Below are 72089 nucleotides of genomic sequence, written 5' to 3' on the forward strand. Positions count from 1 at the left end.
CACCTGGACCAGGTATACCACAGTGATTGGAATCAAGAAGCAGATAAATCATGTGTGATTCATAACAGAGTTATACGCTAGCAATGGGAAATGAATTACAATAAAGAATAATCGGCCCTGTCGAGCTAGAAGGCAGGTATTGTGGGGCTTAATGTTGTATAAATATAAAGCCCTAAGATTTTAGAATTTTATGCAATGCTACCATAAATCATGACACAAAACATTTCTGTATTTTACAGATCATGCACACACATTTTTTTTCCTGTCCTTTGACAGACATATTTCAAGATTCATTAGGTGAGCTTCTGCTGTGTCTCTGTGAGACAATGTGTCCTGCTCTTATGTAATCCAAGGAGAGGGCAAAATGTTTCAACAAGCCACATATCAGACCCCTGAAGAACTTGGGGAACCTCAAAAACTGAGGACAGAGCAAGCTATAATTTTTTCATTCAATGCTATCAACCCTTTTGTTGAACCAGGACCACAAAAGTATTATTTTTACTTATTAAGATACAATTTACATGCAGTAAAATGTTCAGATATGAAATGCAGAGTTCACAGAGTTTGGGCTTATGATCTTATCACTAAAATTAACATATAGAACATTTCTATACTTGGAAAATTCCTTCATGCAACACACTAATCTTCCCCTCAACTCTTTGTCAGAAGTTTACTACTGTCCTGATTTCAACGAGCATAGATTAGTTTTGTCTGTTCCTGAACTACATATAAATTGGATCATAAGGTGTGTACTCTTTTGTGTGTGACTTCTTTCATTCAACACGTTTTTGACATTATTTTAGAGTTTATCAGTTTTATTTTTTATTACCAAATAAGATTCTGTTGTATTAATATGCCACACTGTAACTATTCTAGGATTAGGATTTTGGATTTTTTCCATTTTTTCTTCTTTCTGAATAAAACTGCCATAGACATTCCTTTAAGTCTTTGTGTACATATATGCCCACATTTCTCTAAGATATACCAAGGAGTAATATTGCTGGGTCAGGGAAGAGGCGTATTCTTATGATGATAAGAAACTGCCTGGGAGTTTTACAAAATGGCTGTGCCATTCCACATTCCAACCAGCAATATATAAGAATTTCTACTACTTCACATTATTCCCAGCTCTTAGTACTGTCCATCTATATCCATTTGGATGGATGTGCAATGTCACCTGGTTGTGGCTTTAAGTTACATTTCCCCATTGACTAATGATGTTGAGTATCTTCTTCTGTGTTTACTGGCTGTTGTGTATCCTCTAAATGTGTGTTTATTTCTTCTGCCTAATTTTTAGTGGGTTGTCTCTTTCATAATTCATTTATAGGTGTGCTTTATATTTTCTGGGTAATTATTTTTTGTCCTCAAAGTTGCTTTTGACCAATGTCTCTACTAGATTTGTTACCACATTAAAAAGTTTTGTTTCATTATTAAGAAATATTTCATACAAACACAGATTCACCGAGTAATACAATAAACACTCACAATTAATGTTATACTTAAATTACAGTTAAGTCATGAACACTGGAATCATGAGACTGGAAACTTCTTATATCTGACTGAATAAAAAAAATTTCTCTGTAGTGGTACAATAGAAATCCCCACATAATTAAGTGCTAGGGAAATAGCAAGTGCAATAAAGGAGCAATTTAATTATGCATAAGTGTGTGATTACTGGTCTGTTCTGAGTTCCAGAACCAAATATAATTAGTTGTCAACTTGTCATTTCCTCCTGATGCCTAGAAAAATTAATGGGACTTCTCTTCTGTAATTTTGTCTTTCCGTATTTTCCATTTCATTAAATGACACTGCCAAATTCCCACTTGTTTAATTTAAAACCTTGTCATTTATATCTGATTTTTCTCATTGCCTCAATCCCTATATCTAATAAATTAACAAATATTAACAATTCTATATACAAAACATATCCCAAAACTAACCAGTTTTCTCATCTTCATTGTCACTATCTAGTCTCTACTACCTTCATCTCTCTGAGGGGCTACTTCCTCACATATCTTCCTAACATCTCCATGTGTCCACTCTACTACAATTATTTCTACAAACTACAGCAAAAAAAAATATATATATATATATTACATTGAATAAAGTCATATTTCTCTCTTGTGCTTTCTAAAGTACATACCCAGGCTATAAGTTCCTGAAAAGTAGCAGCATCTTTGCCTACTTCTATGATGTTATCTTGTACTCCTAATGTCATTGCTCCAAGCCCAATCAAACGGACTTTCTTTTTCTCAAACACCATAAGCTTGTGTCTGCTCCAGGATCTGTGCTCTTGTCCCTCTGTGTAGAGAGAGGCTTCTTCCAGATTTTCTTACAGATGCTTCCTTTTTATCATCCACATTCCAGCTCATCTGTAACCTCCTCAGAAAAGATGCTCCTTGCATGCTTCCTTAAAGCAACATGTTCTCAAGCCAATTTTCTATCATTGCAGCCTCTTTTATCATTAAAATACTAAACCTAATAAAAATCAAATAAGTACTAATGAAAAGTTAAATTATGAATTATATTGGTTAGAATTTGAGTATTAATATTATATACTTATCACTTTTCTATGATAATTCTTGTGTGTCTGCATCTACTGTTTTTTGAGTGACCTCTTTGGAATATATACATAAGAACACATTTACTGGGTCCTAAGTAAGGTGGCTCATTACTTTCTGCTTGCTTGAAACAGACTTGGTTTAAGTTTGTTGTCTCAGAGTTACCATAAATGGCATCTCTTTTCACTCTCAAAATTATATGTTCTCCACAACCACAGGTTATATGTATATTTAAATAACTATTTCCAGAATATCTTTCAGAATGGCTGTATCAGTCTACACTCTTTTCAGCACTGTCAGAGTTTCCAAATGCCAACATCATTGCTAGCAACAAGGCAATATCTACATATCAAATTTTCTATCCAAATATATATAAAGTGATAACTCACTGTGGTTTTATTTCTGTGATTACTAGTAAATTTGAGAACATCTTGCCACATTGCTAGCTTTACAGATTTCTCATTTTATAAACTACATGTTTATATTATCCATAAATCTTTTACATGTGTTTTTCAATATTCCTAGTTGATTTTCATAATTGAAAACAAAATATTAGCTTCTAAGAAGCAACTAAATATTAGAACCAAAAAAGCACTTAAGTCAAAACAAATATTGATTTGATAATAGAATTCCTAACTTTTTTAGTGTATTTAATAAATTGATTGTTGGTTATCAAGTATGACCTATATTCACTTCCTACATGGTAATAATTTTTATCCTTTTTTCAGATATGCATATATTTTATTTTAGTGGACAAGCAATGTTCCTTTTTACTTGGTTCCATTATCCTTCTGGCATTTCATTTGAAGTTCAGAAGAACAACAAATAGGGAAATGGGAAAGATAGCTACAGCCTTATCTTAGAATAGAAAGGCTAATTCTGGGTATGGCATAAGTTACAGAACGATCTGTATGTAGCTGGGTTTGATCATCTGTTAGATGTCCTTGTTAAAGTCAGCTCCCCCCAAGAGATTTGAGTTAACATTTAAGAAATGAAATGTAATTTCAATCTATCTCATTCAGACTCCAAGGCAGTAGTTTTAAAAATAAGGTTCCATAAATTTTGTATAAGTTACAAAGAAAAAGAATATTTCTTGCTCTTACATTTCTTTAAAAATTAATTATAAAAATCACCAGATAAATTAATTTTAATCTCTCAGGCTAGACAACCAGAACCTTCCAGTTTCCTAAGTCTTTCCTAAGTGTTAAGTTACTTTTTTCAGAAGATGCATTCACTTCTTCAGGGGTTAGCTTAAAACTAGTACACAATAAAATTAAGTATCTTTTGTACTAGAAGCAACCCTATATTTCAAATTCAAAAAGGTCCTTTCAAATGAATGATTTTATTAGTATTGCTGACCATTAAGATTGTACTCAAGAGATGTAAGAAACTGGCATAAATAATTATATGTAACTTTTCTTTATTTGCGTATCAACTGGGGAACTATCTATTTATTCTATTTTTCATTATGCCACATCTTGATAATAACTTCCCATTTACATTAAAAAAAAAATCTTAACAGACTGTTGCATGGTCAGTTTTATAAGTTTAGCTATCTTAATGACTTATTAATATTACTTCCCTGTTGGCTAGATTTATTGCTGAGCAATCAGTCTTTAATATGACCCCAAATTCCAAATCGAGCATGTTATGCTCGATTTGGTAGGGCAATTTCGGCACTGCTTGTATGGACACTAAATTTTTGTCAGTCTTACTATGTCCTTGGTCAGTTCATTAAATTTTCGGGTGCATGAGTATCTTCCTCTATTAAGTTGATATTCTACTTGTCAAGAATGGAGGAATAAAAAGCTAATTAAGAGTCTGAAAGGCCTTTTAATACAAACAAGCACAAAATAAATGGTAAATTGAACAGCTAAACCTTAATACTTGCACTACATGACTATGAAATATAATTAGTTACCATGTTTATTTTATTTTTACCCCCTTATATTTGCAATTTGATTATGCAAGACAAATAATATAAATAAAATTTTGATTCAGGGTATAAACCATGTTATTCTCAGCTTTAGCCAGGAATAAGAAAAGGAGGAAAGATGGTTGATGAAAAATCTTGGAAGAACAAGTTCAAAATATAAGGCATTATTCATTAGGCTAATGGCAATAATTATGAACATATGAACTATGAGCTTTTGACATTTTTTAAATACCAAGGTGTAATTCATATAGTTGGTTGCTTAACCAATCCACATTTTCTCTAAAATAGTCTGATTTTGGCTCCTATTGCAATCTCTTCTTCATTCATCACCCACCCCCACTTCCAATTTCCAGCTCCAAGCTTAGCTCTGACTGGTATAAGAGTAAATGTCAACACTCGTAAAAGTAATGAATTCAGGAACTCTTAATTAAACCAATAAGCTAATGGCATTTCCCTGGTCATTTCAGAAATGAGCATGCAACACAATCCATACCAATTTAAAAAGGAGTAGATCTGCTAGAATTCCTGTGAATCAAATTTCCTTTAAGAAATAACAGCTTAAGCCATCACAAGAAATAGAAAGTTTTAATTTTCAGCTATCTCAGGAGATCATGGTGTATGGCTGTGCATCCTGAAACAGTTACAGACATTTGCTGTGATGAGAGATGCTAGCCAGAAGCTGAAAACAACGTATGGTATGGAGGATGCACCACAGGCAAAGATCTGGAAGCACAACTAGAGGAATGAAGCCAAGCTTGACTTCGCTCTACCTCTGGACTTCCAGTTAAATGAATCGGTACCAGGCTTATTGTTTAAGGTCTAGACCCTCTGCATGCATACTGTACAGTTGTCTTCTACAAATCTCCAGTGGGGTGCTATTCACATAGACCTGGTTTGTTTCCAATGAGGGTCCTGAGGCAATTATCTTACCTCAAGGAAAAGCAACCTAAAGCATACAATGATTTATGATAAACTTACAGATAAGGCTCTTTGCAATCCTGGACATTGTTCAATGTTCTATTTGCTATGCTTTAACTGCTAAAAAGGTTAAAACTATTTGGACAATGGCAATATTAACAAAGTTTAAATAATACCATACTACAGTTATATTCATCGTGATTCAATTATCATTTTTGCTGAGCATCTATTATATGAAAAGCAATATACTAGGTAGTATAAAGGATATAAAACTCAGGAAACACAGTTCCTGACTTCAGGGTTTTGTTTTGTTTTGTTTTGTTTTTTTACATAGTATGTAAAAACATACCACAACAAAAACAGCCAAGTGCTTGGTAGGAGATCCCAAAAAGTGATAAATCATATCCAATTTGGTGTAGGGACTGATTCACTAAAGAATTAGGACTTAGTTGTGTCTTAAAAGACAGAGCTTGGAAGATTTTGATAAATTTCAATGTAGTAGGGGTATTTTGCAAGCAGAGTTAAAAACTGAAGGAAAAAACAGGAAATTCTGAAATTGGAAAGTACAATAGTTGATGTGGAAAAATCATCAGAGGATCTCAACAACAGATTTGATATGGCAGGAGAAAAAAACCCAGGAAATGTGAATACAGATCAATAGAAAATATGCATTCTGAAGAGCAAGAAAAGAGATTAAGGAAATATAAACAAAGTCTTAGATACCCTGAGACAACATAAGCATTCCAATAGACATACAATGGGAGTCTGAGAAACAAGAGAACAATGGCAGAAAATTTTGAAAAATGGCCCAAACTTCCCAAATAAAAAAACCATTAATCCCACAGATCCAAATAAGATAGACACAAAGTAATCCATACCTAGACACATCGGAGTCAAACTGATGAACACCAAAGCAAAGGAAAAATCTTGAAAGATCACTTAGCGGGGAACAATATTACAAGTAAAGGCTGACTACTCATAATACTAATGATGGAGATCAAATGGGAGAGGGATGACAAGTTCAAAGTGTGTGTTTCGGAGTGGGGAGTTGGGGAGGAAATACTGTTACCAAAACTTCTATATCTAGAAGAACTGTACTTTAAAAATAAAGGTGAAAACAAAAGGCAGTATCTGATTAACAAAACCTGAGAAAATCCATTGCTAGTCAACTTAATGAAAATACTCAAAGTTCTTTAGCTCCAAACAAAATGACAGGAGATATAAATTAAATCCACAGAAATATAAAGAAATAATAACACTGTATTCTTGGGTTTATAAGATAGAACTATAGGACACTAATAGCAAAAAGGAGGAGAAAAGAGGTGTATTCAAGTAAGAGTTCTCTATTGTACTAAAATTAAGTTAGTATTAACCTGAAGGAGACTGTGATAAATCAGGTGCATATTATCTGGAGAGCAATCACTAAGAACATACAAAAAATAGAGTTGAGGGGTACTTGGGTGGCTCAGTCGGTTAAGCATCTGCCTTCAGCTTAGGTCATGATGCCAGGGTCCTGAGGTGGAGCCCCAGCTGGGGCTCTCTGCTCAACGGGGAGCCTGTTTTTCCCTTTCCCTCTGCCCCTTCCCCTACTCATGCGCGAGCGCTCTCTCTCTCTCACATACACGCACAAATAAATAAAATCTTAAAAAATAGAGAGTTGAAAAATCCACAGAGGAATTTAAAATGGTTCACTTAAAGTATTTATTTAACACAAGAGTAGAGAGAAAGGAGGAACAGAGGAACAGAACCAACATGAGACATAGAGAATAAAAGCTTTGAGGATTTACTTTGCCTTTGGGTAAAGCCAATTAGCAGACATAGAAAGCCTACATCTTTTTGACAGTTTTACAACTTGGAGCAAGATGCCCACCTACCTTAGGCTTCTAATCTCCATAGAGACTAGGAGATTGTCCTATCTTACTTGATGATTACATTTCAAAGGGATAGTTCTCAGGTCCTTGAGAAGGAGATTCCTGGGTTGTAAAAGTGGCAGGAGACTTTTAAAACAGATTTACATCTCAAAGGGGCAGATAAAGAATTTACAACTTCAAGTTTTTTAAAGGAAATGGTCTCAGGAAAGTGAGATGGGGGAATAGAGATAGGAAAAAATCAGTTTCAAGTTTAGTCCAGCTGAGGGAAATGTTAAGGCCACCTCCTTCAACAGCAAAGTATTAAGAAGAGAAAAAGATTATACAACATTACCAAGAGGGATTTATGCCAGGCATTCAAGGAGGTTTTAATACCTGAAATTCAGTTAAGGTAATACACCATGTTAACGGGTAAAGCAAAAAAATAAATAAATAAATAAAAGTCATAGAATCATCACAATAGACAAAAAGAAAGCAGTTGACAAAATCCAACACCCATAAAAACTGTTACTAAACTGGGAATAAAAGAGTTTTCTCAATCTGATAAACGGTATCCGTGAAAATCATATACTTAAGGAAGAAAGACCAAATGCTTTCTATCAAAGACGGGAGAGCCAACATTTCTGTTTCTGCCCCTTCTACACATCACTGAAAGGCAGGCTCCAATCAAGTGAAATAAAGCAACATCAATAAATGTAAATACATACATACATATATGTAAAATGGTACAGTCACTGTGAGAGACATTTAGGTAATTTCCTTAAAAATTTAAATTCCACTCTTAGGTATGTATCCCAAAGTAATAAAAACATATGTTAACAGAAAGACTTCAGTAAGAATATTCACAGCAACATTATTCCTAATAGCTCAAAACTGGAATCAATCCTAACTTCATCAGTTGGTGAATGGGCAAATAAAATATGGTCTATCTGTACAATGCAGTACTATTCAGTAACACAAATAAATGAATTACTGAAATAGGCTGAAACACAGATTACTTCAAATATGTTGTACTGATCAAGAGAATCCAGGCAAAAAGACTACATATTGTATGGTTCTATTTACATCAAAGGTCCAGAATAGACAAAATTATAGATACAAACAACAGCAGTTTCCTAGGCCTGAGAGTGAGAGCAGGGAGAGATTGAAAATGGGAATGTAGGAACTTTGGGGGATGGTAGAAATGTTTAAAAATTGGATTGGGGTGGTGATTGGCAAAATACTACGAATTTACTAAAAATCTTGGAATTTTACATTTATCATCAGTGAATTTTGTGGTATGGAAATTATATCCCAATATAAGTGTTTACAAAAAGAACCAATGAGAACGTGATCTAAGGTATCCTTTGGTACACGGATAAGTCACTTATGGAGCTGGAATGTCCTCTTCAGCATTTTACAAAGGATTACACAGTTTGAACAAAAATGAGGAAAACTTGGAGGAAGCTGCTTTCTTAAAAATGGGAAATCAGTGGTCTTAATGATCCTCAATCTCTTGGGTAGACGGCATTGACGCATTAGGCAGTTAGCAAATATGGAGGTATTTGGCAGTAGGTGGAAACACTGCATTATAGAGTAAAACATGGATCAGGGCTAGAGATCTAGATTTTGGAGTCTTATTCGTGTGTGTGTGTGTGGGCCTGTGTGTGTGTAGCTATATATGCATATACACTGAATACTAAAGTCGCCTAACATGCAAATTAACTGGTTAATGTTATTAATTACCAATCATTCAAGAACAAAAGTAATCTTGTACATGATTTTTTTTTCTGCTACAACTTCTGATCAAATGAATGCCCTAAAACGTTGCTCTGCCTACTCAGAGTAAATAAGGGTCCATAAGCACTGCTGAAGCCAGGATCTTTTTGTTCTCAGCATCCACATTTCAGATGTTACACAAGACTTCTATAATGTACATGCTTATACGTCTATATTTGTATACGTTGAACATATCCATAATATATAACTAGAGTTAGCAATCTATGGTCTGTCAGCACAATATGGACTACTGCCCATTTTTTTTTTTTAAAGATTTTATTTATTTATTTGACAGAGAGAGACAGCGAGAGAGGGAACGCAAGCAGGGGGAGTGGGAGAGGGAGAAGTAGGCTTCCTGCTGAGCAGGGAGCCCGATGTGGGACTCGATCCCAGGACCCTGGGATCATGACCTGAGCCAAAGGCAGTCGCTCAACCGACAGAGCCACCCAGGCGCCCGAAAATATTTCTTATAGTTCACATGATTTGAGTTTCTGTTTACTCATTATTTTGTTTTCCATTCATATGGGAAGTTGTTTTTAAATACCTGAAAGCAATGATGATTATTCTGAGAACAACCATATGTGTTTTTATGATTAATTAAGTCCCAAATGTTAAAAAAAAAAAAGAGAGAGATTGTTAAAAATCTTTTTTTAAAAAAAATTGAAATCACAGAAACAAAAATGAAGTAAACTGGAGATGACACTATTTTAACTGCAGGGAACTAGGATAAGGTAAAAGTACATAGGAGAAAAAAAATCAATAATTTAGGAAAGAAAGTATATGTATTTAATTTTGGGGTACCCTGATGGGTTGTGCCTCAGATAATCCATGTGAAAACTGTCCCAGAAGTCAGGAGGGGCCCTTCACTTGGAGGCAAATTGGAACGATCAAAGAAAATGCTCTCATTAACAGGATGTCTAATAGTTTATTCTAGGGCTCTATACCTGCTTGCTGTCAGTAGGGTCCACAGGACTAGCCATATATTTGCTGCTGAAACTTAACTGCATGAGAACTTAGTAAACCTATTTGAACATCGGTTTGTTATTTTAATATGCACTACCAGGGACCAAACTGACTGATATTTGGTTGTGACTGAACCCTCAAGCTTACGCAGAATCTCCTAATAAAATGATCAATGGAGATTCTTCCATAGGATTCTGTTTTTGACAAGTTGTCAATGGAACACTTTGAATGATCTGTAAAATTAGAGATTATATAATATTCCATCCTATTCCATAAGGTTTTACATGCATTTGGGGGGGGAAGAAATATTGTCATTTTATGATGTTATTACTTATGTGCATATGAAAACTTGATATTGTATATATGAAGTTAATAGCACTATGCCAGTTCACTTAACTGTTTAATAAATTTTGGCTATATTATCATATTAATTATGGCATATTTCTATGGAATTTTAACAGTTTACCAAGGGCATATATACATCCAAGCCTAGATATAGATATTTAATTTTCCTTTTATGAAAAATATGTGAAATGGGCAAAAAAGGTGGTAGTATAACCCACCTGATACTAGGGAGAAATAAGGGGCAGGGTTTGTCCAAGACTACTGAGTGTGGAAGTTGGGGAGCTTCCAGTAAACTCAGATAAGCTGACTCCTCTTACTGTGCTCAGTATGTGCACCATCTCTTAAAATCTCCCTCTTTTCACACACTTATTCAGTCTCAACACTTTGCACTTTGTTTCACATTTGATCTTACATTTTCACCTCTATCTTCACCCACAAAAAGCATATTGTAATAAGGTTCTAATGGGCTTAATTATCTTAAGTATTTTCCCCTTCAAATAATTAACAAATGACAATTAACATTTTAAAGTATTTATTACAAATCTATACTATCTTTAATGTACTGGGTAAAATAAAAGACATATTTCTTTGATCAATCTTCGTGAAACTACTGCTTTAATCCTACCATTCAACTGTTTAAAGATTTCACATGAAGCTTTATTTGAAAAACTAAAAATTATGATTCTTAGACTATCATTTTTGTTTTGTTCCTGTTTTCTCCCTTTTTGAGGCCACAGTCATTCCTCTTAACTGACCTCCTTCCCTCTTCCAGTGTTAACTGAATAGTAACCAAACTTGAAAGCCCAGTTCAAAAACTATCCAACATCTCTGGAAAGATATTCTTGATTGTAAAAACCAAAATATGTCCTGGAATTGAGTTCTTGGACTATTTATTTACATGCATGTCACCTATATAAAGTTTAATACTGCTATTTCAATCAGCCCGGTTAAGAACAGGTTAGCAAGGGCACCTGGGTGCCTCAGTTGGTTAAGCGACTGCCTTCGGCTCAGGTCATGATCCTGGAGTCCCGGGATCGAGTCCCTCATCGGGCTCCCTGCTCGGCAGGGAGTCTGCTTCTCCCTCTGACCCTCCCCCCTCTCATGTGTTCTCTCTCATTCTCTCTCTCAAATAAATAAATAAAATCTTAAAAAAAAAAAAAAAGAACAGGTTAGCAAAAATAATCTCCTATTGTCTTATAGGGACTTAAACTTGCTGCTTCAGGTATGTGCACATAATAAGCACAGAAAATACTGAAATGATTGTAAAAGATTCTTGGTGTTCCTAAGACTTAGAGTAGCCTCAGTGGAATGTTTAAAATCAAGTTTTGACATCATCAAGAATCCTGAAAGCAACTAAGTAATAACATCACGGTTATAACAAGAATCATCTCAGGTTTAAAAATTCCTCAACAAGACTATAGCTTCAAAGATAATCTCTGGTTTTCTGAGCTTTTATGCAGATCAATCAGCTTGACCTTGCCTTAAAACAAAACTCTCATGAATAGAAGGAAACTTGGTTTATTTTGAATGCCTTTGGCTACACAAATCATTTATGTCATTCTACATGTTTCTAGTCCCGTGACTGAAAGATGAATTCTCATTAAAATACAGAGAATTCTGAGAAAACCTGTATCTTCAGAGTAATCACAATATTTCAAAAGATTCCAGAATTAGTGAAGATTATAGAGCATTCTCCATAGCAGTAAATATTCTGGTTTCATTGGGAGCAAAGTGTTTGAATTAAGCATTTACCCTTGCAATTAGTGAGCATATAACATACAAAAAAAAAAAATACTGTGTATTTTCCTACTTTTTAAAAATTAACTTCTGTCCAGGGTCACCTGGGTGGCTTAGTCAGTTAAGTGTCTGCCTTTGGCTTAGGTCATGATCTCACGGTCCTGGGACTGAGCCCCACATCAGGCTCTGTGCTCAGTGGGGAGTCTCCTTCTCCCTCTCCCTCCCTCTTGCTCTTTCTCAAATAAATAAATAAAATCTTAAAAAAATAAATAAATGGAACTAATTAAAAAATAGATAAAATTAACTTATGTCCAAATATCTAAACTGGGGAATCACTGATGAATTTTAAAAATCATTGGTAGCTACTCTCAGTTTTTAGATTGAACAATATTTCCCTATGTTCTTACAGACTAGTTCTAACAAAAGAGTTTGGCTTATATCTCAATAGATAGGACTTACTTTCTGGGGTATCATAAACTGCTTGAGAAACTATTTTTGAATTCATAACTTCTTATTGGTTAAGACATGGTAAGAAGTACAATTCATTTATTTGCTCTGTATTGAGATGAGGTTCTCTTTGTGCATTGAAAAACTGAACTGAGGTTTTTTTTCCCCTAAATGATATAAAATTAAATTTAATGATAATCTTTCTCTTTTTAAGAGATCCAACTAATTCTGGATGAAGTTTAAAATTTTATAAAAGGAATCATAAAAGCAGACAGTACATTATTTGTAGTTTTCTTTAGAGTGAAGACACGTTTTCTGTGCATTTGTTGCTTCTAATCAAACAACGAGCTCACAAGTACAACTACATAGAACAGATGGCAAAACCTTTGCACATTAGACTTTATATCTGAAAAAGAGACACTTTATTTTAAAATTGCCACTTGGGAACATAACGTGCTCTCGTGAGAAAAACACATTTTTCACTTTAAAGGCAGTCCATAAAATAAAGGCAGAGGTTTAAATGACTTCTTAATTAACACAAAACAAACATTTACCTACACTGTGGGGATGAAGCAATGCAATTAAGATGAACACTTTAAAACAGCCTGGGACATATTTTATGCAAAGCAATAATAAACATTTTATCATTTAGGATTTTTTTTTGTCTTTTGTTAAGAAAAGAGTAATTACTGTTTATCTTCAATTCATTAATTTGAAACTGTTATAAAAATAATAGCTGTTGCTTTCAAGTTTGATTAAAATGTTTTTAAAAATGTGCTTGAGTTTGAAGCATATTATAGTTACAAATATTATTTTCAACTAATTATACAATTATGTTACCCCTTTAGCACTGAACACTTCTATTACCCAAGGAAACATTCATTAAGAGATTAGAGAAATGGGGATATTTTTCAAAATGTTCTCACACAAAAAGTATGCAGAACATACTGCTTAAAAAATATAGTCACAGATAGCATAATGCTTCAATAATCACATGGAACAGAGAGAATAATAAAAATAAATCATTTTTACTCATGAGAAATGCACTTGGGGGAAAAATCATGTTGACATATTTTTGTAGGCTTAAGGTGACAGGATACAAAGGAACACCATACAAGATGACAGTGGTCAACTGTACTTCTCACGTGCACAGGATTGACCTATTCTTTTAATATCTCAAAATAAAAGTTTATTAGTAGTGTAAGAAATAATAAAACCCAGAATGCATAGGCTCATTCCCAAATTCTACTAATGTCAGTAAGTTTTCTCTGCTTTGTTAAAGGCAGGAAGAGCAAGGAAATGACAGTGCCCTATTTGAGATAGTTGAAATTAATATGAAGAGATCATACAAAGAAGTCCTTCTGTACCTTCAGAAGGCTTTTCTTCTATAGTAAAAAATGACCTGATGACTGGAATAAGAATAAATAGTATAAAAGAGAATCAGGGTCAAAGGTATGTGCTCAGGAAAAAAAAAATAGATTAATATCTTAATATCCAAAAAGAGGAGTAGTGAAGAAATTGAATTGGTTATTGTAGAGAAAGAGGATAACATACAAAGCAAAATAAAATGACTAAAATAAAATTATACAACACCTTACTGGATTGACAGAGATAGAAAATCATTAACTGAAGATTATGATCAATACAAGTTTTTTGTTTATGTGACAAAATGTGAGTTCCCAAACTACAAACCAGGTTTTGAGATCACAAAGAGATCCTAGAACATTCATCTTAACAAAACCAAACATTATGGCTTATAGAATGGCTTATATAGTGTTTATTATAAACATTAAACATTTATTATTTACTATCTATTAGCTACCATGCTAAGAGCATGAACAAAATAATGAACCAAGAAAAACATCCTTCCATTTGGGAGAGCACAATCAGATGGGGAGATGAAACACAAATTGTCAAGCATGCTATATTAAACATATTTAATGGAAATCCACAGGGAATATTATCAAATTTTTCAATGGTTGAAATAGCAAGCTTGTTTGCAGGAATCAGTAATGACAACAGAAGTATCTAATTCTGGTGTTGAATAATCAGTTGGCATAAATTTTAAATTGTTTATGTGTCTTTTAAAAATATAGTTAATTGTGCTTCTTTTTTAAAAGATCATTTGGGAAAATTGTGTATCTTACGTACATTTTGTGAACGTTTTCAGAAAAATATTTCATGATTTAATTATGGCCTCAATATAAAAATATGGGCTGGAACATATTACATGCAGATCCTGTAATTGGTTTTACAATTATACCTAAAATATTAGTTGATTCTTTGTTAAAAGAATGTAATGATCTTTGGTTTAAAATCCAGTTTGGCTGGGGGGTGGAGCAAGATGGCGGAGGTGTAGGAGACCTGGATTTCTTCTGGTCCCAGGAATTCAGCTGGAGAGGGATCAAACCATTCTTTTTTTTTTTTTTTTTAAAGATTTTTATTTATTTATTCATGAGAGACAGAGAGAGAGAGAGGCAGAGGGAGAAGCAGGCTCCCAAGGAGCAGAGATCCCGATGCGGGACTTGATCCCAGGACCCTGGGATCATGACCTGAGCCGAAGGCAGATGCTTAACCATCTGAGCCACCCAGGCGCCCAGATCAAACCATTCTGAACACCTACCAACTCAACAGGAGATCAAAGAAAAGAATAGCAACAAATCTCTGAACAGAAAAGCGACCACTTTCTGGAAGGTAGGATGTGTGGAGAAGTGAATCTGAGGCGATATTCTGGAGGATAGATGGCGGGGGAGGGGGCCTCCTTAGCCGCTTCTGGCAAGTGATAGAGCTGCGGAGCACAAAATCAGAACTTTTAGAAATCTGCTCCACTGAGGGACATTGCTCCAGTGGCTAAGCAGGAGGTGTAACCCTCGCTGGGACAGTGTGGTCTCAGGACCCTCGGGATCACAAAGACCGGGGGTGCCTGAGTGCGGCAGAGCCCCCAAGTATCAGAGCGGGGAAGCCAGCTGCAGAGATAGAGCTGAGGAGCAGGCTCTCAGCTTGGGGTTGCCATAAACCGTGATCCACGGCACAGTTGGGCCACTGCTCCTCCAGCAGGGACCCAACAAGCGGCAGATCCAGGGAGACTCCCCTTCCTCCCCTGGGAGGAGTGGCTTAGGAGTGCACTGCAGGGATCTGCTGGGTTTGGAGACTCCACACCGGGTCGGGTGCCAGAGATAGAAATGCTCAGTCACAGGCTGGGTGAGCACAGAGGGCGGCTGGAGACCGGGGAGACGGGAGTGACTGACTGCTTGTTGCTGGGGGCGCACTGAGGAGTGGGGCCCTGAGTTCTTGGCTCCTCTGGGGTGGAGATTGGGAGGCCGCCATTTTCACTCTCATCCTCCAAAGCTGTACCGAAAGCTTGCAGGGAACAAAAGCTCCCAAGAGCAAACCCGAGCAGATTACTTAGCCCAGACCTGGCAAGGGCAGGGCAATTCTGCCTCTGGCAAAGACATTTGGGAAACACGGCAACAGGCCCCTCCCCCAGGAGATCAGCAAGAACAGCCAGCCAAGACCAAGTTTATCGATCAATGAGAACAGCAGAACACCAGCGCTAGGGGAATAACACACATAGAATCCATGGCTTTTTTGCCATGATTCTTTGGTCTGTCAAAGTTAATTATTTTTAGCTGTCTTTTTTTTTTTTTTTTTGAATTTTTCTTTTTCCCTTTTTCAACCAACATCTTATCAATCCCTTTTTTAAAAAACATTTTTATTTTTCATTTTTAGAGTCATATTCTATCCCTTCATAGTAGTTACCCTTATTTTTGGTATATATATATAAGTTGTTCTCTCTTTACATTTTGAGATACAGTTTCTTCTAACAGATCAAAATATACCCTAAATCTCTAGTGTATGGCTTTGTTCTAGTCTTCTGCCTGATCACATTCTCTCCCCCCCCTTTTTTTTTAAATCCTCTTCTTTCTTTTTTCAAACAACTTCTTATCTTACCTATTTCTTTTATAAAATCTTTTATAATTTTCATCTTTACAGTCATATTCCGTCCCTTCATCGTATTAACACTTATTTTTGTATATATAAGTTTTTCTCTCTTTAAAAATTTGGGAGTCACTTTCTTCTAACAGATCAAAATATGCCCAAAATCTAGGGTGTGGCACTGATCTATGCACCAGCCTGATCATATTTGATCATATTCTGTTTTTTTTTGTTTTGTTATTGTTTTTTTTTTTATCTTTTTTTTTCTTTTTCTCTTTTCATTCTTTCCCTTTCTTTTCCCCTGGTTTCAGGTTTTTTTCTGATTTGTTTAGTGTATATTTTCTGGGGTCGTTGCTACCCTGTTAGCATTTTGTTCTCTCATTCATCTATTTTCCTCTGGACAAAATGACAAGATGGAAAAAAATCACCTCAACAAAAAGAATAAGAGGCAGTACTGACTGCCAGGGACCTAATCAATACAGACATTAGTACAATGTCAGAACTAGACTTCAGAATGATGATTTTAAAGATACTAGCTGGGCTTGAAGAAAGCATGGAAGTTATTAGAGAAACCCTTTCCGGAAAAATAAAAGAACTAAAATCTAACCAAGTCGAAATCAAAAAGGTTATTAATGAGGTGCAATAAAAAATGGAGGCTCTAACTGCTAGGATAAATGAGGCAGAAGAGAGAATTAGTGATATAGAAGACCAAATGATGGAAAATAAAGAAGCTGAGAAAAAGAGAGATCAACAACTACTGGATCACGAGGGCAGAATTCGAGAGATGAGCGATAACATAAGACGAAACAACATTAGAATAATTGGGTTCCCAGAAGAAGAAGAAAGAGAGAGAGCGGCAGAAGGTATATAGGAGCAAATTATAGCAGAGAACTTCCCTAATATGAGGAAGGAAACAGGCATCAAAATCCAGGAGGCACAGAGAACCCCTCTCAAAATCAATAAAAATAGGTCAACACCCCAACATCTAATAGTAAAACTTACGAGTCTCAGAGACAAACAGAAAATCCTGAAAGCAGATCAGAGAAGAGATATGTAACCTACTATGGTAAAAACATTAGATTGGCAACAGACCTATCCACAGAGATCTGGCAGGCCAGAAAGGACTGGCAGGATATATTCAGAGCACTAAATGAGAAAAATATGCAGCCAAGAATACTATATCCAGCTAGGCTGTTATTGAAAATAGAAGGAGAGATACAAAGCTTCTGGGACAAACAAAAACTAAAGGAATTTGCAAATGCCAAACCAGCCCTACAAGAAATCTTGAAAGGGGTCCTCTAAGCAAAGAGAGAGCCTAAAGGTAACCTAAACCAGAAAGGAACACAGACAATATACAGTAACAGTCACCTTACAGTCAATACAATGGCACTAAATTCATATCTTTCAATAGTTACCCTGAATGTAAATGGGCTAAATGCCCCAATCAAAAGACACAGGGTATCAGATTGGATTAAAAAACAAGACCCATCAATATGCTGCCTGCAGGAGACTCATTTTAGACCCAAAGACACCCCCAGATTGAAAGTGAAGGGGTGTAAAACAATTTACCATGCTAATGGACATCAAAAGAAAGCTGGGGTGGCAATCCTTATATCAGACAAATTAGATTTTAAACCAAAGACTGTAATAAGAGATGAGGAAGGACACTATATCCTACTTAAAGGGTCTATCCAACAAGAACATCTAACAATTGTAAATATCTATTCCACTAACATGGGAGCAGCCAATTATATAAGGCAATTAATAACAAAAGCAAAGAAACACATTGACAACAATACAATAATAGTGGGGGACTTAAACACTCCCTCACTGAAATGGACAGATGATCTAAGAAAAGATCAACAAGGAAATGAAGACTTTAAATGACACACTGGACCAAATGGACTTCACAGATATATTCAGAACTTTCCATTCCAAAGCAACAGAATACACATTCTTCTCTAGTGCCCATGGAACATTCTCCAGAATAGATCACATCCTAGGTCACAAATCAGGTCTCAACCAGTACCAAAAGATTGAGATCATTCCCTTTATATTTTCAGTCCACAATCCTTTGAAACTAGAACTCAATCACGAGAGGAAAGTTGGAAAGAACTCAAATACATGGAGGCTAAAGAGCATCTTACTAAAGAATGAATGGGTCAATCAGGAAATTAAAGAAGAGTTAAAAAAAATTCATGGAAACCAATGAAAATGAAAACACAACTGTTCAAAATCTTTGGGATGCAGCAAAGGCAGTCCTAAAAGGAAAGTATATAGCAATAGAAGGCTTTCTCAAGAAACAAGAAAGGTCGCAAATACACAACTTAACCCTACACCTAAAGGAGCAGGAGAAAGAACAGAAAAAAAAGCCTAAACCCAGCAGGAGAAGAGAAATAATAAAGATCGGAGCAAAAATCAATGAAATAGAAACCAAAAGAACAGTAGAACAGATCAACGAAACTAGGAGCTGGTTCTTTGAAAGAATTAACAAGATTGATAAACCCCTGGCCGGACTTACCAAAAAGAAAAGAGAAATGACCCAAATCACAAAATCATGAATGAAAGACACCAAAGACACCAAAGAAATACAAACAATTATAAGAATATATTATGAGCAATTCTATGCCAGCAAATTAGATACCCTGGAAGAAATGGATGCATTCCTAGAAATGTGTAAACAACCAAAACTGAACCAGGAAGAAATAGAAAACCTCAACAGACCTAACACCACTAAGGAAACTAAAGCAGTAATCAAAAATCTCCCAATAAACTAGAGCCCAGGGCCATCTGGCTTCCCAGGGGACTTTTACCAAACATTTAAGAAAAATTAATACCTATCCTTCTGAAACTGTTCCAAAAAATAGAAATGGAAGGAAAACTTCCAAACTCGTTTTATGAGGCCACCATTACCTGATCCCCAAACCAGACAAAGACTCCATCAAAAAGGAGAATTACAGATAATATCCTTGATGAACATGGATGCAAAAATTCTCACCAAAATACCAGCCAATAGGATTCAACAGTACATTAAAAGGATTATTCACCACGACCAATTGGAATATCACTGGGCCGCAAGGTTGGTTCAACAGCTGCAAATCAATCAATGTGATATAATACATTAAGAAAGGAAAGAACAAGAACCATATGATCCTCTCAATGGATGCAGAAAAAGCATTTGACAATGTACAGCATCCTTTCTTGATCAAAACTCTTCAGAGTACAGGGATAGAGAGTATATACCTCAATATCATAGAAGCCCTCTATGAAGAACCCACAGTGGATATCATTCTCAATGGGGAAAAACTGAGAGCTCTCCCCCTAAGGTCAGGAACACAGCAGGGATGTCCACTATCATGACTGCTATTCAATATAGTATTAGAAGTCCTAGCCACAGCAATCAGACAACAAAAAGAAATAAAAGGCATCCAAATCGGCAAAGAAGAAGTCAAACTCTCACTCTTTGCAGATGATATGATACTTTATGTGGAAAATCCAAAAGACTCCACCCCAAAACTGCTAGAACTCATGCAGGAATTCAGTAAAGTGGCAGCATATAAAATCAATGCACAGAATTCAGTGGCATTCCTATACACCAACAACAAGACTGAAGAAAGAGAAAATAAGGAATCAATCCCATTACAATTGCACCCAAAACCATAAGATACCTAGGAATAAATCTAACCAAAGAGGCAAAGGATCTGTGCTCAGAAAACTATGAAATATTTGTGAAAGAAATTGAGGAAGACACAAAGAAATGGAAAAATGTTCCATGCTCATGGATTGGAAGAACAAATATGGTGAAGATGTCAATGCTACCTAGAGCAATCTACACATTCAATGCAATCCCCATCAAAATACCATCCACTTTTTTCAAAGAAATGGAACAAATAATCCTAAAATTTGTATGGAACCAGAAAAGACCCCAAAAAGCCAGAGGAATGTTGAAAAAGAAAAGCAAACTGGCGGCATCACAATTCAGACTTCAAGCTCTATTACAAAGCTGTCATCATCAAGACAGTATGGTACTGGCACAAAAACAGACACATAGATCAATGGAACAGAATAGAGAGCCCAGAAATGGACCCTCAACTCTATGGTCAACTCATCTTTGACAAAGCAGGAAAGAATGTCCAATGGAAAAAAGACAGTCTCTTCAACAAATGGTGTTGGGAAAATTGGACAGCCACATGCAGAAGAATGAAACTGGACCCTTTCCTTACACCACACACAAAATAGACTCAAAATGGTTGAAAGACCTAAATGTGGGACAGGAGTCCATCAAAATTCTAGAGCAGAACACAGGCAGCAACCTCTTTGACTTCAGCCACAGCAACTTCTTCTAGAAACATCACCAAAGGGAAGCAATGGCAAAAATGAACTACTGGGACCTCATCAAGATAAAAAGCTTTTGCACAGCAAAGCAAACAGTCAACAAAACCAAAAGATAACCAACAGAATGGGAGAAGATATTTGTAAATGACATATCAGATAAAGGGCTAGTATCCAAAATCTACAAAGAACTTATTAAACTGAACACCCAAAGAACAATGATCCAATAAAGAAATGGGCAGAAGACATGAACAGACATTTTTGCAAAGAAGACATCCAAATGGCCAACAGACACATGAAAAAGTGCTCAACATCACTCGGCATCAGGGAAATCCAAATCAAAACCTCAATGAGATATCACCTCACACCAGTCAGAATGGCTCAAATTAACAAGTCAGGAAATGACAGATGTTGGCGGGGATGCGGAGAAAGGGGATCCCTCCTACACTCTTGGTGGGAAGGCAAGCTGATGCACCCACTCTGGAAAACAGTATGGAGGTTCTTCAAAAAGTTGAAAGTAGAGCTACCAAAAATTACAGCAATTACCAGCAATTACACTACTGGGTATTTACCCCAAAGATACAAATATAGTGATCTGAAGAGGTATGTGCACCCCAATATTTATAGCAGCAATGTCCACAATAGCCAATCTGTGGAAAGAGCCAAGATGTCCATCTACAGATGAATGGATAAAGAAGATGTGGTATATATATACAATGGAATATTATGCAGCCATCAAATGGAATGAAATCTTGCCATTTGCAATGACATAGATGGAACTGGAGTGTGTTATGCTGAGCGAAATAAGTCAATCAGAGAAAGACATGTATCATATGACCTCACTGATAGGAGGAAATCTTAATCTCAGGAAACAAACTGAGGGTTGCTGGAGTGGGGGGGGGTTGGATGGATGGAGCAGCTGGGTGATAGACATTGGGGAGGGTATGTGCTATGGTGAGCACTGGGAATTGTGCAATACTGTTGAATCACAGACTTGTTCCTCTGAAACAAATAATACCTTATATGTTAAAAAAAGGAAGAAGAAGAAGAAGATATCAGTAGGGTAAAGATGAAGTGGGGGAATTGGAGGGGGAGATGAACCATGAGAGACGATGAACTCTGAAAAACAAACTAAGGATTCTAGAGGGTAGTGGGGTGGAAGGATGGGTTGGCCTAGTGATGGGTATTAAGGAGGGCACATTCTGCATGGAGAACTGGGTGTTATACACAAATAATGAATCATGGAACACTACATCAAAAAACTAATGATGTAATGTATGGTGATTAACATAATATAATAGTAATAAATAAATAAATAAATAAATAAAGAGGGCACGTATTGAATGGAGTACTGGGTGTTATATGCAAACAACGAATCATGGAACACTACACCAAAAACTAATGATGTAATGTACGGTGATTAACATAACATAATAAAATAAAAAATATATATATACTAATATATACTATATATATATATATACTATATATATAGTATATATATTTATACTAATTCAATTCAAAATATATAAATACTAATTCAAAGGGATACAAACACCCTGATGTTTATAGCAGCATTATCTACAATAGCCAATTTATGAAAACAGCCCAAATGTCCATTGATTGAGAATGGATAAAGAAGAGGTGGTACACACACACACACACACACACACAATGGAATACTACTCAGCCATCAAAAAGAATGGAATCTTGCCATTTGCAATGATGTGGATGGAGCTAGAGAATATTATGCAAAGCAAAATAAGTCAGAGAAGAACAAATGCCATATGATTTCACTCATATGTGGAATTTAAGAAACAAAACAAATGACCATAGTGGGGAAAAGGAGACAAACCAAGAAACAGATTCTTAACTACAGAGAACAAACTGATAATTACCAGAGGGGAGGTGGGCAGGGGGATGGGTGAAAGAGGTGATGGAGATTAAGAAGTGCACTTACTGTGATATGCACTGGTTATTGTATGGGAGTGTTGAATTACTAAAGTGTACATCAGAAACTAATATTACACAGTATGTTAACTAACTGGAATTTAAAAACTTAAAAGGAATTAACATTATAATGGCGCATAAAGGTACTATCTGGAATCCAGGGGTAGTGCGTTCATTCAAGCACCTACCCGACATGCTCAGTTCACAGGACCCACATTAACTGAAGAAAAACATGGTTGTAAGATATAGATGAAATTTTCAGTTATTGCCTATCTACCTAGAAATAGGTGCCCATAATGCTTCCATGTCTTTCATTCTACACGTTATAGATGTAACCAAAATTATCCTTAGCATGGTTCTATTGAATTTACTACTGAATTCCAAGACAGAGGAAGAACCAGAGAATAAGTAAGACAATAGGAAAATCTATTGCAAAGAATAATACAAATAAAATCTACATTGACAAGCATATAATGAAAATATCATCGTTTCTTTCAATTTCAGCATTTTAATAAATCATACTAAATTGTAAAATCTTCTTGCAATAAAGTTTTACCTTATTTCTAAACATTCTTCATTAAACTTTAAACTTTAAAACTGGTTTTGAGGACTCAATGATGTGCTAAATTCACCTCAGTTTACTAAGAAACCTCATCAAAATAGAAAAAGGAGAGTTGCTTTTTTGCAAAACTTTGACTAATTTGACTGCCTAGGGGCTTAATTCAGGCCTGATTTTTGTTACCATGGCAACTAAATGAAAGCGCTGCATCAATTGAACAATATGCTATTTTAAAAAAAAGGACTAAGTAGAGTCTTTAAAAACTTAAAAAGGAAAAACAATTTAACTTATAAGAGAGACATTCTCAGCCACGTATTTTAAATATCCTACAGTGGGAGAGGGGAGTTATTTTACAGTGTAATATATTAAAAATAATTTCCTTTTTAAGCAGAGACGTCCTACATTTTCTTAGCTGACTGAATTTATTTTTTCTAGCTGTTTACATAATTTGATGTACTACATGTGCTGAATAATTATTTAGTTTAATTTGTTAATTTATCAATTCAAGATACAAGCAAAAATAGAATCTAACGATCATGGTTTCCTGCTTGAGGAATGGCTAATCAGTCTTATCTATGCAAGAAACCTGCCCTTCAAAAGACCATCTTCCCTCAAAAGTAATTTCAATTAGTTAGGAATAGGAGTATTTTACTAGGTTAAACCAATTCTAGTAAGCAGGAAGGAATTAATAAGAAATATCAACAATGTTCTCATAGCTATTAAGAAACAGATGAAAACCAAACATCCAAGATAATTTATTATTTTGTTCAATATTATTTCTAAAACAAGTCCAGAGCCAATGGCTTTGGTGGCAAAGGAGCAAGAAATAAGGTTTCAAAGAGTACACAGTCTGCCAGTTAAAGGCTGAGAAGCAAATGCTAGGTAGGGCCAGCTGAGGAGCTAACTCCATCCTCTGGCACCCAGTGATGTCTCACACTGTGGAAACTCCCATTGCTGCATAGAGGAAGAGCAGGGTAGCCATCCTAGAAGAGTGTTAAGGCATAAAGGGGAAGAGGAGTAAGAAGTCAGAGAAGGAACACATTCTTCCCTTTACCCCTGGGACCATCCTTAGGCCAAACACATGAAAGTACTCGATATTTAAGATGTTTATACTTTATTTAATTGCCCACATTACAATATTTGAGATAGTATTCCCCAGTTGGACTCATATTTTGCCAATACATGGCATGTAGTAGTGACTCAATAAATAATTGTTTAATCAAACAAATAAACCTATGTGAAAGGAAAGAAAGGAGCTCTGTGTTGCTATTTCCTTCTCTTCACCTGAAGAAAGGAGGAAAGTGAACAAGAGAGAACTTTTCAGAGACCACTCTAAGGATCCCGGACTCAAACTCTTGAAGGTCCAGAGGGTCTCTAGTTTAAAAAAATACCTCCTCTACACTGCCGGAATGCCTCCTAACTACAGAAATTTACAGTGGCTTAAGTGGACTGACTGCATTGGTGAATTCTGTAAGTCCTTGATTTTGCATATATACTCATATACAGCATCCACTACACACTCAACACACATCCATTCATGCACACCATAAATGGATTATGACTAATTTATTTTTAAAATAGTTTTATTTTGGGATAATTGACATAAGCTGTGAATACTTAAAACCTACAATCTGATGAAAAACAATTACCACAATCAACAGAATTTATATCATAACCTAAAGTTTCCTTATATGCTTTTGTAATCTCTGCATATTGATCCTCCCTTCCCTATATCCCCAGACAACTGATTAATTTTCTATAATATAGATTAATTTGTACTTTCTCTGTTATGTAAACTGAGCCATCTAGTATGTAATCTGTTTTATAGTGACATCAGTAGAGATTCATTCAAGCTGTTTTGAGGATAATTTTTGTTTCAGTTTATTATTTTTAATTATTTTTTTATTATGTTCAATTAGCCAGCATATAGTACATCATTCATTTGTGATGTAGTGTTCAGCGATTCGTTAGTTGCATATAACACCCAGTGCTCATCACCAGATATACCCTCCTTAATACCCATCACGTGGTTACCCCATCCCCCACACCCTCCCTTCTGTAACCCTCAGTTTGGTTCCCAGGGTCTAGAGTCTCCCATGGTTTATCTTCCTCTCTGATTTCTTCCCATTCAGTTTTCCCTCCCTTCCCTTGTGGTCCTCCACACTATTCCTTACGTTCCACATATGAGTGAAACCATATGATAATTGTCTTTCTCTGCTTGGCTGATTTCACTTAGCATAAACCCCTCCAGTTCCATCCATGCCAATGCAAATGGTGGGTATTCATCCTTTCTGATGGCTGAGTAATATTCCATTATATATATGAATCACATCTTCTTTATCTGTTCATCTGTTGAAGGGCATCTCAGCTCCTTCCACAGTTTGGCTATTGTGGCCATTGCTGCTATGAACATTGGGGTGCATGTGCCCCTTCTTTTCACTACATCTATATCTTTGAGGTAAATACCTAGTAGTGAAATTGCTGGGTCATAAGGTAGCTCTATTTTTAATGTCTTGAGGAGCCTCCATACTGTTTTCCAGAGTGGCTGTACCAGCTTGTATTCCCACTACAGTGTAAGAGGGTTCCCCTTTCTCCATACCCTCACCAACACTTGTTTCCTGTCTTGTTAATTTTTGCCATTCTAACTGGTGTAGGGTGGTATCTCATTGTGGTTTTGATTTGTATTTCACTGATGGCTAGTGATATTGAACATTTTTTCATGTGTCTGTTAGCCATTTGTATGTCTTCTTTGGAGAAGTGTCTGTTCATGTCTTCAGCCCATTTATTGACTGGATTATTTGTGTTTGGGGTATTTTGAGGATCATTACTAGTGTTGTATATAGCCATTTCTTTATATTGCTGAGTAATGCTCCATTGTATGTACACACCATAATTTGTTTAACCATTTATCTGTTGATGGACTTTTGGGTTGTTTCCCAGTTTTGAGCTATTAGACATAATAATGATGTAGTGTTCCATGATTCATTGTTTTTGTATAATACCCAGTGCTCCATGCAGTATATCTTATTTTTGATGATAGTTTAAATTCCTGATCTCACACATGCATGATGTAAGATTTCTACTATACATGTGTCATTCAGTCTTTTCTTGAGCAGTTTTGAAAGTGGGAAGTTTAAACTTCAAAAAGCAGACCATTTTAGGGACCTATGTTTTTATGTCTTCTCTGAAACTTACATTTTCACCTTAATTTCATACTCTGATTGTACTTCTGTCATCTAAAGCAGCATAATATAAACATTTTCTCGACACTTTGAAACCTTTGAAGACATCATTAATTTCTCCACTTAATGTTTTTTTTTTCTTTTGAAGTTTAAAAGTCCTATCTACCTTGAATTATTTCTGTATCCATCTGCTGAATGACAACATACTGCTCCTCTCATACTGTGATATCCAGAACCAAAATCAGAACTCTAGAATCAATAAGGATTCTATGAAATGCAATGGGACAAACGTATTTCTAGATTTTGGTTCTACATTTGTGTTAACTTAATCTAAGATTTAATTATATAAAAGTAACATTGTCTTTAAGATTTTATTAGTTTTTAAAGCAGCTGCATTGCTTAAAATATTTTTATCACCTATGTTAACTGATAAAAGATTATATTCAAGAATTTATCGTGGAAGCTATACTTCTATAATTATTTTTAACTCGAATGCATCATTTTATATTAATCCCTCTAAAATTTATTCTGTATTTGGAAATTTTACCTCTATATCAGACAATTAAAATGCAAGACACTTTGAATCATTTCCCCAGCCAACATTTGAGCAAATCCCTGCCCTTAGCTTTGAACCATCTTTTATATTTTCTAGATCTTTATGCACAATATGGACACAAAAGTTATAAAGTATACATTGTGAAATTAGTTCTGCACTTTTTCAGTAACTATGTTTTGTGTGTGTGTTTCCAAGTTTTTATTTAAATTTAGTAAGTTAACATACAGTGTAATATTAGTTTAAGGTGTAGAATTTAGTGATTCATCACTTACATACAACACCCACTGCTCATCACAAATGCCTTCCTTAATACCCATGACCCATCTAGCCCCTCCAGCAACCCTCAGTTTCTTCTCCAGTTAATAGTCTGTTTTCTGGTTTGGCTCCACTCCCCTCCATGTCTATCTGTTTTGTTTCTTAAATTCCACATATGAATGTAATTATAGGGTATTTGTCTTTCTCTCTATTTTGCTTAGCAAAATACTCTCTAGCTCCATCAAAGTCATGGCAACTGGCAAGATTTCATTTTTTTGATGACTAATATTCCATTTTATATGTACACCACCTCTTTATCCATTCACCAGTCAATGGTTGTTTCCATATTGTAGATAATGCTGCTATAAACATCAGGGTGCTTATATCCCTTGAATTAGTATTTCTGCATTCTTTGGGTAAATACCTAGTAGTGCCATTGCTGGATCATGGGGTAGCTCTATTTTTAACTTTTTGAAGAACCTCCATACTGTTTTCCAGAGTGGGTGCACCAGTTTGCATTTCTACCAACTGTGTAAGAGAGTTCCCCTTTCTCTGTATCCTTGCCAACACCTTTACTTCCTATATTGTTGATTTTAGCCACTCTGACAGGTGTGAGGTGATATCTCACTGTAGTTTAGATTTGTATTTCCCTGATGATGAGTGATGTTGAACATCTTTTCAAGTGTCTGTTGGCCATCTGTATGTCTTCTTTGTAAAGTATTTCGTTCATGTCTTCTGCCCATTTTTAAAAACTGGATTATTTGGTTTTTGGGTGTTGAGTTTGATAAGTTCTTTATATATTTTGGGGACTAACCCTTTATCATCTTGTACATTGCCTTTTAGTCTTGTTTATTGTTTCCTTCACTGTACAGAAGCTTTTTAATTTTGATGAAGTCCCAATAGTTTATTTTTGCTTTTGTTTCCCTTGGTTCAGGAAACATACCTAATAAGAAGTTAGTATGGTTGATGTCGAAGAAGTTACTGCCTGTGTTCTCCTCTAGGATTTTAATGGTTTCATGTCTCCTGTTTAGGTCTTTAATCCATTTTGAATTTATTTTAGTGTACAGTGTAAGAAAGTGGTCCAGTTTCATTCTTTTGCATCTTCTAGTCCAGTTTTTCCAACACCATTTGTTGAAGGGACTGTCTTTTTTCCATTGGATATTCTTTCCTGCTTTGTCGAAGATTACTTGACCATATATGTGTGGGTTCCTTTCTGGGTTCTCTATTCTGTTCCATTGATCTATGTATCTATTTTTATGCCAATACAATACTGTTTTGATCACAACAGTTTTGTAATATAACTTGATATCTGGAATTGTGATGCCTCTAGCTTTGCTTTCTTTTTCAAGGTCACCTTGGCTATTTGGGGTCTTTTGTGGTTGCATACAAATTTTAGGATTGTTTGTTCTAGCTCTGTGAAAAGTGCTGTATTTTCATAGCAATTGCATTAAATGTGCATATTGCTTTAGGCAGTACAGACATTTTAACAATATTTGTTCTTCCAATCCGTGAATATGGAATGTTTTTCCATTTCTTTGTGTCGTTTCTTTCATCAGTGTTTTATACTTTTCAGAGTACAGGTCTTTTACCTCTTTGGTTAGGTTTATTCCTAGGTATCCTATGGTTTTTGGTGCAATTGTAAATGGGATTGATTCATTAATTTCTCTTTCTGCAGCTTCATTATTGGTGTACAGAAAGGCAAGACTTCTGTACATTGATAGTGTATCCTATGACTACTGAATTTGTGTAGCAGTTCTAGGAATTTTTTGGTGGAGTCTTTCAAGTTTACTATATAGAGAATCATGTCATCTATAAACAGTGAAAGTTTTACTTCTTCCTTGCCTATTTAGATGCCTTTTAATGTTAACTAATTGATTATTTACTGCCATATAGAAATCTCCTGCATTATCATGCCACCATACTTCTTTTCCTAGTTACAAATTATGAACTAAAGAAAGGAATTTATGGTTTCTACTTATTTGAACACCTCAGAACACTAGATACAGTGCTTAGAGAATTCTTGCTGATTTGACTTATTTTAATCTAATGTTTTAATGTTATAGAGAGTGACCTCAATTATACTAGTAAAACATCTTTAAGACTGTAGGGGCCTTAAATTTTATGGAGATGCTTCTGAATGGAAAAAGGATAAGGAGCATTGCACTTTAGTTTCTGGACATTAATATGCTTAATAAAAATTGACTAAGATGCTAATGGTAGCAAAATTAAGTCTATGTCATGGGTTAATAAGCAGGAGAACATTGACTGCTTATTATCTGGTTGTATCCATTTCTAATTACAACATTTTCTAATCCATTCTTGTTATCTGGAGCACTTGTTAATATATGTGTCTTGTAATGTTTCTGCATTTTGGGGGAGCTGGTAACCACCAATCTATTATGAGTTCAGATTTTTAGATTCCACATATAAGTGAGATCATGCAGTATTTGTCTTTCTCTGACTTATGTCACTTAGCATAATGACCTCAAGTTCCATATATATGTTGTAAATGGCAGGATTTCCTTCCTTTTTTATTAATGAATAATATTCTATCTTGTGTGTGTGTGTGTGTGTGTGTGTCTTAGGTTCATTTGGTCTATACAGTTGTTCAAATCTACTGGTTCTTCTTTTATTCTCTGTCTGGATTATCTATCCATTATTAAGATTGGGGGTTTAAGGTCTCCAGCTATTACTGTCTTGTTTATATCTCCTTTTAGTCCTGTTAGTAATTTGCTTAATATTTATGGGTAATGCAATGTTGGGTGTATAATTATTTACAAGTGTTATATCATCTTGATGAATTGATCCCTTTATCATTATATAATGATCTTATTTGTCTCTTTTGACCATTTTTAGCTTAAAGTCTATTTTATCTGATATAAGTATAGTTACCCTGTTTTCTTTTGGTTATCATTTGTTTGAAATATCTTCTTATCCTTTCATTCTCAGACTAAGTGTGTCTTTCAAGCTAAAGTGGGTTTCTTGCAGGCAGCATATGGTTGAATCTTTGTTGCTGCTGCTGTTGTTGATGTTGTTACTCACTCAGCCATTCTGTGTCTTTTGACTGGAGAATTTAATCCATTTATGTTTAAAGTAATTATTGTTAGTTAAGGAGTTACAATTGTTAATTGTTTTCTGTTTTGTAGATATTTTGTCTCTTGCATCTTTTCTTGCTGTCTTTTATGATTTGATGACTTCTTGCATAGTGTGTTTTGACATCTTTATCATAATATTTAGTGTAATTATTATAGGCCTTTCCTTCTGTGGTTACCATGAAGCTTACATAAACTCTATTTGTAACAACCTATTTTAAGCAGATAATAACTTCAAATAGAATACATAAACTTCATACCTTAAGTTCATTAAAATGAAAAAAAATACACACAACAAAATCAAAGTCTTAAAAGTTATGGACATAGGCAGTCTTATCTTTATGGATGTCAAGTGCTCTGGCCACAAGATGTGCTTCGTGGTAATTGGTCATATAAGCCTGAGTGGTATATCTCGCTAAGCCTATAGCCTCCATTCCATGTTTATTTTAGTCAAAGGACAAAGATGATGATCTCAGCAGATAAAGAATAATCATTCCTTGGCTAAAGATCCATGACTCAATTTTACTTTAAGTAGCACCAAAGTGGAAGGAAATTTGATAATTATTTAAAAATTAACTGGGAATATTATTCCCATGTTACAGTACTAAGAGCAGATGAAGAAAGGACTGCCATTTCCGTCTTAGTTTAATAAGTGCATTTAATCTGCTAAATTTAAATGAAGTTAAAATTATTTACTTGTTGCTAGTATTATTATTTTCTGTGAACATAATGCCAAGTCCCATTTTAGCACTGAAGAAAAAAAATGTGAACTACAAAAAATTTATACTTTAAAATGTTCTACTTTCAAGTAACAATTTATCACATGACCAGTCAAGCAAAATGAAGATAAATATAAAAAGGAATATACAATCTATCTCAAACAAGTATTTACCTTAAGTTTAATGAGCTAGTTGCTATATATTTAATGAGTTAACTGGTGCATATTAATTAAATCTCGATTGTGTTTAAAATCTCTTTTGGCGGATTTCATGCCATCTGGTTAACTTACTTTAAATGACAAAAGCAATAAGTACTTAATTGCATTCCTATTAATGCACTGTTGTTTCTAAAAAATGTGAGACTTTTAATGAGCATTTTACAAGGTTTACTGAAAGAATATTGTATAGATGAGAATAAATGTTTTTGTTAATTCCTTTGCTGCTAAGAGTAGGTGTAAAATTGTGCAAAAATGTCATTAAATAGGATTTAAATTATTTGAAAATAAATTATCACACTTTACAAGTGATTTTCTAAAAATGTCTTCCTACAGTGGTTTTTAAATTGCCTTCAGTGTGTCCCCAGATATTAGATTTCACTCTCTCTGTTCTTATGCCCCAGAAAAGAAATGCTGTGAACAGAAACATACACAGTTGTTTAAGCTTAGTGTGACACTGATTACAGAAGCTTAAAGGTTCTGTTTTGAATTACTCTTCAAGTGTGAGTGATGTGGAAATGTAGAGAACTGTGGATATACATCAACCAAAGAGCCTGACCACAATTTACAAATAAACTGAATTGTGAAAGTTGTTTGCAAATTAATTATTTAAAACTTGGAAGACATTTTAACTTGCCCTCCAAATCATAATCAGCAGATTTCTTTCCTTGGCTGGTCTGAAAATAGATTTTACCTGTACTATCTAACAGAGCCAGCGTTTAAACCAATGTTTTTCAGATTGCAGGGTATGACTTCACTAGTGGCTTTGGAATTAATAAAATAGGTAATAGCCATCTTTTTCCTAAATGAAAATAATAGAATATATCAAATAAATTCTACTTTTTGAGGATAAGGAAGCATTTGTGGCACTTTTATTTTTTTATTTTATTTTATTTTTTTATCTTTTTTTTTTTTTAGATTTTTATTTATTTATTCATGAGAGACAGACAGAGAGAGAGAGAGAAGCAGGCTCCCAAGGAGCAGGGAGCCCGATGCGGGACTCGATCCCAGGACCCTGGGATCATGACCTGAGCTGAAGGCAGACGCTTAACCATCTGAGCCACCCAGGCGCCCTGTGGCACTTTTATTTTTATTAATGTGTCTATAATATGTGTCTATGTGCTTAACATTTTACCTATAGTGGATGGTGAAATCAAATGTGTTTTACTGTGAATCACTGCCAAAAAATTTGAAAATCACTGGTTTAAGCATTCTGTAAAAGCCAATAACTATCTCTGTCTAAATTCTGTCCCTGGCACAGTTGAAAAAAAAAATGGTGTCTATCGAACTATTTTTAAACATTTGAGTCTATGGCTTTGCTAGATAAGCAACATGCACTGCATGCATTCCAACAAAAACTTCAAAGTTAATTCTATATATGTATTTCTACAGTTGTCATTTTGCTTTGTAATAATTAGGCATCAGAGACAAGTAGTTTAAGTCAATGGACATAATAAACTTTTATTAACTTTTTTGGGGTACCAGCTTAAACCAGGAATTTCTCAGTTTAAGTGATGTTTGTGGAAATGAAACTTTTTTTCAGGTCATTCTTTTTCACTTCAGGGCCTCAGGTGTGTAAACACTCTATTTCTCCATAAGTGGTGAATAGGTCAATAGCCATACCGGCTAATGGTCACACCTGTATTTTTCTTCAGGTACTTGGGAGTTAAGATTATTCTCTGGCTCTGTTTTGCCTAAGGACACCATGTTTTCTAGCTTGGCTAAACATTATAGTACGAAGGCTAGACCTTAGGAAAGGAAATTGTAAGCAGGCATTTAAGGGGCTACCAGCTGAGTGCTGTCATGTGCCCTCCACCCCAAAAAAAGAGACCTGGGTCACTTAGGGTGTACAGAAGTGAAAGCAACTCTTATGAATCTTTTTTCTGTCCACTTAAGATAGAAATATGAATAGTAGTTACAACTTAAGAAAACATGAGGCTGAGAGAGACCAATACGGAAAAAAGTGCAGTTTATGTACTAGATTAGTAACGAGGTATGGTGGGGAAATGTAAAAACATGCAGGATATTTTCTAGGAAAGTCTCTTACATTTTGCTTCCTTATTATTATCTGAGTTACACTTAAAAACTTAGAGTCTTGAAGGAATTAGGAAGAAGGAAAGATGGAAAGGAAAGTCAGATCATAAACAGTTATAGGAAGAGACAGAACTAGGTAGGATACTAGCTAGAGATGAACCAGGAGCCATATTGTTATTTATTTTGTTCCTAAACCAAGCCCAACCTTTACCACTGAGGAATAAGCAATGGAATCTGACTCTGGTCAATTAAACAGAAAATGATACTGGGCTTACTGATTGTTAGAAGGGCTGTAGATACGGGATTAAACCTTAACTTTAAAAAGAATCCTAGAAACTATGCCTGAAAAGTGATGTAATGAGGAAACCACAATTGATGTGGTCATTGACATTGCTACCCAAAACTGGACAGCATTCTAGCTGCTCCTTTGGCCAGCACTAATAACACTTTACAGTAGGGACTCCACCTGTCAACCAACACTGTTCCCAAACTGGACAGCTCAGGCATAAACCTTGCCACAAAATGAAGACCGTACGTACAGCCTGTTTGCTTGGCTGGAGCACTTCTGCACCAAAGGCTCCTGCATGTGCCTGTGGTTGGGTTTGTGGAGCTCAGTCACTTGGCTTGTGTTTGGATGTAAAGGAAGCTGGGGAAGAGTTTCCTGGGTTACTCTTTAAGGCTGAGCTTATTAATCTGAAATTCCCTATCAGAGCAAGAGTCTTCAAAATATGCTAGTAAGCCTGAAAATATTAGTCAGTATAAGGACCCTTTGCATGAGCTGTTTCTTCCTTTTGGAAACCTTTCCTTCAAGATCTTTAGATGGCTGTCTGAAAATCAAGACCAGATTTCACATCTTCACAAAGGCCTTCACTAAGTCAGTCTTCCAATCCTTCATTATTCTCTATCACCTGAACTTCTATCATTTATAAAAATTCGCCAGTATCTGAAAAATTTAATTTCTTCCTTCCTTCCCTCTCCCTCCACCTCCCTTCCTTTCACCCTCCTTTTCTCCCTCCTTTTCTATTGTCTGAATCTCTTCAGTAGAAGAAATAGGGCAAGGGCAGGATTCTGTCTTGTTCAAAAACTATTGTCATCACCCAGAGCAAAGCCTGGCACATGACAATGGCGCAGCAGATACTTGCTGACAGAACTTTTGAAAACTGAGAAGTAATAGAAAGTATCGGGCATAAATATCCAGAGGGTTGGGGGTTCTGGCGTAGAGGAGGAATATTAATGATGTAAATGGAAAGGACTATTGAAGCACCCTCTATCCTACCCTGCACCCTCCCTGGTCTCCAGACATGTACGCAGATGTGTGATTCTCTGAGGATCTGCTACTGAGGATTGGTTCTCATGGGGCAGCAATCCCATAGTTGGGGAGTGACAATCCCATAGAAATTCAGAGAGAGAAAACTGTGACCTCATTCTAAGATCCTGCCTGGATGATTATTTTTTCATTCACTATTGCCTTAATAGTTAGAAAAAATAATTATCATGGCAGGCACGGTGCTTGCACAATGATGTTTTTATTCTATTTATGTCCTCAATACTACAGGCTTTTGTTTTGAGCCTCCATGTTGCTGATTATCTGTCTGATCATATTCTCTGTATTAATTTTTATGCTGATATTGGCTAAGCTCTTTGGCATGAGAAGCAACATGGTATAGTGGGTAAGCCCAAGGGCTCTAATGCTAGCCTGAGTTCAAATCCTAATTCTTTCATTTATTCTGTGTGTGAGTTGTCTAACTACTCTGTTATTTACCTCACTTATGAAATAGGAGTGAAAATAATAGCCATGAGTATTAAATGAATTAATATATGTAAAGCAGTTAGAATGTTGGCAAGTACTTAGCTGTATGGAAGCATTTGCTATTATTATTACTTGGATGAGTTTTTGCTCATTTTTTGATTTTTTTCTGGCCTCGGCCTTACTTCTTAAACACTTAAATGACCATATTATACCCGGCTTTCTCTATTTTGGCATCATTTCTGGTTCCTGTTATTGAACTTTTCCCTTGATCCAGCACATTGGCATGAGAAAAGGCCAGGAAAAGATTAGAAGGTTGATGTAGGAACAGATGGAGGAGGACATCAAGAACAATCTTTTCCTACTTCACAATTGGATCCAGTTCTGGCCGATTATTTTCTCTGTCTTCTAAGAGACAAAATAAAAAGAGTTCACCAGACATCTCCAGCAGGGTACAGTGATTATTTTATTCTCTTTAAGCAAAAGGAAATTCTGAGGCAAAGAGAAGGTGGAATGATTAAACCACAGTATAAAGGTCCTTTTTCATTTATCAAACACAAAAGATTCAGCTCATCAAATCTTCATTGCTCAGATCTATAGCCAGCAGCCCTGAAGTCATTTCCACTATATCCTCCCATCTGTTGCAGAGAGCCATAGCTGTAGTTATGAGCAAATAAAATGAATTTGTTAAAAGGATGGTGCCCAGAATACGTGCCATAGGCTAGATGTGTGTATGTATATGTTTGATCATATATGCTTGAGACTATGTCTGTGCTTACTTCCCATGTAGGCAAGTAGTTTAGTAAGAAATATTAACATACATGTAAGTGAAACCTGCTACAGTTACCTTTTTTCAGTTAGATAACCAAAGAAGAGGATGGGACTCAGAACTCAGTTATGGCAATGGGTGATCCATTTGAAAATACTTAACTACTCTTGATTATTCATATTAATTTTAATATAAAGTTAGTATCTTTTTTAAGTTTTAAAATCAGCATTTCCTGTTGGAAGTAACTTCTAGCTTTACCATTATTTGAAACATAGGGTAAGACTTTATTTTATTTAACATGGCACAAAAAGGTTGTTTACTAAAATTTTTATATATATTTTATATAGAAAAATGTATATATTAAAAAATGTGAATATGTTTTTGGCCCTATTGACCTTGTGCTTGAATTCTAAGTATTGAATTACAGGTTACAGATATATGATAGGTACTCATCTTTTATTGCTGCTTGGATATTTACACCTACTTAGTATAACTTACTACTAGAGAGCTCTAACTCTAACATGAATAACAACAGCAGAATATAGCCTATTTATTTTCCCATCATCTTTTTCAAGGTAGCCTCCCACAAATTTAGAAAAATGTCTACCTTGCTTAGCCCAAGTTATTTCAGTGACATGAAGGTACCCTGGAATTGCAATAAAACAACTGGAAAGTCCTTTGAGTGCATTTGAAGTAGACTAGATATTTTTCAACATAGTTTCTAATATAAATCTACTTTTTCTTCTCATGAAGGTGTGAAGGTGAGCTGAGTGCCAATAAAGACTTCAGAGACTCATAAGCACTGTGTGCGTAATGTTTCTCCTCTGTTCTAGAACAGAATGTTTCAGTCTGACAACAAAGATGAGGGTGTCTGTCAAAGATCTATTGATAGCTATGACAAATCACTACCTGTAATTTTTTCTTTGGTGAACTGAATTGCAAAAAGATTAGTCACCATTTGGAATTTAAGATGGGATATAATCATTTAAAAATAAGGCATTGTTTGAAGATAACACAAGTAGAAGAGCAGACAATTTGAAACATACTTAAGTTTCATAGTTCCTAATATGCACAATTACATCTTCTGGGGAAACATGAGTAGGGCTCACATGATAGTGTTAAAATGAATGAACACAGTGAAAGTCAATGAGAATGAGACTGATAGGAAGGCTCAGCTGGAGAGCTATCCTCAGGAAGTAGTTTAAAATATTGGTCATTTGGTACCATCTGTTGAATTCCATACACTAAAAACAATGCTATTCAGAACTCAATTTTTATGAGCCAGGAATGAAGGATGTGTCTTACAGGGATCATTTAACAAAATTCATTGAACAGGAGGAAGACCATCAGAGGGACAATGAAATCTCTCCTGACCACTCCACACCACATTAATCTGAAATGGACTGAGAAAATATAAGCATTAATTCATTCCTGCACACACATGATCCTCAAATTTACTCAGTAAGTAGAGAGGTCCATCATATTGTATGGAATAAGCAGGCAGGAGAAAAGAGCCAAATGGACAGATCATTTGTTCATGGACTTATAACAAATTTTTATGGAAGTTTGTATAATGTCACTACAGCAGTAAGAGATCCTATAATTCTGGACTCTACTAAATTTAGATTCTAGATTCGTCTTTAAAATGGTCATCACCACCATTAGTCACCCCCTTTCTTTAACTTACCAATAGTCTTTTAATGTAATGAAATAGCCAGTGATTAGAAAGCAAACACAGCAAACAAAATGTAGGAGTCAACAGTTTTTTGTTTTTGTTTTTTTTTAAAGATTTTATTTATTTATTTGACAGAGAGAGAGACACCGAGAGCAGGAACACAAGCAGGGGGAGTGGGAGAGGCAGAAGCAGGCTTCCTGCCGAGCAGGGAGCCCGATGTGGGACTCGATCCCAGGACCCTGGGATCATGACCTGAGCCGAAGGCAGACGCTTAACGACTGAGCCACCCAGGCGCCCGGAGTCAACAGTTTTTTTTAGAAATTTGAAATTGCCTAGTTTTTATTAGAGGGTTTCACATATTTTTGTTGGTGGTGTTGCTTCCCGATTTCTTATGAAAGTGTATGTATGAAACTGGTAGTCAAACACATATATTAAATTCGGTGCCTTGTACAGTATGTGGTGCATGGTAAATATTCAATAAATATTTGGTGACAGAAAAAGTGAATATCACAAACCCAAGCATTTTATTGATATGCAAATGGAGAGGGTTAGAAAGTAAAAATATTATTTATTTTTAGGGGAAAATTATATTCATGCTTTTGATTTTTTTTAAAAAACCACAAAGTTAACTTACATTGTCTAAGAAATGTACTTCTAATATTAATGCATTAATTTATAATCAGGATTAGCAAAAATTATGTGTCATGTGTTAAAACATTAGTCAATATTGACTAGGTGATCACTGTCCTGTATTTCCCCAACTATTAGTAAGTAAAACTTGGAATAAAGTAAATTGCTAAATGAATTTCATAATGTTGAGATGAGAATTACTCACAAGATACTTTTCTACCCAGAGAATATAACTGAGTTATACACACACAGCAATGTCTCTGATTCCAATGCTGATTGTATGACCAACAGAAAATTCTCAGTCATCATTAAGGAAAAAAAAGTATTTATCATGAAAGATTTTCTCTCTTCTTTCAAACTTTTGATTTGATTAGTATTTAATAGTTTTCAAAGTTGAAAAATGTATTAGAACATTGATGATATAAAGAATATATATAAATATGTATGTGTGTTATATAAACATCTACCTATGACTTGTTTAGCCAGTGATTTCTCTCACTTTGAGGTGTCTAAAAATTTAGCATAATGAAGAATATAAAGTTTAACTTAGCACAAGCAGCAAAGGTTTTATTAAAATCCTATCTTCAGGTGTGCCTGGGTGGCTCAGTAAATTAAGCATCTGACTTCAGTTCAGGGCCTGATCTCAGGGGCCTGGGATTGAGTGTTGGGCTCCCCTCTGAGTGGGGAATCTGCTTTTCCCTCTGCCCCTCCCCCTGCTTGCATGCACACACAGGCATGCTCTCTCAAATAAATGAATAAAACTTAAAAAAAATAGAATAAAATAAAATTTGTCTTCATACATGATGTTGAAATAGAGCATAGAATGGTTTTCCTAAAGAGAAGCAAGGATAGAAGTGAAGGATAATACTTTAAGCTCTGAAAAGTACTCACTGTAGAGTAAGGAAAGATCAGCACCTGAGCTACTGGACTGAGCTGACAAGAAAGTTATTTCTTCATGGAAGAAAGCAACCATGCATGCATTGAATTTGCGTTAACTAATGCATCATTGTATAGCAGTAACCAAATTAAAAAGTTATTTATAAATGCTAACTAGTGCTAAGAAAATCAATTGAATGTTTGATAGAATTGTAATTTCTGAAGTAAGTTCCAAAGAAGTCACCTGGCTCAAATACACATGATTGAAATAATCTCTTAATGAAGATTATCTACAAAAACAAATTATTTAAGAAAGACTCTACTACAAATAATGGAGTAAAGGTGAAAGAATAAAGTCCCATCTCTAGGGACATTTACAGTTCAAAAATCATATGATAAAAGGCAACTCTCCTTTTTAACAACTGGAATTCTATTTCAAGGAGAAGAATAAAGAAATAAATAAAAAGCAGGTGTTGACCTATTCCCTGAATTAACCAATCTTTCTCTTGTCCTTTTCAATTTTATATTTTCAAGTGCAATATTTTATTTTGCTATGAGGCAAAATAATGTCTAATAGAGCTATCAGAGTGTTCATAACAGATCATGTAATGGCTGAATTATGATTTTTGAAAATTAACTTTTTCATTTAGTATTGGGCATTTCTTTCTATTTCTCCCTCTTTTTTCTAAAACCTATTATTGAGTGTGTTATATGTTCAACCTCTTATGACTCTGAGATTAACATTCACATTTTAAGAAAGCAGAAATTGAGCTTTTAAAAGGTTAAGAAACTTGCTCAATGTCACATAGACAGTAAGTGGTGAAATTAAGTCCTGTGATAATCTGTAATTATGCTTGGTCCTTTTCTCTTGTCTATATTACCTTCTTATACTTTCTATTGTCCTTAAAAAGTGATATGTTCTTTCCAAATAAACAGGATGATAGTAATGAACTGGTATATGACTAAGAATCATATCCTGGTTTCATGTTTAGTCACTAAACTTAATTTTGACTTTATTCTCTCCATGTCTTCCTCCCCTCTAACCTGGAAGCAAGTGAACTCTATTTTCTACAGGAAATAGAAAAGGATTTGAAGGCAATAAAGAGGACAAAATTGCAATAAAGGTGAAAAATAATGATGGCAGACTTTCTAGACTGAGTAGAAGCACAGCAGAGAGAGAATGCTGGGAACCTATTTTTTGAGCTTTCAAGAATCTTTACTACTTAATAATAGAAGCCATTTAATGGTGAAAAGGCATATTATAATCCTAATTATATAATTAAAGGAACAAAAAATAGTTTTGAAAAATACAACAAGTAACAGCCTTGTCATGCCCTATATGGAGCTTTCATTCTGGTGGGAAAAACAAACTTCGAAAAATAATTGCAAATGTGAGACTATTTACATATAGTGAGGGAAGCCAACAAATCCAAACAGCAAGCCTTCCTTGAGGAAGTGATGTTGAAGATCTCAATGATGGGTATGACTTAGCTTATTGAAGAATTGATACAAGGACTCCAAGAATAAAATAGGACACTTGAAGCAGAGAGTGGCACATTCAAGAAACTCAAAGAAGCTAAAGCTTATCTAGAGCATAAGGAAAAATAATCACTCATAATAAAAATAGTATTTATGTTTTTAAAGGGATAAACATGATGCTCTTCAACATAGTAAATAAGTTTAAGAGGCTGCTAATTCAATATGCCAAAAGAATGTATAAGTAAGTGCAATAAATTCAAGAAAATTTCAGAATAATTTATTCTTTAACAAGAATATAATCAGTTAAACTGAATTTTCTTTCTCAACTAAATTAATAAATTTGACATTGGTTTATATGTTCTAAGAGTAATGGTTTTATAGAATGCTAATAAAGCCTTTTTTTAAAGTTTGAAAAAAATGATTAAGTATATCCAATTTCATGATTTGAAAAAATCAAGTACATAAAAGTATACAAAAATTATTAATTTATGGTATTATTGATAGTAAAATCCAATTGGTTTATATGACTCAACCCACGTTGAAAACCAATTCAATCCTTAAAGCACCGACTTAGAAACTTCTGGCCTTAAGCATGAAGGACACAGATATTTCTATCACTTTTTAGGAGGTAGGCATAAAGTAGGAGGGACATTCTATAGAGAAAATTTTTCCTAATACATAGTTCAAATTCCTTTTTCCTTACTTTTCTCAGATTAATTTTAGTTTGCTCTCTAAATCAAAGGGGAATGCATTCACATTCCTTTCTACTTCTGTATTCTATTGTCACTTGTCACCTCTAAGTCAATGTTAATTATGTAATAGTAGCTTTCTCTGGAAATAGAAACTCAAGAAGAAATGTGTGACCACCAGGTATTTTATGTTATCACTTTCATTTCAATCCATATTCACCCTTGGACTTATAACTACACCTAATAGACCATAATCAAGACTATAGCTGACAGTAAATAAAGTCCTCTTCTTCATAGAGGACATGTTTCTAGATGACTTGGCAGAATGGGGGACATGTGGTTGATTCAAAAAACACAGAGAGATCTACCTCCATTTGAGTGATCTATGATGGGTTACCACAGAATGCGTCATCCAAACAAATACACTTCTGAGAATGAAAGAAGTGATAATAATTATTCCAGGCAACTGTTGTAGACTGGAATTGTACTGGGCAAATTGGATATATGGTTATCTTGATCATAACAAATAAGAGAATGGAAACCCAAACTACAACATGCCATGTTTGAGACTATATTATTATCATGTCAGTAATGACTAGCTTCTACATTGTGGAGCCCCACTCCCCCTCCACCCCACCCATTCCTAATCTTAGGAGCAATCCCTGTTAGGTAGGAACCATTGTAGTTTAAACATCATTATGAATGAAATGAATGGATTGGTCTAGTAAATAATATGTGATTCACCAGTTAATGGTCATTTACAGAATAAATTGAGACAGTATACTTGTTTGCAGTTTTTATAGCAAGACTAAGATGTGGGCATATCTGTAAAAAATTAGAAATTCAAAATAGAATATAAAAAATGGAATAAGGGGCGCCTGAGTGGCTCAGTTGGTTAAGCGACTGCCTTCAGCTCAGGTCATGATCCTGGAGTCCCTGGATCAAGTCCCACATCGGGCTCCCTGCTCGGCGAGGAGCCTGCTTCTCCTTCTAACCCTCCCCCCTCTCATGTACTCTCTCTCTCTCTCTCATTCTCGCTCTCTCAAATAAATAAATAAATCTTTAAAAAAAAATGGAATAATTCCATGGAAAAACTTTTAAAGACCACTTTAGATCTGAATTCTTATTCGAAGACAGAGGTGTAGACCCTCCCATTGAAGAAACATAATTGAAGACAATTAGAATTACTGATTCCTTAAGGTTCAAAACAAGTTAATGCTTTGAAATTAATCTCTAAGAAAGTCTGAGTCTTAGAGCAGGATCAGATTTACATTGATCAGCCTTGAAAGAGAGATGGTCTCAACAAAGAGAAAACATGTTTTGGGAGATCTAAAGACAGACTAAGTTCATCAAGTGAAGACTAAAAGTACAGGAAAATGGAGTTGGCAAAGACAGGAAGCCCTTCGAAGGGCTATGGTATAACACATAGCTCCCAAGTAGGTAAAACAGAGCCAAAAGGGATGAAAATCCAATGGTATCTAGTTTTACCACCAAATCTGGCTTATAGAATAACTGTTAGGTTCACCAGCTGTTATGCAAAATCCTTATAATAATCAGCGATTTTTCCCTTTTTTATGTGAGGTTGAGATCTCTTCTTGTGGCAATGCTACCTATTTTACAGCTTCATTTTATCAAAGGAGAGTGATCTTGTTTCATTGAAGCTGCTGGAGTTATTTTGAGCTTTACAGTGAGGCACAATCTGAAAACCAATAAACACTATCTACCCCTCTGTCAATAAACAAACCCTTGACACAATTCAATCAGATGCCTCTGATGATAAATTGAATATCTATGGTGCCCCAAATGACTTGCTTTTGGAGTATAGATCACAAGCCACTAGTTCAATACCATTTGGAGACTCAAAATATTTTAGAGTTGAAAGGGAACTTAGAGCTCAATTTTGGACATATTTATTGAATACTAGCTATGTTCCTAGACTTGTAATGTTAAGGCTAGATGATATCTAAAGTGTATAATATTTAAGATATTACAATATTGGGCAGACAATAATTAAGAGTAGGATTATGTTCTAATTACTTAGAAGGGAAGATAACAGTGATAATGACAACATTTACCTATTGAGGACTTTCTAAAATCAGGCATAATGCTAAACTTTATAAGCATTTTCTCATGTGCTGCTCAGAACATCCCCCACTCACCACTGTAATAAATATTTACATGCATACATATTAGAATGTAAGCTAAATGAGAGCAGGGCCTTTGTATGTCCTGTTCTTATTTATCACCTAAGAGCGTGCCCATCACAAGCTAGGCATTCAATAAAGATTCAGTGAATGAATAAATAAGTGACTGAATAAATGAATAAATGAAGGGCCAATCCTACAAGTCCATGCTATTTGATCTTTGATTATAAGCAGAGAAGTTGAGGATCCAAAAGATTAAGTACCTGGAATCAGGAGTGGAGACTAGAACCCAAGCAGTTTGAGTCCAGAACAGTACCGTATCATTTGGTATAGATGAAGCAACATGGCATAGTATGGTGGAAGTGAAAACAGAAATGTCAAATAGGTAAATCAGATTAGGTTTGAGGTTCTGCTATCGGAGGAAAATAATTTTCTCATTATTTATAAGATATAGCAAATCACATCTGGAAATGAATTTAAAAGAATTCTGAAGACCCCAGAGGGCCCCGAGCAGCCCCACCGCCGCCGCCGGCCGCAGTCACCATCACCGCAACGTGAGCAGCGAGGCCGAGACCCAGCAGCCGCCCCCCCCCGCCCCCGCCCCCGCCCTCAGCGCTGCGGACACCAAGCCCGGCACCACGGGCAGCGGCGCAGGGAGCGGCGGCCCGGGCGGCCTCACATCGGCGGCGCCTGCCGGCGGGGACGAGAAGGGCATCGCAACGAAGGTTTGGGAACAGTAAAATGGCTCAGTGTAAGAAACGGATCTGGTTTCATCAACAGGGCTGACACCAAGGAAGATGTATTTGTGCACCAGACCGCCATAAAGAAGAACAGGCCCAGGAAGTACCCTCGCGGTGTAGGAGATGGAGACGCTGCGGAGGTTGATGTGGCTGAAGCAGAAAAGGGTGCGGAGGCAGATGTGGCAGGCCCTGGTGGAGTTCCTGGGCAAGGCAGAAAAGATGCAGCAGACGTACCCATTAGAGACGCTCTCCACGCCGCAGGGGTCCTCCACGCAATTCCCAGCAGAAGTACCAGAGCAGCGAGAGTGGGGGAAGAACGAGGCATCGGAAGTGCTCCCGAAGGCCAGGCCCAACCGCGCCGGCCCTCCCGCAGGCGATGCTTCCCACCTTACTACACGGAGGAGGCCCTATGGGCGTCGACCACAGGATTCCAACCCTCCTGTGCAGGGAGAAGTGATGCAAGGTGCTGACAACCAGGGTGCAGGAGAACAAGGCAGACCAGTGAGAGAGAACATGTATGGGGGTTATAGACCACGATTCCGCAGGGGTCCTCCTCGCCAAAGACAGCCCGGAGAGGGTGGCAATGAGGAAGGTAAGGAAAATCAAGGAGATGAGACCCAAGGCCAGCAGCCACCTCAACGTCGGTACCCCTGCGACTTCAACTACCGACGCAGACGCCCTGAAAACCCCAAACCACAAGATGGCAAAGAGACAACAGCCGCCGATCCACCAGCTGAGAATTCGTCCGCTCCCGAGGCTGAGCAGGACGGGGCTGAGTAAATGCCGGCTTACCATCTCTACCATCATCCGGTTTAGTCATCCAACACGAAGAAATGAAGATGAAATTCCAGCAATAAGAAATGAACAAAAGATTGGAGCTGAAGACCTTAAGTGCTTGCTTTTTGCCCACTGACCAGATAAATAGAACTACCTGCATTATCTATGCAGCATGGGGTTTTTATTATTTTTACCTAAAGACGTCTCTTTTTGGTAATGACAAACGTGTTCAAAAAAAAAAAAAAAAAACAAAACCTGGTTTTTCTCAATACACCTTTAAAGGTTTTTAAATTGTTTCATATCTGGTCAAGTTGAGATTTTTAAGAACCTCATTTTTAATTTGTAATAAAAAGTTTACAACTTGATTATTTCAAAAAAATCAACAAACGGCAAGCACCCGTTAATAAAGGTCTTAAATAATTAAAAAAAATAAAAAATAAAAGAATTCTGAATTTTCATTTTAATGAGACCAAGCCATCTAAATGTGTAACCATCTAAATATTATCAAATAGGGATGACTAAACTCTTTACTACCAAGGTGGACAGAGTTGACAAGCAACAGCACAAATATATAAAATCAATAAATTACAACCCTGAGATTCTAATCCAAAGTATTTTTCTATAAAGCTGTCTCCTTTGATTTTGCCACACATTTATACACTGGGTAAAGTTTGTTGAGCTTCAAATAGAATACATTAGCTAAAAGAGTTTTTCTCAAATAATAACTCAAGTATCTGCAGTCTCTACCAAGTGTCTGTGTTGCTATGGGCTAATGTGACCTACAGGTTCAGAAACTTGATGTAACACATTGTTTAATCTGGGAAAGATTGTTTTCCTGTAATTGGTGACTCTTGAAAGTCACTAAATGTTGTTTCATGCTGTAGGTTAGCTTCATTAGCCAGTGAACTCTAATGAGGTGTAAACCAGATAAATAAATGTGCTGGTGCTAACTCCTTAAAACAGAAAGCAGGAAGTTTTTAAGAGGGTGGAGCTATTAGAGTTTAAATAGTTGTGTTGGGTGCCTGGGTGGCTCAGTCGGTTAAGCCTCTGCCTTCGGCTCAGGTCATGATCCCAGGGTCCTGGGATCGAGTCCTGCATCGGGCTCCCTGCTCTGTGGGGAGCCTGCTTCTCCCTCTCCTCCCCACTTGTGCTCTCTATCTCACTATCTCTGTCTCTCTCAAATAAATAAAATCTAAAAAAAAAAAAATAGTTGTGTTACATCAGAAGTCAAGAATGTCGCACACACAATATAACTTGCTTTTTCTGTAACATTTATGTACAAAATGCCACTGTCTTAAGCTCGGTATAGTATAGGTAATGTAATAGTATTCCTGCCGACCAGGCCTCTTTCTTCCGTTCATGACTAAAGTCACCAGACCCCCACCTGGATTTTGACAGGGTTCTAGGCCATAGGTTTAGAGAATAGGAGATGCTCTGTGTCAAGAGTCATCTTCTGAATCTGTCAGCTTTGTTACTGATCTTGTTCTGATCATGGTTACTTGTCACTGTGGCTGAAGTATCTATACTGCAGAGACTGAAATCCTGAAATATCCCTGTGGTGAAAATCCCTGGCATATTTGGAATTTCATTGATCTTCTGTCATTTTGATTTGAAATAAGTCCCTGTGAGAATTTACTGGGATACTAAGAACTGGACAGTCTCACAGTCCATGCCCAATGTGTGCAAACTGCAGTATAACTAAAGAGGGCCTTTATTTTTTATGGGACCATAGACAAATTACGTTATGTACTTCTAGCATCTGAGGTGCTATGTAGTAAGTCAGTGGTCTTCTCAGGTTGGACTGTTTGCTAAGGTACTTGTTTATTTGGAAATGCTTTTGATGTTGCTTAAAATCTATTGCCGCCTGCCTATGGTTTCCCCTATCATCTGTTCTTAAGATTTCAGACATCAAATCTTTATTCATATTCCCTGAATAATTATATACCCCAGAAATTTATCTCACACTAAATGTCTATATTATTATGTCTTAGCCTTGACATTTTTTGGTCTGACATGAACTAGACAAACTTCCTAAACATGTTAAGTCATGAAATTCAAGATATTAGCAAAAAAAAAAAAAAAAAGTGCCATAGTCAAACTATGAGACAACCTACTGGTTGCTAAAGGCAAAGATTTTCCTAGATATTTAAGAGATCTGTACGAAGCATGCTTATTGGGGCACCTGGGTGGCTCAGTCAGTTGAGTGTCTGCCTTTGGCTCATGTCATGATCCCGGAGTCCTGGAACCGAGCCCCGCACCGGGCTCCCTGCTCAGCAGGAAGCCTGGGCCTCTCCCTCTGCTGCTCCCCCTGCTTGTGCTCTCTCGCTCATGCTCTCAAATAAGTAAAATCTTTTAAAAAAGAGGCATGTTTATTACCCCACAGATACTGACATTCTAAGCTGATAGTCATCTTGCTTCTCAGTATTTAAAAACTGTCCTAACAGCCCTTTGTGCATTCTTAAAACTTATTGTTATATGCAACTGATGAATTACTGAATTCTATATCTGAAACTAATGATGTACTATATGTTGGCTAATTGAATTTAAATAAAATAATTAATAAAACTTATTGTAGACCCTAAGATTGAATAGATTTGATTAAAATCTCATGATTCACTTCTATGCTCCTTCAAATGAAGCCACTGTCAATTATGAATGGCCTTTTTAAGTTTTTTAAGCTTCATCCACATGACAGAGGTTATGTTAAAAACTACAAGTCCTACCTACTTCATAATACTGCTGAAGATAAAGTGAAATTAAGCATGTTAGAACATATGCTATTTTTCCTTAGCCTCAACTGTAACTACAATCTTCAGTGATTTCAGGGGATTCCCTCACTGGATAGAATTCAAAGATCTTCATCTTTCCTTCTAATTCAAGTGTTCCATGATCTTGCTAGCCAAGGCAGAATAAGATAAGTTATAAAGGTGATCAAGACGTTTATGATCATGATTAGGATCCAGAAAAAATAAACCAGAGACAAGAATCAAGAAGTGATGAAAGGTTAAGACCATGGCAATTGAAATCTGGATAAAGCAAAAATATGAGCAAAATAAGCAGAACATGCTATTTAACATGTTACCATCTTTCAGAAAGACATTATATGTTTATTATGGACTGTGCACCAGCCTTCGAGTACAGTTAATCTGTAGCCACTAGAGATCAGCTAAGCAAGGGAATGGAAATTGAAAAAAATAATTACCAATTACAAGCAGATCTAGACACAAACAAAGCCTGACCATGCTGTGGACAACATTTATCAAAGGTAGTGAGTGCTTCTTCACCCTGATCTCTCTACCTGGATAGTGAGACTATCAAGATGCAATCAGGTTAAATTACCTAATGGAAACAATCACTGAATCCTATTCCCAGGTGGCAACCTGAAACTGATGAGTGTCACGCTCATTTTAACAACTGTATCTAATTGAATAGGACCATTTTGATGATGAGACAGATGACCTAGATAAATAAGATTCTTTAACTCTCCAATTAATTTGCAGATTAAAAAAGACAATAAACCTACTGTCAGCACTTATAACTCTTTGTGCAAAGTAAATGTTTATTAAATACCAGAGGTCAAGAATGGCTCAAATCTTTTCATATTGGACACTGCGCTGCTTTTGCGTTTGTTTATTTCCCTCTTTTAGTGTTCTTTTAATAGGTTAATATGAATGCTACTCAACATCATCTTTAAAAAGCTTAATTTTCTAGAATATACCATCCAATCCAAAAGTCAAATTCATTGCCTTCTTTAGTGTTGTACATTTTTAAGAATGTGTAGACTACAGAAATTAGTAGCAAATAACTGGCACTTTAAAAGATAATATAAATGAAGGTATTTGTGCTGAATAGGATCCTGTCCTTCCAAGGGCCAAAATATTAATGATTTTGAAAGCAAGAGGCTATTCTAGACTCCAAGGAATGTATTGTAGAGGCTAAAAGTCATAATACTACCAGGACAATATAAGATTTAGGGTAAAGAGTATATAAATACGTTCCAGCACAGATTGTACACCATCAATGCATCTGCCATATGTTTAAACAGTTGCTTCATGGTAAGAGGTTAGGAGAAAGACTTTCTTCTTTCCATATTTTAGCGCTTTGCTCAATCTGAGAGTCCCATCACTCCATCTGAATATAATAGGGTAAGAGGATTTCAGCATTGGAATTTAGACCACTAATTCAATTTTTTTTTTACAGCTTCACTGAGGTAAATTTTGCAGTATGTAAAATTTGTGTAAAATGGCTTTTTGTAAATTTGTATAGTTGTATACATAAACAATCCAGATTTAAAAATTTTTTTTTGCTAGCCTCTAAAATTCCCTGGAGATTGATTGTTGTCGATTTCTGCTGCTACCTCACTCAATCCAGAGGCAACCACTGATGTGCTATTTGCCATAATAAATTTACCTCTTTGGTCAATTCATATAAATAAAATCATACATTATATCATCTTTTGCAACTAGCTTCTTTTACTTAGCACATGGCTTTTGAGGTATATATATAAAAATAAATAAATAAAAGTATGTATCCGTAGCTTGTTACTTTGTATTATTGAATAGTATCTCAGTGTAGAAATTCATCTATTCACTAGTTAATGGGTGTTTGCCTTATTTCCAGTTTTTGACTATTATGAATAATGCTGGTATCAACAGTCAGATGCAGACTTAGTGTGATTATATGGTTTAATGTCTCTTCTGTAGATCACTAAGAGTGGAATTCCTGGGCCGTATGGTAAATTTATTGCATAACTGTATGGAACTGTGAAACAGCATTCCAAACTAGCTGTTGCATTTTAATGTAGGAATATATGAGGGCTGTAGGAATATATGAGGGCTCCAACTGCTCTAAATCCTAGCCAACACTTACTATTTTCTGACCTTTTGACAAAAGCCATTCTAGTATGTGTGCAAACATTTCTCACTGTGGATTTAATTTCCATTTCCCTAATGACTAATGGTATTTAAAACTTATTAGTCATTAAAAAGGAATATGATGAATAATTTTATGTCAACAAATTAGGCAACAAAATAACATTCTTAGAAATTTCTAATACTGACTCAAAAAGGGAAAAAAGTCTGAATAGACCCATAACAAAAAGATATTGAATTCATAATTAAAAATCTCATTGTTCAGACCACCAGATAGCCACCACCATATATTTATGTATATATATGTACAATCATATACATATATATTTTTTTAAAGAATATTGACAAACCCTTTCAGAAAATAGATGACACTTCTCAACTCATTCTATAAGGTCACTATTGCTCAAAGCAAATTAGGCATACATATTAACTATTATATTTTCCAAGACTGTACACAGTGACGATTGCCAATGAGTTAACTTGACTGCTTGTAATTCTGACAGAGGGTACTTGCTTCTGTATATTGACCATTTCTTGTTCCTCTCCTGATTTTTAAAAAATGTATTCTTTTTCATAGAATTGGTATAGTGAGTCTATTAATATAGTAATAGAATCTATATGATGGAAGTATTTAAAGGAAATAAAGGAGTAATCTTGCTTCATTCTAAGACTTTTTTTAGCTAAGTGTTGATTGGACTACCCTCAAATTTTCAAGTTGAGAAATGACAGACTATTTCCACTACAACTGAAGTCTGATAAAACTAGGTATTTATTCTTTAGTAGGATATTCTTTACCCTCATGTAATTGTGGTCTTTCCAATTTTTTTTCTTGTGGTTGACTTCAAGTTTTATAATGTTGTGGGCTGAAAATATACATGGTATGATCTCAGTCCTTTTGTACTTGTTGAGGCCTGATTTGTGACCAAGTATGTGATCCATTCTGGAGAATGTTCCATGTGCACTTTAAAAGAATGTGTATTCTGCTGCTCTAGATTGCAATGTTCTGAATATATCTGTTAAGTCCAACAGGTCCAGTGTGTCATTCAAAGCCATTGTTTCCTTGTTGATTTTCTGCTTAGATGATCTGTCCATTGCTGTAAGTAGGGTGCAAAGTCCTCTTCTACTACTGTATTATTATCCATGAGTTTATCTTTGTTATTAATTGATTTATATATTTGGGTGCTCCCAAGTTGGAAGAGCAAATCTTGTTAAAATGTCTATACTCAAAGCAATCTACAGATTTAATGCAACCCCTATCAAAATACCTACATTTTTCACAGTGCTAGAACAATCCTAAAATTTGTATGGAACCACAAAAGGCCCCAAATAGTGAAAGTGATCTTGGAAAAGAAAAGCAAAGCTGGAGGCATCAGAATTCCAGACTTCAAGCTATATTACAAAGCTATAGTCATCAAAAGAGTATGGTACTGGCACAAAAACAGACACACAGATCAATGGAACAGAATAGACAACCCAGAAATGGACCTACAACTATGGTCAGTTAATCTTCAACAAAGCAGGGAAGAATGTCCAATGGAAAAAAAGACAGTCTCTTCAACAAATGATGTTGGGAAAATTGGACAGTCACAGGCAGAAGAATGAAACTGGACCACTTTCTTACACCATACACAAAAGTAAATTCAAAATGGATGAAAGACCTAAATATGAGACAGGAAACCATCAAAATTCTATAGGAGAACATAGGTAGCAACCTCTTTGACATTGGCCATAGCAATTCCTTACTATATACATTTCCGGAATCAAGGGAAACAAAAGCAATATAAAAGGACTTTATCAAGATAAAAGCTTCTGCACAGCGAAGGAAACAATCAACAAGACCAAGAGACAACCTTTGGAATGGGAGAAGGTATTGGCAAATGACATATCTGACAAAGGGTGAGTATCCAAAATCTATAAAGAACTTATCAAACTCAACACCCCAAAAACAAATAATCCAGTTAAAAAATGGGCAGAAGACATGAACAAACATTTTTCCAAAGACATCCAGATGGCTAACAGACACATGAAAAGATGCTCAACATCACTTATCATCAAGGAAATACAAATCAAAACCATGATGAGATACCACCTCATACCTGTCAGAATGATTGAAGTGAATAACACAGGAAACAACAGACGTTGGTGAGGATGCAGAGAAATGGGAACCCTCTTACATTGTTGGTGGGAATGCAAACTGGTGCAGCCACACTGGAAAATAGTATGGAGGTTCCTCAAAAAGTTAAAAATAGAACTACCCTAGAATCCAGCTATTGCACTAGTAGGTATTTACCCAAAGGATACAAAAACAATGATTTAAAGGGACATATGCACCCTGATGTTTATAGCAGCATTAATAAGAACAGCAAAAATATGGAAAGAGCCCAAATGTCCATCGACTGATGAATGGATAAAGAAGAGGTGGTAAATATATACAATGGAATATTACTCAGCCATAAAAAGAATGAAGTCTTGCCATTTGCAATGACATGGATGATGCTAGAGTGTATTATGCTAAGTGAAATAAGTCAGTTAGAGAAAGACAAATACCATATGACTTCACTCAAGTGGAATTTCAGAAACAGAACAGATAAACATAGGGGGAGGGGGAAAAAAGAGAGGGAAGCAAACTGTAAGAGAATCTTAACTATAGAGAACAAACTGAGGATTGCTGGAAGACAGGTAGGTGGGGAATAGGTTAAATGTGTGATGGGTATTAAGGAGGGCACTTGTGATGAGCACTGGGTGTTAAATCTAAGTCATAAATCACTAAATTCTATTCCTAAAACCAGTATTACCCTAAATGTTGACTAATTAGAATTTAAATAAAAACTGGAAACAAACAAAAATTAGGTATTTAAAAAATATATTTATATTACCAGACCTGGTGATATGAATTCATTCTGTGGAAGGCTGAGCATAACATATTACCAATTATGGGGTGCCTGGGTAGCACAGTCAGTTGAGTGTCCAACTCTTGGTTTCAGTTCAGATCGTGATGTCCTGAGATTGAGCCCCACATTGGGCTCCATGCTTAGTGCAGAGTCTGCTTGAGATTCTCTCTCCCTGCCCCTCCCACTTATGCCCTAGTGCTCGCTCGCTCTCTCTCTCTCTCTAAAAAATATAAATCATACAAAAGAGTTACCAGTTACTAGAAGCAGTATACCTAACATTAATTACAGTGCCAAAGAAACCATGGTTGCAATCAATTATATAACCACTCTTACTTTTGCAGTATTTTCATTTTTACATTTTTTCAACTATTCAAATCTCTTCCAGTCCAATTCTAAAGCATGTATCAATTTTTTTTTATGAAATAGGCAATTAAATTTGTTATTGGCAAAATGACTGGTATTGATTAAATTAATGAGAAATGGAATCATGATGAAGTAAATTAAATGGATTACTATCAAGTCAGTTGTTATGTGATCCTTCTTTTTAAACACAAATTTTATTTTCATATGAATGAGTTAATGAAATTTAACTGATGTCCTTTTTCATGTAACCATTGGCACTTATGGATACTAATTTGATGGTTTCCATAAAGTCACAAACCATCTCCCCAGAACAGTAAAGTTTATGACACAGAAATGGGCCTGCTATCAATAACATGTAACAGATCTCAGAGTAAGATAGTAATAATATGTTAGTGGGTAAAAAGATATTTCCCAGTTGCCAGTTAAAAAAAACAAAAGCACAATATTGTCAAGTATTGAACATAGCATTGTTACATGTTGGTTTTTATTTTGTTGTAGGACACAAGAAGCCTATCAATATTAAAGCTTTATTTCCAGGTAGCACTGTAACTTCATTTCCTGGGCTTCCACCTTAATAAAAACTCAAAGTAGAACATTTCTTTATTTGTATTGGAAAATTAGCCCACTAACATAGAGTAATAGGCTTTATTTTTTTTCTAGCTTTGCATTTTTTCCCCTCACTCTAACTCCTAGGGTTGCTTGAATTAAGTTTATATAATGCATTAACAATATAATTTTCCTTGACCTTTCCAAAGTTGCTACAAACCTCATAGATTTCTTCTGTTACTATCTCAATCACTTTCTGATCATTGCTGACAGGCAAATTTTCAAATAATGTTATAATCATAGTTCATGCCTCCATCAAACATTTGATTTTTTTTTCAAACATTCCCGATTTTTTTAATGCCAACTGGATAAAATTTACAGTCTCCAAAGTTGGAATTTAAGCATTACACATGTGATACTGCTTAACTTAGGTGACTTATTTATTCTCCATGAAGTCTTTGCTTTCTCTAGAGTGGAAGTTCAGTCTTCACTATCAGAAGATTACTATCTTATTTGAGATTAAATTAAGGCTACACTAAAGGCTACTCTGAACCTGTCATACAAATATTAAAAGCAAAACTTGAAATGGTAACATTTATTTGAAAACAGTAACACCGTATGCTAGAACAAAATCCGAAATGATATAAAGCAATACAAAACAAATCCAGAAACCCATAACACAAATCACAATATCTATTGTCCAATAAATATTACCAGGCATTCACAGAAAGAGGAAAATTTAATCCATAAATGGGAGAAAAGTGAATAAAGAGACTCAGAAATTCCATAAATGATGGAGACAAAAAAACAACTAGCAAAAAAGAACATAATATGGTTTCTATACATCAAGATGTTTATGTATAAGAAGACAGAGGAAAATACAAGCATGATAGAAGATAAATGAAAAATTAAAAATGATCCAATCACACATTAAAAGAAAGACTTATTATTAAAAAATTTTAAAGTGCTGGATAGGATTAATGGCAGATTAGACACAAGAAATGGAAGATCAAAGAATTTAAAGATATAGAAGTAGAAACTATTTATAGTAAGTCACAGAGTTTAAACTATTAACAACTTCATGGCCACAAATCTAACAACCTATGTGAAATGGATGAATTCCTTAAAGACACATCTGCCAAAACTCACACTAGGAAAAAAAGACATGTGAATAGGATTACATCTATTAGAGAAATGGAATCAATGATAAATGACTTTGCAAAACAGAAAACACCAAGCCCAGATGTGTTCACTAGTGAATTCTTCTAAAACACTTAAGAAATTATACCAACTCTCTACAATCTCTTCCAGAATACAGAAGCAAAGGACATACTTCCTAATTTATTCTATAAGGCCAGAATTACCTGAATACTGAAATACGATACAAAGAGATAATAAGAAAAATACAGAATATCTCTTATGAACATAGATGTAAGATTTCTCAACAAAATATTGGCAAATCGAATCCAACACTGAAAAGAATTATACATCATAACCAAATGGGATTTATCCCAGGTATGCAAGGATAATTCAACATTTAAAAATCCATTTATGTAATCCATCATATCAACAGACTAAATAAAAAAAATATTTGACAAAATCCAGCACTTATTAATGATAAAACTTATAAGTAATTCTAATATAAAAACTCTTACTTAGCAAAGTAGAAACAAAGAATATCTACAAAAAATCTCCAACTAACATTATACTTAATGGTGAGAAACACAAAGCTTTCCTGCTAGGATTAGCAACAAGGTAAAGATGTCACCTCTCACTACTGTTTTCAACATCATACTGGAAATTCAAACTAATGCAGTAAGACAAGAAAAGGAAATTAATGGGAAACATATTTGGAAGGAAGAAATAAAACTGCCTTTGTTTGTGATGACATGAACATCTATATGAAAAACCCAAAATAACTGTCAGAAAACCCCCTGGAACTAATATATGACTATAGCAAGGTGACAGGATACAAAGTTAATATAAAAAAAGTTATTCATGGGGCACCTGGCTGGCTCAGTCGGTTAAGCGGCTGCCTTCAGCTCAGGTCATGATCCCAGGGTCCTGGGATCGAGCCCCGCATCAGGCTCTCTGTTCAGCGGGGAGCCTGCTTGTCCCCCTCTCTCTGCCCCTGCTTGTGTTCCTGCTCTCGCTGTCTCTCTCTCTGTCGAATAAATAAATAAAAAAATCTAAAAAAAAAAAGTTATTCACATTCCTATATACCAGCAATGAACATGTGGAATTTGAAATTAAAAACACATTACTATTTATATTGGACCTCCAAAAGTGAAATAGATATAAATCTGACAAAACATATACAAGATCTACATGGGTAAACTACAACTCTGATAAACAAAAAAACAAAGAACTAAATGGAGAAATAGTCCATGTTTATGGAATGAACATAATTGTCATGATGTCTTTCTTCCCAACTTGATGTATACATTCAACACAATGCCAGCCAAAATTCCAACAAGAAATGAAAATATTTCCAGGGAACAGAATTCAAGTCTAACAGTAAATATTCCCTAAACCTGGAGCGAAGGGCCCTCAATTTATCTACTAAGTGTGATTTTAGAATTGCTGAAGAAAAATGACTGGAATGTGTCTGCCCTTCTTCTCATTTTTGAATGAGAATATTTTTGTGGTTATGTATTTGTCCAAAGGACAATTAACATACCTTGTTATTTCTAGTTCTCCAAATCAAGAAGACAGCTTTATTTCTGTTAAAAATACCACAGGTCCAAAATGGTGTCACTTAGTTTAAGGCCCAAGTCAATAAACCAAGACTTAATACCTAACCTAACTGCAATTTCAACCCCCCAGAAATGTCACCTTTAACTAGTCAACATGGCAATTTCCTGCTGATAGACCCTCTTCCATTCCCTTTATGAGGTAACCTTGCCAAAAACAGTGGATTCTTCCCTAATCATTTCTTTTTCCACTCCCTGTATACCTTTGAAAACCTCTCCTTTTCTGTAGTCCTTTGGAACTCCCCTCTACTTGCCAGAAAGGATTGCTGCCTGGTTTAGGAATTTATTATTAAAAGCTGGTTTGACCTTTAAAATTTACTTGGTAGAATTTTTGTTATTTAACACTTCCAATTTAGAAACTACCACCTATCACAAGAGACCCTACATTTCAGCTTGATTCCATTCCTGTATGAAACCTTTAGATTGGCTCAGTTGGGGACTTACCTGAAGGAAAAAGAATGAGCCAATATTTGGTAACCACAAGGGTAGAAAGTGATATTCATGAATGGTTTTAACAAACTATGTCTTGATCTTCAACCTCTGCTGTAGTGAAGAGCAATGTTATAAACTGGCTGCTCTGTCTATCTGAACCCAGAGTGAGTAGGATTCAGAGAAGAGCTTTGAATGACTAACGGTCAGGCAATGGCAAGAAACAGAACTTTGTTATTTGAAACCTAGGACATTTTAAAGGTTATTAGTGTTCCAAAATTAGCTTATCCAAATTGATATAATCCTAACACATTTCAGTTGAAATCAGAAATAAGTTAGAATTGATTTTCTATTATTGTTAGTATGCCAGAGAACTTCTGTCAGTCTACACACAAAAAAATTTCTTTCTTTTCCCTAATAATTTCCTAGGACCTGTGGGAAAAAAAAGTCTGGTCCTCAGCACACTTCATGATTTAGAACCACAACAGAATCTTTTTCCCATGATTCCCTAAATTCTCTGTTTTGAAAGCCTGGTAGGTTTCTTTACTAATCACCCTGTTACTGCCACACACATTTTCTCTGTACTAGTTTCTCCTTACCCTTTTACTGACATGCTTTCCAATCTGCATTTACAGGTTAATGTTCCTCTTAGGTTTTTTTCCCCCAAGGCCCAAATTAAGTTCACTCCTTTCATTAAGACTTTCCTGGTATGTTCAGCCTATGATTGGCCCATTACTGGAATGTTTATTTATGCAAAATTTAATAATGATGCCTGACTATTGTTACCATTTTTACTTATCTTTTTCTCCTTCTCTTTCTCTTCCTCTTTCTCCTCCTCTTTCTATTCCTTGTCCTCCTTCTACTCCTCCTGTTTTCTTCAGTATGTCTGTGTTGTGCCTGTATTATGTCCTTTCATTATGGAATTTTAGCTCTATTGGTTCACTGACAACATGCACCATGCCTTAGACTTCTCATCAAAAGCAAGTTTATTTCTATGTATATTAAAAACTATTCATATGGATAGATGGAAACCTGTAGCAAGTACTTCTTTTGGTGCACTGATGGGATGCATTTGAAATTATTCCTATAATAGCAGGATCAAGGGTTGACTCTGGTTTAAAATGCCAGTAACAACAACAACAACAAATTCCAGTAACAAATCAAAGAACATTTTGCAAAGATTTCAGCATTATATAAATTTGCATATAAAAGATGAACATGTTAAAATTTTATTACATGAAACTCAACAAAAATAATTTACTTGGATATTAAATCTATACCATCAGGATAATTTTACTTTTATTAGAAGAAGAGCAAAACTGATATTTATCAATTATCTACAGTGTGCAAGTAAGGCTTTGTATTGAATGACTTTTCTCTGCATTATCTCCACTAATCTTCAAAACCATCCTTCTAGGGGAAACTAACACCTCCATTTTACACTTGCAGATACGGCTCTGACACATATCTAATTCTGATATAGGTTTATTGTTGTTTTTTATTAACAACCCAGGATGTTAATGTTGACATTCTCACTCACTTAACTATTGATTCTTGTCATCCACATATGTCAATATTCAAATGGATCATATGGAAATGTTGCCATAGCTCGATATTCTGTTTACTGCAGACTTATTTACACACTTTTTAATATATACACATTTATATATATATAATGTATTTATGTTTATATATATTACTGCTTCCCACAGTAATACAATGATATGTAATATATCATATATATTGTAATATATATATATATATATATATATATATATATATATATATCTCACATTGGTGTCTCAACTGTGGACTCTATCCATGGGTTAAGTCTGCCTATAGTACATAGGACCTCATATAGTGTGTCTGTTTTATCTACTTTAGAAATACCTGAATGCTAAGCATATGGTATAATAAAAAATAATTTGGCTATTCTTGTGGTATTTAGACCAGGATTTGGCAAGCTATTGTTCATGGGGCAAGCCACATGCATTACTTTTCAATTGCTATCTGTGGAAGAATGATTTTTATATTTTTAAAGATTTTTTTATAATAAATAGGACAGAGACTACATGTGGCTCCCAAAGTTTAAAATACTATGTGAACTTTACAGAAAAAAAATGCTAATCTACAGTTTAGACACATACAAAAAGAAAATGGAATATGTATTTCAATTAATTACTCTTATTGTGAATCAACATCAATTGTTTAAATTCAAAGACTGATTTCCTCCTGTTCATCATTCAGTCGCATAGTTTCATAGCTTTCTACAGATTGTTTTATGCAAAGGACACTATCATGTAATAGAGTAAATCCTTACTTTTGATTTTAAAATGTTAATCACAAAGTACTCATGATAATTACCTACAAAGAATGAAAACCTATATTAAAATAGCACAATTAGTAGGATATCAAAATGGTTATCTATTCTATCTACACAAAAGTCAGAAATATTGATTAAGTAGAGACCAAAGCACCAATATTTATAAAACTGTGTTAGTTAGGGGGCACAAGTATACCTTTCATAGCCTGTTTAAGAAAAAATAAAGTATCTTGAGTTGGATTAGAAAGTGTAATTATGAAGTTGATCTACTTAGTTGTAATGAGAAATTTATAGTATTAGCTTTTACTCAACTTAAAAGATTCCCAAAAGAAAAAAAAAATGTTCTTAAATAATGAAAGAGAGAATACTTCATGGGAAAAATGTAGCTACAACAATGAGAAGTGCATCTGAAAAAGAACTAAGTTATTACTGTAGAACTACTTTCATAATCAAAATAGGAATATCTAAAACACTGTATCTAAGAAAGAAATTTGCTAGGCTTGATTGCCATGACAATGGCAAGATTAAAATGTTTGAAAATATATAACCTGATAAGCAATTTAAATAGATTATATCTGAACATTTTCTATGATAAAGATATTTTACAATAAAAGTGAGAGTTGTAAGTAGAATAATTTTAGCTATTAAAAATAATGACAATGTCCATGTCATAAATTATGATGACAAACCATAACAAATTTCACAAATGAGGATTTTTAATTATTTACTAATTGACTATTCTAAAAGATAATGAGTAGAAATTCAAATAGTTACAAATGCATTGTTCAATTTGTTTAAAACTTACATGATATTCTATTATTTCAAGAATATCTTGAAAATCTATGTGCTCATTCTCATCTAAATATAAAAGGACTGATTTTATAGTTTGATCCTTTGAGAAATATTTTCTGATATGCACTTGAAAAGTCAACAAGACTGATCCTATCAATCTGACATTAAGGTGAATTCATGGAATTCAACAGGTAGGCATCTAAAATATGAATTTTTAGATTTATTTTATGTGTGTATTGCCAATCTAATTAAGATTTTATTTTAGCTAATGGTTTTTGATCATAATATGGAAAAAGAGATAAAGAAAATCTGACAATGAGATTCTTTGAAAACATCTGAAATTTGTATTATTTTTGTCAGGGCAAGGAAAAATGACAGATATTTACCTATATGCTTTCTAGTCCGAAAACTGAGATTTTAACTTAAAAAAATACACCCTGATTAATTTATGTTCTAATCATGCTCTAAGAAATTTCTTCAGCACCAAATAGACTCAAAGCATATATAAATGAAAGAAAATAAAACAGACATAAAAGTTTGGAAACACAATTTAGAGTACTGAATTCAATACTGCCTAATTGCATGATCAAAGTTGAACTTTGAAGCAGCTACTCTCAGCTGGAGATTCCTCTAAATGGATAAAGCTCTTTTGCAACCCTATTTCTTATCCTGTCTTAGAATGATCATCTGACTTGGAAGAAATCTTCTAGTATTAAAAAATGTAGATGTTTCAGGCTTGGGTCTTAAGGCTTTTCATATTCACAAATCTTTATCTTCTAGGTTTTTAAAAAAAGTTTTTATTTAAATTCCAATTAATTAACAGCATATTAGTTTCAGGTGCACAATATAGTGATTCAGCATTTCTATACAACACCTGGTGCTCATCACAAATGCACTCCTTAATTCCCATCATTTATCTCACCCATCTTCCCACTCATCTACCTTCTGTAACTATCAGTTTGTTCTCCATAGTTAAGAGTCTGTTTCTTGGTTTGCCTTTTTTTCCCTCCCCTTTGCTCATTTGTTGTTTGTTAAATTCTACATATGAATGAAATCATATGGTATTTGTCTTTGTCTGATTTATTTCACTCTCTGGCTCCATCCATGTCCTTGCAAATGGCAAGATTTTATTTTTATGGCTGAGTAATATTCCATTGTGTATATATACTACCTCTTCTTTATTCATTCATCAGTCAGTGGATACCTGGGCTGTTTCCATAATTTGGCTACTGCAAATAATCCTGCTATAAATATCAGGGTACATGCAATCCCTCTGAATTACTATTTTTGTATTCTTTGGGTAAATGCCTAGTAGTGCCATTGCTGGATCACACATAGGGTAGTTCTATTTTTTTTTTTTAAGATTTTATTTATTTATTTGAGAAAGAGAGAGAGAGATTGAGAAAACAGGTGGGAGGAGGGGCAGAGGGAGAAGCAGACTCCCTGCGGAGCAGGGAGCCCAATAAGGGACTCCATCCCAGGACTCTGGGATCATGACCTGAATTGAAGGCAGACACTTGACTGAGCCACCCAGGTGCCCAGGGTAGTTCTATTTTTAACACTTTGAGGAATCTCCATACTGTTTCCCACAGTGGCTCCACCAACTTGCATTCCCACCAACAGTGTAAGAGGGTTCCCCTTTCTTTGCCTCCTTGCTAACACCTGTTGTTTCTTATGTTGTTGATTTTAGCCATTCTGACAGGTGTGATATCTCATTGTAGTTTTGATTTGTATTTCTCTGATGAATGATGTTGAGCATCTTTTCATGTCTGTTAACCATCTGTACGTCTTCTTTGGAAAGATGTCTATTAATGTCTTCTGCCCGTTTTTTAATTGGATTATTCATTTTTGGGGTGTTGAGTTTGATAAGTTCTTTATAGATTTTGATACTAGCCCTTTATCAAATATATCATTTACATCATCTTCTAGATCTTAATCACAACTTTACTTTCTCTGCTTTCCGTTTCTGCTCCCCACCACTCCTTTTCTTGTGGCTGGCAATTATTTAATGATTTAATAACTAAAATAGGAGGTAATGTTATTAATAACATATTAATAAAAATCCCCATGGTGGATTGACAGGCTTTCTCATATCTTTCCATTTCTGCTTATTGTCAGAGTTTGAATGATTAAGTCTACACTCTCTATCTGAAATTATCTTTGTGGTTTCACCATATTTGTTGTTTATTGGGTTTGTCATAGTATCCAGGTTTAGTTTTACTTTTATAAGGACAAAAAGGTCATTTCATGGCAATAAAGGGATCAATTATTTAAGAAGTCATAACAATTTTAAATTTCCATGAACCTAGAGGTGCCTGGGTGGCTCAGTCATTAAGCGTTTGCCTTTGGCTCACGTCATGATCCCAGGGTCCTGGGATCAAGCCCCACATCGGGCTCCATGCTCAGTGGGAAATCTGCTTCTTCCTCTCCCACTCCCCCTGCTTGTGCTCTCTCTCTCGCTGTATCTCTCTCTGTCAAATAAGTAAATTAAAAATCTTTAAAAAAAATTTCCATGTATCTAGGGGCGCCTGGGTGGCTCAGTTGGTTAAGCGACTGCCTTCGGCTCAGGTCATGATCCTGGAGTCCCCGGATCGAGTCCCGCATCGGGCTTCCTGCTCGGCAGGGAGTCTGCTTCTCCCTCTCCCACTCCCCCTGCTTGTGTTCCCTCTCTCGCTGTGTCTTTCTCTGTCAAATAAATAAATAAAATCTTTAAAAAAAAAATTTCCATGTATCTAAACATGAAATTTAAACTACATTTAGCAAAAGGTGATAAAACTGAAAGGAATGGCCAAATTCATAAATATAATTGGAAATTTTACATCCTCTCATGATATTTGATAGAACAAGTTTACAAAAAATTAGTAGGGATAGAAAGGACTCAACACTATAAATTGGATCTAACTGACATTTATCAAACACTCCATCCAGTAAGAGCAGAATATTCACTTGTTTCAATGCAGAGGAACTCTGACCAAAATACATTATGATCTGATACAATTAAAAGTACAAGTCACAGTTAGCAATATCAGGAAAGAAAGGACATGATAACAGATCCCACAGACATTAAGAGGATAACAAAGAAAATATTACAATTTTACACCAATAAACTTGACAACTTAGATTTGCAAATTCTTCAATGGTGCAAACTACCAAGGCTCACTCAGAAAGAATTAACCTAAATATATATAATTTAGAACAGAATTTATAATTAAAAACCTTCCAACAGGACCAGTTTAGTTCATTAGTGAATTTTACAAATATTTAAGAAAGAAATAATACCAATCTCACATAAAATATTCCAGGAAAGAGAAGAGAGAACATTCTTACTGTATTTTATTAGGCCAATATTCCCCAGACACTAAAACTAGTTAAATGCAACTTAAGAGGAAAATAACTAGAGACCAGGTAGACCTCAGGAATATAAATGCAAGAATTCTTAGGAAAATATTAGCAGACTCAGTATAATAAAAAGTATAATATATCATAGCCAAATGTTTCATATCTCAAGCATGCAAGGTTAGTTTAACATTTGAACATAAATACATGTGTTTCACCATATTAATAGATTAAAATTAAAAAAAAAAGATAATCTCCAAGAAATGAAATAAAGGCCTACCTCAGGGATACTGTGGGTTTGATTCCAGGACAGCAAAAATTAGCAAGTATTGCAGTACAGCAAGTCAAATGAATTTCTTGGTTTCCCAATGTTTATGAAAGTTACATTTACCCTCTACAGTAGTCTGTTAAATGTACATTATGTCTAGAAAAAATGTACATACCTAAATTAAAAATTCTTTATTACTAAAAAATGATTACCATCATCTGACCTTTCAGTGAGTCAATCTTTTTGCTAGGGAGGATCTTGCCTAAATGTTGATGGCTGCTGACTGAACAAGGTGGTAGTTGCTTAAGGTTTAGGTATCTGTGGCAATTTCTTAAAATAAGACAACAATGAAGTTTGCTGCATTCACTGACTCTTGCATTCATGAACAATTTCTCTGCAGCATGCAATGCTGTTTGATAGCATTTTACCCACAGTACAACTTTCAAAATTGGAGTCAACCTACTCAAACCCTACCACTGCTTGATCAACTAAATTTATGTAACATTCTAAATCTTTTGTTGTTATTTTAACAATCTTCATAGCATCTTCACCAGGAGTAGATTCTATCTCAAGAAACTACTTTTTTTGCTCACCTGTAAGAAGCAACTTTTTGATAAAGAAGGAGCAAGATGGCAGAGCAGTAGGAGACCTAAATTTCATCAGGACCCGGAATTCAGCTAGATAGCTTTCAAACCATTCTGAACAACTACAAGCTCAACAGGATATTGAAGAAAAGAACAGCAGCAATTCTATGAACAGAAAAGCGACCACTTTCTGGAAGGTAGGACATGCGGAGAGGTGAATCCAAGGCAATATACGGGAAGACAGACCATGGGGGGAGGGAGCCTCCATCAGCTGGCTACCAGCAAATGATAGAGCACTGGAGCACAAAATCAGAACTTTTAGAAATCTGCTCTGCTGAGGGATGTTGCTCCACTGGCTAAGCTGGGGGTTGGAACACTCGCTGGGCCAGTGTGGTCTCAGGACCCTTGGGGTCACAGAAAGATTGGGGGTGCCTGAGTACAGCAGAACCCCCAGGTATCGGAGCAGGGAAGCTGGCTGCAAAGATGGAGCTGAGGAGTGGGCTCTCAGCTCGAGGTTGCCATAAACCGTGATCCGCGGCACAGTAGGGCCACTGCTCTTCCATCAGGACCCAACAAGTGGCAGATCCAGGGAGACTCCCCTTTCTCCCCCAGGGAGGAGTGATGCAGGAGCGCACTGCAGGAATCTGCTGGGTTTGGAGACCCCAAACAGGTTCGTGTGCCAGAGATAGAAACACTCAGTCACAGGCTGGGTGAGCATGGAGTGCAGCCTGAGACTGGGGAGACAGGAGTGATTGACTGCTTTTCTCTGGGGGCTCACTGAGGAGTGGGCCTCCGAGCTCTCGGTCCTCCGGGACCAGAGATTAGGAGGCTGCCATTTTTACTCTCATCCTCCAAAACTCTATGGAAAGCTTTCAGGGAACAAAAGCTACTGAGAACACACCTGAGCAGATTACCTAGCTTCACCCCTGGCAAATGTGGTGCAATTCCACCTCCGGCAAAGACATTTGAGAACCACTGCAACAGGCCCCTCCCCCCAGAAGATCAGCAAGAACATCCAGCCAAGACCAAGTTTACAGATCAATGAGAACTGCAAAACTACAGCACTAGGAGAATACAGCACATAGAATTCATGGCTTCTTCCCCATGATTCTTTAGTATTTCAAAGTTAATTTTTCTGATTTTCTTTATTTTTTCTTTTTCTATTTTTTTTTTAATTTTTCTTCTTTCCTTATTTGAACATCTTATCTTACCAATTCTTTTAAAATCTTTATTTTTCATTTTAATCATATTGTACCTCTTCATTGTATTTAAACTTATTTTTTGTATATATATATACATATAAGTTTTTTTTTCTTTAAAATTTTGGGATACAGTTTCTTCTAAAAGACCAAAATATATCCTAAATCTAGTGTATGGCTGTGTTCTAGTCTTCCACCTGATCACATTCTCTTTTTTTTTATTTTTTAATTTTTTTTCTTTCTTTTTTCAGCCAACTTCTTATCAATTCCTTTTTTAAAATCTTTTTAAATTTCCATCTTTACAGTCATATCCCATCGCTTCATTGTATTTACCCTTATTTTTGTAAATATAAGTTATTCTTTCTTTAACATTTTGGGAGGCAGTTTCTTCTAACTGACCAAAATACACCCAAAACCTAGTGTGTGGCTCTGTTCTATTCACCAGTCTGATCATTTTCTTTTTTTTCCACTTTGTTTTTCCCCCGGTTTTGGGTCTCTTCTGATTTGTTTAGTGTAAATTTTTCTGGGGTCATAGTTAACCTTTTAGCATTTTGTTCTCTCATTCATCTATTTTTCTCTGGACAAAATGACAAGATAGAAAAACCCACCGCAAAAAAAGAACAAGAGGCAGTACCAACTGCCAGGGACCTAATCACTAAGGACATCAGTAAAATGTTGGAACCACACTTCGGAATGATGATTTTAAAGATACTAGCTGGGCTTAAAAAAAGCATGGAAGATACCAGAGAATCCCTTTCTGGAGAAATAAAAGAACTAAAATCTAACCAAGTTGAAATCAAAAAGGCTATAAATGAGGGGCAATCAAAAAGGGAGGCTCTAACTGCTAGGATAAATGAGGCAAAGGAGAGAATCAGTGATATAGAAGACCAGATGATGGAAAACAAAGCTAAGAAAAAGAGAGATAAACAACTACTGGATTACGAGGGCAGAATTCGAGAGATAAGTGATACCATAAGATGAAACAATATTAGAATAATTGGGATCCCAGAAGAGGAAGAAAGAGAAAGAGGGGGAGAAGGTATATTGGAGCAAATTATAGCAGAGAACTTCCCTAATTTGGGGAAGGAAACAGGCATCAAAATCCAGGAGGCACAGAGAACTCCCCTCAAAATCAATAAAAATAGGTCAACAACCCAACATCTAATAGTAAAACTTACAAGTCTCAGAGACAAAGGGAAAATCCTGAAAGTGACTCAGGACAAGAGGTCTGTAACCTACCATGGTAGAAACATTAGATTGGCAGCAGACCTAAACACAGAGACCTGGCAGACCAGAAAGGACTGGCATGATATGTTCAGAGCACTAAATGAGAAAAATATGCAGCCAAGAATATTATATCCAGCTAGGCTGTCATTGAAAATAGAAGGAGAGATACAAAGCTTCCAGGACAAACAAAAACTAAAGGAATTTGCAAACATGAAACCAGCCCTACAAGAAATCTTGAAAGGGGGCCTCTAAGCAAAGAGAGAGCCTAAAAGTAACATAGACCAGAAAGGAACACAGACAATATACAGTAACAGTCACCTTACAGGTAATACAATGGCACTAAATTCATATCTTTCAATAGTTACCCTGAATGTAAATGGGCTAAATGCCCCAATCAAAAGACACAGGCTATCAGATTGGATAAAAAAACAAGACCCATCGATACGCTGCCTGCAAGAGACTCATTTTAGACCCAAACACACCTTCAGATTGAAGGTGAGGGGGTGGAAAATCATTTACCATGCTAATGGACATCAAAAGAAAGCTGGGCTGGCAATCCTTATATCAGACAAATTAGATTTTAAACCAAAGACTGTAATAAGAGATGAGGAAGGATACTATATCATACTTAAAGGGTCTATCCAACAAGAACATCTAACAATTGTAAATATCTCTTCCACTAACATGGGAGCAGCCAATTATATAAGGTAATTAATAACAAAAGCAAAGAAACACATTGACAACAATACAATAAGAGTGGGGGATGTTAACACACCCCTCACTGAAATGGACAGATCATCTAAGCAAAAGATCAATAAGGAATAAAGTCTTTAAATGACACACTGGACCAAATGGACTTCACAGATATATTGAGAACATTCCTTCCCAAAGCAACAGAATTGACATTCTTCTCTAGTGCCCATGGAACATTCTCCAGAATAGATCACATCCTAGGTCACAAATCAGGTCTCAACTGGTACCAAAAGTTTGGGATCATTCCCTGCATATTTTCAGACCACAATGCTTTGAAACTAGAACTCAATCACAAGAGGAAAGTTGGAAAGAACTCAAATACATGGAGGCTAAAGAGCATCCTACTAAAGAATGAATGGGTCAAACAGCAAATTAAAGAAGAATTTAAAAAATTCATGGAAAAAAATGAAAATGAAACACAACTGTTCAAAATCTTTGGGATGCAGCTAAGGCAGTCCTAAGAGGAAAGTATATAGCAATACAAGCCTTACTCAAGCAGCAAGAAAAGTCTCAAATATACAACCTAACCCTACACCTAAAGGAGCTGGAGAAAGAACAGCAAATAAAGCCTAAATCCAGCAGGAGAAGAGAAATAGTAAAGATCAGAGCAGAAATCAATGAAATAGAAACCAAAAGAATGGTAGAACACATCAACAAAACTAGGAGCTGGTTCTTTGAAAGGATTAACAAGATTGATAAAACCCTGGCCAGACTTATCAAGAAGAAAAGAGAAAGGACCCAAATCAACAAAATCATGAATGAAAGAGGAGAGATCACAACCAACACCAAAGAAATACAAACAATTATAAGAACATATTATGAGCAACTCTATGCCAGCAAATTAGATAATCTGGAAGAAATGGATGCTTTCTTAGAGATGTATAAACGACCAAAACTGAATCAGGAAGAAAGAGAAAACCTGATCAGACCCATAACCAGTAAGTAAATTGAGGCAGTAATCAAACATCTCCCAACAAAGAGCCCAGGGCCAGATGGCTTCCCAGGGGAATTCTACCAAACATTTAGAGAAGAATTAATACCTATCCTGAAACTGTTCCAAAAAATAGAAATGGAAGGAAAACTTCCAAATTCACTTTAAGAGGCCAGCATTACCTTGATCCTGAAACCAGACAAAGACCCCATCAAAAAGGAGAATTAGAGACCAATATCTCCGATGAGCATGGATGCAAAAATTCTCACCAAAATACTAGCTATAGGATCCAACAATACATTAAAAGGATTATTCATCACGACCAAGTGGGATTTATTTTTGGGATGCAAGGTTGGTTCAACATCCACAAATCAATCAATGTGATACAATACATTAATAAAAGAAAGAACAGGAAACATATGATCCTCTAAATAGATGCAGAAAAAAGCATTAAAACTGTTCACAGTGTAGGAATAGAGGGTACATACCTCAATATCATAAAAGCCATCTATGAAAAACCCACAGCGAATACCATTCTCAATGGGGAAAAACTGAGAGCTTTCCCCCTAAGGTCAGGAACATGGCAGGGATGTCCACTATCACCACAGCTATTCAACATAGTACTAGAAGTCCTAGCCACAGCAATCAGACAACAAAAAAAATAAAAGGCATCCAAATCGGCAAAGAAGAAGTCAAACTCTCACTCTTTGCAGATGATATGATACTTTATGTGGAAAACCCAAAAGACTCCACCCCAAAACTGCTAGAACTCATACAGGAATTCAGTCAAGTGGCAGGATATAAAATCAATGCACAGAAATCAGTAGCATTTCTATACACCAACAACAAGACAGAAGAAAGAGAAATTAAGGAGTCGATCCCATTTACAATTGCACCCAAAACCATAAGATATCTAGGAATAAATCAAACCAAAGAGGCAAAGAATCTGTACTCAGAAAAACTATAGAATCCTCATGAATGAAACTGAGGAAGACACAAAGAAATGGAAAAATGTTCCATGCTCATGGATTGGAAGAACAAATATTGTGAAGATGTCAATGCTACCTAGAGCAATCTACACATTTAATTCAATCTCTATCAAAATACCATCCACTTTTTTCAAAGAAATGGAACAAATCATTCTAAAATTTGTATGGAATCAGAAAAGACCCCAAATAGCCAGAGGAATGTTGAAAAAGAAAAGCAAAGCCGGTGGCATCACAATTCCGGACTTCAAGCTCTATCATCAAAGCTGTCATCATCAAAACAGTACGGTACTGGCACAAAAACAGACACATAGATCAATGGAACAGAATAGAGAGCCCAGAAATGGACTCTCAACTCTATGGTCAACTACTCTTTGACAAAGCAGGAAAGAATGTCTAATGGAAACAAGATAGTCTTTTCAACAAATGGTACTGGGAGAATTGGACAGCCACATGCAGAAGAATGAAACTGGACCATTTCTTTACACCACACACAAAAATAGACTCAAAATGGATGAAAGACCTCAATGTGAGTCAAGAATTCATCAAAAACCTTGAGAAGAACACAGGCAGCAACCTCTTCGACCTCAGCCACAGCAAATTCTTCCTAGACACATCACCAAAGGCAAGGGAATCGAGGGCAAAAATGAACTATTGGGACTACATCAAGACAAAAAGCTTTTGCACAGCAAAGGAAACAGTCAACAAAACCAAAAGACAACAGAATGGGAGAAGATATTTGCTAATGACATATCAGATAAAGGGCTAGTATCCAAAATCTATAAAGAACTTATTAAACTCAACACCCAACAAATAAATAATCTAATCAAGAAATGGGCAGAAGACATGAACAGACATTTCTGCAAAGAAGACATTCAAATGGCCAACAGACACATGAAAAAGTGCTCAACATCACTTAGTATCAGGGAAATCCAAACAAAACCTCAATGAGATACCACCTCACACCAGTCAGAATGGCTAAAATTATCAAGTCAGGAAATGACAGATGTTGGCAAAGATGCGGAGAAAGGGGAACCCTCCTACACTTTTGGTGGGAATGCAAGCTGGTGTAGCCACTCTGGAAAACAGTATGGAGGTTCATCAAAAAGTTGAAATAGTGCTACCCTATGACCCAGCAGTTGTACTACTGGGTATTTACCCCATAGATACAAATGTAGTGATCCAAAAGGGCACATGCACCCAAATGTTTATAGCAGCAATGTCCACAATAGCCAAACTATGGAAAGAGCCAAGATGTCCATCAACAGATGAATGGATTAAGAAGATGTGGTATATACAGATACAATGAAATATTATGCAGCCATCCAAAAAATGAAATCTTGCCATTTGCAACAATGTGGATGGAACTAGAGGGTATTATGACAAGTGAAATAAGTCAATCAGAGAAAGACCAGTATCGTATGATCGCACTGATAGGAGGAATTTGAGAAACAAGACAGGATCATAGGGGAAGGGAAGGAAAAAAGAAACAAGATGATACCAGAGGGGGAGACAAACTGTAAGAGACTTAATCTCAGGACACAAACTGAGGGTTGCTGGAGTGATGGGGGTGGGAGGGATGGGATGGCTGAGTGACGGACATTGGGGAGGGTATGTGCTATGGTGAGCGCTGGGAATTGTGTAAGACTGATGAATCACAGACCTGTGCCCCTGAAACAAATAATACATTGTTAATAAAAAAATAAAAAATAAATAAAAGTGTAAAATAAAAAACAACTTTTCCTCCTTTACAGCTTTATCCTGAGTTTTCAGCAATTCAGTCACATCTTCAGACTCCACTTCTAATTCTAGTTCTCTTGCTATTTCCACTACGTCTGCAGTATCTTCCTCCACTGAAGTCTTGAACTCCTGGAAGAACCCATCAAGGTTGGAATCAGCTTCTTCCACATTCCTGTTAATTTTGACCTTTGACCTTTTTCCATGAGTCATGAATGCTTTTTTTTTTTTTAATAACACTTCATTTATTTATTTGAGAGAGAGCAAGGGCAAGAGCAGGAGGAGTGGCAAAGGGAGAGGGAGAAGCAGACTCCCCACTGAGCAGGGTGCCCAACGCGGGGCTCGATCCCAGGATTCGGGGATCATGACCCAAGCAGAAGGCAGATGCTTAACTGACTGAGCCACCCAGATGCCCAAATTATGAATGCTCTTAATGCTATCTAGAATGGTGACTCCTTCCCAGAAGGTTTTCAATTACTCTGTCCAGATCCATCAGAGGAATCACAATCCATGGTAGCTATAGACTGTAAGATGTATTTTGTAAATAGTAAGACTTGAAAGGGGAAATTATTCCTTGATCCATGGGCTGCAGAATAGATGTGTTAGCAGGCATGAGAACAACATGAATCTCATCCATCTCCATCCAGTGCTATTGGGTGACCAGGTGCATTGTCAATAAGCAGGGATATTTTGAAAGGAATCTTTTTTTCTTAGCAATAGGTCTCAAGATTGGGTTTAAATTATTGATGAAACCATGTTGTAAACAGACATGCTGTCATCTAGGGTTTGTTGGTCCATTTATAGAGCACAGATTAGATTTAGCATAATTTTTAAGGATCCTAGAATTTCTGGAATGACAAATGAGCATTGGCTTCAACTTGAAGCTATCAGCTGCATTACTCTCCAACAAGAGAGTCAGCCTGTCCTCTGAAGCCAGGCATTGAATGCTCCTCTCTAGCTATCAAAGTCCTAGGTGGTGTGTTCTTCCAAAATAAGACTGTTTCATCACATTGAAAAATCTGTTGTTTTAGTGTAGCCACCTTCATTAATTATCTTAGCTATATCTTCTGGATAACTTGTTGCTTCACCTTGTACTTTTTGGTGATAGAGCTTCTTTCCTTAAACCTCATGAACCAACCTCTGCTAGCTTCAAATATTTCTTCTGAGGCTTCCTCACCTCTCTTCATAGAACTGAAGATAGCCAGGGCCTT

At 35.7% G+C, this 72089-nt stretch overlaps 1 pseudogene; it reads left to right on the plus strand.

Annotated features, from left to right (window-relative positions):
• Positions 1-17181: 17181 nt before the first annotated feature.
• LOC123842720 (Y-box-binding protein 1-like) lies at positions 17182-45325 on the plus strand (annotated as a pseudogene).
• The last annotated feature ends 26764 nt before the right edge of the window (positions 45326-72089 follow it).

The sequence above is a fragment of the Mirounga angustirostris genome, unplaced genomic scaffold (assembly GCF_029215605.1).
Source record: "Mirounga angustirostris isolate CCGP_5_RB_7025 unplaced genomic scaffold, mMirAng1.0.hap1 SCAF_10, whole genome shotgun sequence".
In the NCBI taxonomy this organism is placed as follows: domain Eukaryota; kingdom Metazoa; phylum Chordata; class Mammalia; order Carnivora; family Phocidae; genus Mirounga; species Mirounga angustirostris.